The 72,089-nt window shown below is 36.3% G+C and overlaps 2 protein-coding genes across 3 annotated transcripts in view; one reads left to right on the plus strand and one right to left on the minus strand.

The window, feature by feature from the left end:
* The first annotated feature begins 1,392 nt into the window (after positions 1-1,392).
* Positions 1,393-30,309, plus strand: LOC149771342 (F-box/WD repeat-containing protein 5-like). Of its 2 annotated transcripts, XR_016418326.1 has the most exons (6): positions 1,393-1,563; positions 4,776-4,915; positions 9,448-10,907; positions 12,963-13,175; positions 19,252-21,255; positions 21,355-30,309. XR_016418326.1 is itself a non-coding variant. In XM_089948597.1 (5 exons), the coding sequence occupies exons 1-5, from the start codon at positions 1,434-1,436 to the stop codon at positions 19,541-19,543; spliced, it is 2,235 nt and encodes a 744-aa protein (XP_089804723.1). In that variant the 5' UTR covers positions 1,393-1,433; the 3' UTR covers positions 19,544-30,309. The 2 variants fall into 2 exon arrangements, 1 of the variants encoding a protein (XP_089804723.1); XM_089948597.1 differs by having other exon boundaries at positions 19,252-30,309.
* An 8,579-nt stretch (positions 30,310-38,888) lies between these two features.
* Positions 38,889-72,089, minus strand: part of LOC149771343 (F-box/WD repeat-containing protein 5-like) — a 36,139-nt gene continuing 2,938 nt past the window's right edge. The window contains exons 2-7 of the mRNA XM_089948594.1: positions 70,408-70,801; positions 66,246-66,420; positions 64,530-64,669; positions 61,550-62,850; positions 56,507-56,719; positions 38,889-39,171 (exon numbers count right to left, since the gene is read on the minus strand). Coding sequence (XP_089804720.1) covers positions 38,934-39,171; positions 56,507-56,719; positions 61,550-62,850; positions 64,530-64,669; positions 66,246-66,420; positions 70,408-70,779 — 2,439 coding nt within the window. The 5' untranslated portion in view covers positions 70,780-70,801 and the 3' untranslated portion in view covers positions 38,889-38,933. The remainder of the gene's footprint in view (positions 39,172-56,506; positions 56,720-61,549; positions 62,851-64,529; positions 64,670-66,245; positions 66,421-70,407; positions 70,802-72,089) is intronic.

Raw genomic sequence — 72,089 nt, forward strand, 5'->3', positions numbered from 1 at the left:
GTATGATACAATTGGGACTATTTGTGGTTGGCTGCAAAAATGTTAAAATTGGTAAAATCAGAACCCATGACTCATCAGAGAGCCACAAAAGGAATAGCTTGAGAGAGAAATTTGTGAAGGCAGCCCCAGGATTTTGTGAAGGTGAGAAGTCTCTTACATTGTTGAATAAGGCAGCCTTTGAAAAACGACTTGTCATGCCAAGAAATGCTCATTTTGTCGCAAAACATGGATGCCAATTACTAAGTGAAATTATGTGAGTTGAACAAGGTTTTGAAATAGGCAGTATCTACCTGATGGACAGGTATTATCAGAAATTTATCAGGGCTGTTGCCTATATTCCAAGGATCAGAACAGAACCATATCATTTCCTCCAGTCAGTTTTTGTCAGTTAATAGTGATGGCTTCACTGATACATCTAACAAAGACGAAGAAATTGTATATGTTCTTTTGAGTGTAAGGTAAATGTTATTAACTTTCATTTTATATTACTGAATTTAAACTATTAAACCAGAAATTTAAATTTAGATCCATTCCATTTATAATATTGTAAACTCTTAAACCACCAATTTAATTTTAGATCTGTTCTAATTTATTTAATTTTGTTACTTCAGTAATTAGCATTTCTTCTTAGGTTTAAACTCACTTTATTGGCATAAAAAATGTACTCAAGGTAGGCAGTGAAACCACGAGTCATGCTGTAGCGGGCCTTATGTCAGATAGATATGGGAATGAATAGATGAAAAAGATTGTTGCAGTGAGAACAGATGCTACATTAGTGATGTTGATGCTGCTGATGACGATGATTATGATGATGATAATAAATATCACTCAAGATTTGTCAGCATTACAAAACAGGATATAAACTGTTGATGAATTTAATGTAAACTGCCATAAAATAACCTTGTATGCATGTGTTATTTTATTGTATAGGTTTTAGTTTTTTTCAGTAATATATAACTATATGAGAAGGACCTTCTCTCAGCCAAAAAGTCCGCCAGTTTTCAAAAGCATGAAGTCCTGTGGGCTTCCTACTTAAAAAAGTTAGTGTTGAACACTGATATTTCAAGAAGTAGTAACCAGTGACTTAATTCACTATATTGTTAAATCTTCAGAGACTCCGGAATTTAAAAAAAATTGAAGATATTCTTAATACACCCCAGTAATCTTAAAAAAAGTTAAACTTTATGAAATAAGATGTTCCTTTTATAGTGCTTTGGAAGCTGTTTTCCATTCTTGGAAACCACAAGCCTCTTACTTTGAGAACACAAAAGACAGCAAGAAAGGTAAGGAACTGTTGTTACATCTCAAAAGATTAAAGCTGCATGCAGTGTGGGTTTACAAATAATTCTTACATATGCCAGAGCTTAGTATTTTCTCTCATTCCACAGGTATGGAACAGCAGTTACCCCTGTTCTTTGAAGTACAAGTCAGATATGAGAAAGTTCACCTGGAAATACACCCAGTTCTCCCAGTTCAACCAGAGTGACACGTTGCTGCTTGTTTCAGGAGTTCACTTTGGTAATCACACTACAAATGGAGAGATTATGATCTTCAGCCTTCAAGGTATGTTACACAGATTTTTTAATCCTACTACAAGTTTAAATATTGTGGTATTCAGACTTAAAGGCTGGTAACACAAATTTGGTAATTTCACTACATGCAGATAAACTGTTCTTCAGATAACCCAAAAGTTCGGCAATCTCACTAATAGAGAGAATGTCGTATTTAGGCTTAAAAGTAGGTAACACATTTGGTGGTGTCCTGAGTTGTAATAGTTTGTAATCTCAGTAATCGTGGATCACTAAAAGAGTCATCTTTATTAGCAGCAAAAAAAACGTATTCAAGAACCATGACAGTCATTTAACCAGTTCATAAAGAAATCCAATGCTAATGTGACTACACAGGTCATGTCATGGTAGTGGCACATCAAAGTGTTGATCATTGCAGAGGACACGCCGAGGTAAGGGAACATCAGTGTTTGTTATGTACATTTACTTTGCATTGTTTGTTAATTATGTTTATTTTTATTTATTTTTAATTTTTTTTCTTTCATTATATGCTGTTTATAATGTAACATTTTTTTTGGGACTTAACCTTGTCCAAAATCAAGTTCATTTTGTACCTGACTTGAATCATTGATTTTGGTTCATAAACAACTTGTCTATCACAATCTCATTCTAGAACTTTGGAAATTCCTCATGAATTGATAGGTCTACCTGTTGTTTACTACAGTATATGTTATAATTTTAGTAATAAACTTATAACTAGTATTTTATTTTGTAAACATTATGAACCTTCCAGCAGAAAACTTTCTGTTAGATAATATTTTTTAAAATAGAAAATACTAATTGTGACCTGAGGTCAAGCAGAGGACTATATAGTTTTGTTTTTCTAGAAATTAATTATTCATGCTGTAAGATGTTAGCAGAATCACTTATGTTATTGTTGTGTCCAGAATATCATTTGGGCTGGAATTTTATTTATTCAAATTATTTAATTCAAGTGATTCTTTTCTAGAAATGCAAAGTTCATAAAATAACATTCTTGGAAATAGAGGCTTGAATTTATACTGAAATTTAAAGTAAAGATATATTCTTGGATTGCAATAATGACAAAAGACTGTTGACACACCACCACAACATGGGCCACCACAGGCACATCAACACTTTCAGCATTGAATTTAGATTTTTACTAAAGTTTATTCAGATCATTAATTATTCAGACTTGTGTCTGTGCGATTTAATTTGCAATACGTTTTTTTTACAGTTTCACTTTGTATACCAGGGAAATAAATTATTTGTTTAATTTTTTCAAAGCTTGTTGCTTCTCACTCTTTTCTATTCTTGTAAGTCATAATAGGTGTAAATCACTACATTAACATATGGGACACACAGAGGTAAATGAAATATAAGTGTAGATCACAATATTGGACAAAGTAAGGCAACATAAAAAAGTAGATCTCAAGAAAGGACATGCAAAGACACAGGAACATCAAAAAGTAGATCACAGCATATTACATGCCAAGGCTGCCATGTTTATTTAGAAACAAACAGTGTTCATTAGTGTCAGGTTCATCAATGAAAATTATACAATGCATTGTCTCAATAAGACCGTGAACCATAAACTTTTTTTTTGCATTGCCTTCTGTCCCTGGTGTATCGTTTTAAACAGAATGGTCCTTAAAGTGCTGTTACAAGCACGACGGTGTTCTATTAAATCCTTATTTTGTTATCTTCACCAATGGACATCCCCATTTTATTTTCTTAATGCATACATTTTTATGTTGTATTAAGAGATTTGTGGACCATATAGTGTTACCCATTTCCATCCATGCATGCACCATGCCTTGGTTAGTGTTTGTGTTAATGACAATTTTCATGCACTTTGATGAGATATTTGTGTTCCATCTACATGTCTGGTTCTATACCCTATATTTGTGTTCCATCTACATGTCTGGTTATATACCCTATATTTGTGTTCCATCTACATGTCTGGTTCTATGCCCTATATTTGTGTTCCATCTACATGTCTGGTTCTATGCCCTATATTTGTGTTCCATCTACATGTCTGGTTCTATACCCTATATTTGTGTCCCATCTACATGTCTGGTTCTATACCCTTTATTTGTGTTCCATCTATATGTCTGGTTCTATACCCTATATTTGTGTTCTATCTACATGTCTGGTTCTATACCCTATATTTGTGTTCCATCTACATGTCTGGTTCTGGTGGCGCTATACAGTTTCGCATTTTGCATAGGGTTAGGAATTTAAAGAAAAAGAATATCCCCGGCTTTCCTCACTGGTTATACTGGCTATTTAAAAAAGACCTTGTATATCTTAGGTATAATGCAAAGAACCTTTAATTCCCTTTATTTTGGTGTATGATTGATGGGTGTACTATGGGTTATAGAGTATACAGCTTGGCCTTACTTCAAATGTGCACCTTTCAAAAAAGTGCTAGCTCTACTTGGTCATTTTCACTTCCTGAACTTCAGAGGTCAATTGTATAAAAAAGAGCCGATAACTTTTTTTACATTTTATATATTTGGTAATTCATTCATTGCACTTTCAGAAGCTGGTATTGTCTAGTCTGGCAAAATTCATTTTCCCTATTTTAATAGCTGCTATGTATAGTGTACTTTAGACTAATTCAGACTGATTTTTTAACACAAGGGAGCAGTCATTTTAGTTCGCAGTGTGCTTAAATCATGTTCAATTTCCAAAAGTACAATATCCAAAAGAAATATCATCCACATTACATTAATGTAGCATAGAGGTATGCAAACATTCTCTCCACTGTGCATGTTTTAAATGTGAACTACTTCACCTTACATACGTCACTCGCTCAAAAGTACATATTATCTGGTGAGCGCCACCTCTATGCCCTATATTTGTGTTCCATCTACATGTCTGGTTCTATATCCTATATTTGTGTTCCATCTACATGTCTGGTTCTATATCCTATATTTGTGTTCCATCTACATGTCTGGTTCTATACCCTATATTTGTGCTCTGCATTCTTCTCAAGATTTTTGTTTTTAGCCCCATTAAAATACCACTGACCCATTTCATTAGTTTGGTGTCTCATTGAATTTGGAGCCCCCAAAAACTGTCTTTGTTCTATTGGTATATCAAGAAATTATATTTGTTATTTGCTTTTTCTTTTTTGTTGACTTTTATATATGTATTTAGTTATATTAAATTGATTAGTATCATATTTGTAATGCACTTTGCCTCATGTTTTTATTATTCATAAATTGCTTCCATTTGTAGGGGAGTTTATAATGCAGAGTAAGATGAACAACAAACCATATGATGTATTTGGAACATGGTATAATGATTGTTACTTCTTGTCAGGAGAATTGTTCTGGACTGGTCACCTTACATCATGTTCTGCACTTTCGCTTAACAAGGTAATACCATCTCTGAATTTACCACACCATTTTATCCTTACCAAAAAAACAAGGTAATACCATTCAGAATTTACCATCACCATTGTATCCTTACCAAAAAACAAGGTATTACCATCTTTGAATTTACCATCACCATTGTATCCTTTCCAAAAAAACAAGGCAATACCATCTCTGAATTTACCATCACCATTGAATCCTTACCAAAAACAAGGTAATACCATCTCTGAATTTACCATCACCATTGAATCCTTACCAAAAGCAAGGTAATACCATCTCTGAATTAACACCACCTTTGAATCCTTACCAAAAAACAAGGTAATACCATCTCTGAATTTGGCTTCACCTTTGAATCCTTACCAAAAACAAGGTAATACCATCTCTGAATTTACCATCACCTTTGAATCCTTACCAAAAAACAAGGTAATACCATCTCTGAATTTACCATCACCTTTGAATCCTTACCAAAAAACTAGGTAATACCATCTCTGAATTTACCATCACCTTTGAATCCTTACCAAAAAACAAGGTTATACCATCTCTGAATTTACCATCACCTTTGAATCCTTACCAAAAAGCAAGGTAATACCATCTCTGAATTTACCATCACCTTTGAATCCTTACCAAAAACAAGGTAGTACCATCTCTGAATTTACCATCACCTTTGTATCCTTAACAAAAAAAACAAGGTAAATACTATCTCTGAATTTTGCCATCACCTTTGAATCATTACCAAAAAACCCACAAAATACTCCATCAGTTCTTGCACTAAAGCAGTCACATTGCATTGTTTTGTTAACCCCTTGTATGGCTCAAATCTGTAACTAATAGACATTGCTTTATTTATCTTACATTTGGGGACTGAAATAGGACTACTTTACCAGTTTCTTTCCTGGATAAAATCTAACCAAGGTCCAATAATGTTAAAGGATGCTGCAAAGGGACTTTTTCAGTTTAACAGTTTTCTGTCTGGTGTTGGAAGTCCCTTTGTTGTTTATAGAGATTCCTACATTAATGATATTAAAAGTCTCCTGCAATCCCTTAGAAGACTCTCTGGTGTCACATGGAACTGGAAATGCAGTACCTTTGGAATCGATTAATAAATGTCCATTATGTGCATGTTGGGTCAGTCTTGTGACAGTCTTTTAGAAGTCCCTTTAACATCTATCAACAAGCAAAACTTTTTGTAAGCAATATACTACTGTCATACTTTTTTAATAATAATTTTGAGAGATTAAATCTTCACCTCCCATAATTTTAAAACTCTTGCTGTAAAAACAAGATTGTCTGAACAAAATTGTCAGAGTCTTCTTGGTAGTCTTTTCATGTGCATGTCATAAATTCATATGTTTATGTTGTAATTATGATCCATTGTGTTGGTGCAAGTTTTCAGTAGACACTGCTATCTCAAGAGTGAAAACACAATGACAGGAAGCTCCATTTAATTTGTACTAAACAATAATATTAGGTCATTGTTGTAGGGTTTAATGCCATTTTTCAGCACACGATAGGCTATACATGGCGGCCAGTATTAATGGTAGAGGAAGAACCCAGGAAAACCCCGGAAAGAACCACTGACCCACGAGAAAATAATATTAAGTTTTGCCCCAAAAAATATCAGGACCAGATAAAAGTTGCTTGCCTATAAAGACCATTCTATGAAACCTGTCTAGGCATATATATGACCTCATCATGGCCACTTTATTATTTTGGGGTGTCTGAGTTGCTGAACTATTGACAGTAAGTAAGTAAATAATCTCTAGAAATGCTGTTCACAACAAATTTATTCTTTTATTATTGAAAGTTGAAAATGTTTTAAACTAATTATATTTTATAGAAAATATATGGCACAGTTGAGACCTGCTGATTTATGCTGGCCCCATTGTTTAGGTGTTACATTAGCTGAAATTCTCTCGTATGTTTTTGTTTTTCTGATCCTTCCTGATAAATAAAGTAGTTTCCTTTGGTAAACTCAATTATCCAACATCCATTATCAGTGTATGAATAAAAAGTCTTTACAGAAAATTAAGAAAACAACGTGAATTCATCTCTGACAGCATCCATACTTTCCTAATCTATCCAAAGTGTATCAGATATTTGCAGGTGAGGCTACTATTACAGTTCCTGTTTTGCATAATGCCAGCATTGTCAAAGTCATGACTTAACTTCTTTGGTCAAGTCTCAACAACTCTGGAATGTAGTAGCAGTTTAAACAAGGAAGAAAAACAAATACAAATTTATGAACATTGATTTACCATCTTTATTTTTCAACAACCATATTTAAAAGTCAGGATATTAAAATAATGGTAAAGGACATTAAATAAACTGCTAAAGTAAAACTTACCAGGTGGCAAAATATTTGTTTTTAATAATCTTGCTCTCAATTCAGGAAACAAATTTTCCCAAACAACAAAAAAATATGATCAAACTCTGGCATTCAGTGTTTAAGTGTTTATAACAATTTGTCATAAGAGAACATTTAAATATCATACCTACACTTTTGTGTCCATTTTCCATAATGGGAATTAACTGTTGTTGAATTCTGTTGTCAGCTGGTTGTGATTCATACGGTTATCCCCCTTGGGCTGGTGGGACCATTGAATCATCATTGTCCCCTGGACCATTTCAGTCCCCAGAGTACTTGGCCATAATTAAAAAACTTAGAAACTGTTCTTAGACCCAGCCTTAAAATATTTACGTACTTTATATTATAAAGGGAGTTAGACTGCTTCGGTAGCCTAAGTGATCTGCCTCAAAAAATGCAGGAGATCACAGGTTTTAACCCTGCAGTCATACCAAAGACATAAAAATGATACAAGCAGTACCTCACCTGGCACCTAGCAATAAGAGGTTAGTATATTAGGACTAGTCGGCCTGGTGTCCGGATAATATGACTGGATGACACATGATGCTACATGTCTGCAGCTTAATGCCCCAGTGCTAGACATCTCTATAAACTGCCACACTGCAGGCATCGTAACAATATCACTGAATTTTTTAAGCTATGTAAAAAATTCCAATCTCTCACACACACACATATACACACACAAACACACACACAGAGAAAGGGAGTTAATATGTGCAGTAAGTAACGATTTCTGGGTGTGTCTTTACTTTTTTGAGCTCTGCACTTGGGTTCATACCATGGAAACTATTAAGGTAGCACCGAAGGGAGCTGAATTGGCTATGTGAATAGGGTATTGGACAAATAACCCTAATGCTGCAGTTTTGACGATGAAGATCTTTTCAGCCTTACTTGACTACAAATTTACATTTTAAGGACGTGTATTTCTTTTTCTTTGTAATTAAATTTGGAAGTATTTCTGTAGGAATTGGGTTATTGTATTTTGTATTTAAATACTAAAAGATACCTTTTAAAATAATTTGTGAGTAAGTAAAAGGGTACAGTTTCGAATCATGAAATTGGATCAAGCCCGGCCAGCTACCATGATGTGTCTTTCCTCAATAGTCTTCACTCAGTTGCGTTGGCATTAAATAACCTTGAATTGCTCTGTGCCATACCTTGCATTAGTGTGTACAATACCTTGCAATGCTGTGTGCAGTACCTTGCAATGCTGTGCCATACCTTTCATTTCTGTGTGCCATACCTTGCATTGCTGTGCCATACCTTGCAGTGCTGTGTGCAATACCTTGCAATGCTGTGCCATACCTTGCATTGCTGTGTGCAGTACTTTGCAATGCTGTGTGCAATACCTTGCAATGCTGTGCCATACCTTGCATTTCTGTGTGCCATACCTTGCAGTGCTGTGTGCAGTACCTTGCAATGCTGTGCCATACCTTGCATTTCTGTGTGCCATACCTTGCATTGCTGTGCCATACCCTGCATTTCTGTGTGCCATACCTTGCATTTCTGTGTGCCATACCTTGCATTGCTGTGCCATAAGACATAAAAACCTAACATATTTGCTTGTTTCTAAATTCCTCCTGCAAAATATATTCTGTAAACTTGGGGTTATGATTGGGAATGGTAATGAGCTGTACATAACTGTCTTTCAAATTATTTTATTCACTACTCAAGAGAATTAGTGATTTTGTGGTAGAATTTATGGGGAAGGGGTAGAATTAACAAAATTGTTATTAAGACCTGGTTGTGAATCCAGAAATTAACAATTCTTTGCTCCTGGATTGGTGATGGAATTTGTGTTGTTATTTTGGGCATATTATATGATATTTCCAGTTATTTTGAAAACAATTAAGCATGTCCTACATTTTACAGTATCCCAGGACATTAATTTATTCCAGTAGATCACTATTTTACTGTTATGTTTTCTTGAATTTATTGATACAACCATCCATATAGGGTAATCAACCATCCACACAAGGTAATCAACGATCCATGCAGAGTAATGTGTGTGTGTGTATATATATATATATATATATATATATATATATATATATATATATATATGTGCTTTTATTGAGAGTAAGATTGTAAAGTAGTGTCCTCTAGTTTGTACAGTGATGTATGTGTCCAAATATATATTAGTAATGTCCAAATCCATTTTAAATTTCAGGCTTACCAGGAAATTGAGTCTGAACATGAATCGGTAGTCATGCGCCTTTTTCGTTTTCATAATGAGAATGCTAGCTCCATTAGAACCATTACTGTTGCCAGTGTTGTCGAAGATGAAACTGGTTCCCCTGATAAAGCAGCTAGTAAGATTCCACCAGAGATGGAACCAGGTGTCAGTCAGGGGCAGGACAGGGAACTGTCTGCTGTTCAGTCCACTTCATCAGACAAAGGGCAGGTACTGGGCATGAAAGGATCTGTCAAATCAAGCAATGCACAGAAGAAAGTGCAGAGTGTGCAGGTATATGAGAATGGTGGTTTGTGTACCAAGTTATTAGAATTGGATGATGATGACGATGATGAAACTGAAGGCAGACTTAATGGTACTATTGAATACGACGAGGAGTATCGACAAGCAGAGAGTGACAAACTTGACTTCTGCAAAGATTCCCCATGTACATTAAAAAAGATAAAACAGAAGGTGCTATCTAGCAAGAACTTGTGTTCAAGTGACAATTCAGACTCGGTTTCCAATTTAAATAATACCTATTTACGTGATAGGTCACGGAATGTATCGCCAGTTAGCATGGAATCTTTAGATAATGGAGAAATGCAGGCAGAATGTTCAACTTCAAACAGTGGTAATAGATTTCTTTGCCCGTCAGCTAATGCTCGAGAGGCTGATGACAGAATGGCTGCTAGATCAGGCTCGGACAGTGAGGGTGTGGTGATTAATTTATCATACAATGTAGAAACTGGAAGATTTTTCTTGTCCAATGAAGGACAAACTTCACACAGTCCTTGGTGTTTTAATGAATGGCAACTGAGGGGACCTGATCCTGATTTTATGGGACACAGTTCAAACGAGGTGGATCCAAATCTCAGAGGGCATTTAGCAGATCAAAGAGTTCACAGTGAAATGGATATGTTGTCCATTCCATCAGATATGGACTTACAAAGGAGTGCATTGTCATCTTTGAACTCACAAGACCTTTCATCCTTCACAGGGAGTTGCTCAGACTTGACTGGGGATAAAAATCTTGGGATCGGCAACAGCAGTAGTCATGATGTTTCTGTCACATTTGAGTTGGCAGAACCAACATATGATGAACACATGCAACAAGGTTCTACCACTATGACGGATGACAATAAAGCAGGTTCTCAGTGTGAAGCAAGTTCCTCCTCTGGCAGAAGCGTCTCAGCGTCCACAGATAACCAGACTTCCAAAAATGATTTGCCAGATAAATACTTGATTTTCACCCGTGGATCACAGACTTATACTCCTCATCAGATTGGAATAAAATTGATTCGAGCACAAGATTGTTTTCATTCCACCAAGGGGCACCTGCTGCCTGATGTTCCTGACAACCTTCATGCAATGGACAGAGAGCATGATGATAGTATAGATCACATTATTGACATGCATGGACACATCATTGGACTGTGTTTGTCTCCTGATCACAGGTAATATGTATGCTAAATCTTGCTGCATTGGACCATATGATGTTAGTATTATAAATTCTTAGTAAATTTTGTAAATTTATCTAAATGTAGGTCAAAAAAATTGAACGAGACAAGCAGGATATTGTGTATGTTAGGCAAACAAATTTCGAAAAGTGTGACTGATTTGGTAGCATCTGCCATGGATGTGGGAAGTTGTGAGTTCAAACCCTGGCCAAGTCATACCAAAGACTTATAAAAATGGTACTAGCAGCTGCCTCGCCTGGCACTCAGCATAAGAGGTTAGTGTTAGGACTGATCAGCCTGGTATCAGGATAACGTGACTGGGTGGGATATGATGCTACATGTCTGCAGCATGTTGCCCCATTGATAGACATTACTATAAACTGCCATGCTGCACACATCATAGCTATATGACTCAATTTTTTTAAAAACTGCATTAAAAGTCCTAAACACACACACACACACACACACACACACACAAAATATAGTTCTAAGTCAGGAAGTAAATACTATAATTGTTATATTTTTATTTAGCGCTATGTTACAATATTTTCATAACTTTTTGGAGGTGATGCAATTTGAAAAAATATTATTTACAAAAATTTGATGCAATATCTTAAATCTGTGTCTGTTGAAAAATCGATATTGCGATTGCTTTGACAAATTTGCAGTGTATATTGCAAAAATGTCATGCCGTGAAATTATAATATGTACAAGTAAAATTGATGTAAACAAAATTTACATATAAATTAAATTAATTTGCTTTCACAAAACTGTTTCAATGTTCATTTAGGAGAGCTTATGATCCATTACTCATTGTTTTCCATTGTACATAGTTGGTTAGACCATTAGCATAAGTTTGTTTTTTGTTACTCCCCTAAACTTCTTGAATGATCATCATGAAACTTTACATACACATTCGTTCAATACTTGTTACTGAATGAAAACAGTGTTAGTTAGATATCTGTTGTTGTTATCACAATTGGCTACGTTGAAAATACGATTTTCGCTACTCCAGAAGAATGGATGGTCATATCACCATAGTGGTTATACTGAAAGACTTCTTATGACATCTAGTCGGTCCATCCATTATGATTGCCACAACTGCATTAGCACTACTCTGGAGTGAATGGTCAGCATGGTTTTTTTATAAGATGAGATTTCATAAGATGACTGGTTGATCCTAAATGAAAATGGTGATGCAGAGATATCCAGTATGGCCACCATATTGGAAATCTTGTTATTACTACTTCTGGTTGAATGGTATATATCATAATGGGTTTTCATTCAATGATTTCCTGTGATTAGATTTTTGTAAATGAAAATGGTCTCAGTCTGGCCTCCAATATTGACACGACAATTGTGATCAAGAAAATATCTTATCATTACTTCTACTAGTTGACTGGTCCTATACATATTGTGCTTTCACTAAAAGACTTTGTATGATGTATGCTTGGTACTAAATGGAAATGGTGCCAGTATGACATCCATTATGGGCAACATTGCAGCCATCATGAAAATCTTGTCAAAATGGAAAAACATATCAGTTTGGGTTTTCACCAGACGACTTTGTAAGAGGTATTTGTGGTCCTAAATAAAAAAGATGCCAATCTGATGTCCAATATAACCACTGGAAAATCATATTATTGTTTCTCCTCTTAATTAGAAAGTCATTTTGAAAATGGGGTTTTCATTAAAAGAGTTCTTACTTTTTCTAATTGATCCTAAATGAAACTGATGCAAACTGACCCATTAACACATTAACCCCTGGTGACGAGTTTATGTGGCAGGAGGTAGTAGCCTTGGTTGAATTTAATACGGAAATCCAGCAAAACCTGTTTTGAGAGACCAGAATCTCCATGCACAGATTTATTGATTATGTAGTTTTATGACCTGTTATGAGAAACCACCTGTCTTGAGAGACCATTATTTTTTTGGCAGAAGGGGTGGTCTTTAAAGACAGGTTATACTGTAGTATCTTTTTGATTGAAATTCATTAATGCTAAAATTTCTAGTTTTTTGCTTATTGTTTGTGGTTTCATTCCTTTTGTATAGGTATTTGTATGTGAACAGTCGTCCATGGCCCAAGGGATACCACATAGAAAATCCCTTGTATCCACCACCAATAGCACAGGAGATTGATATTCACATTATTGACCTGCTACACATCAGGGAGGTTGGCAAAATGCACAGGTCCCACAAGGCCTACACTTCCAATGATGAATGTTTCTTCATCTTCCTAGATGTGTGTGATGAATTAGTAGCTAGGTAAGTCAATTTTCACATAAAGCAGTGAACACTCAGTGAAATTAACACATTTTTTATGGATGCAAAGCCGATTTCTTGAAAAGTTATTGTTTATTCAATGCATATATTAGTGGCTATTTGATGGACACAATTGTATAGAAAAACAAAATCACAAGCAAATTCTAGGTCACTGCTGCAATGACATATATGCATGTTTAGCCAGGAGTATATTAAATAGTGGGACAGGATGGGCATATTGAAGTCACAGTACATGAACTTTGACATCTTGTGACATGTTTCTCCACTGAATACATTCCCCAATCACATTAACATTAGGAGGATGCTCTACTATCTCATGAATCCAGCAATCATGGAGAGATGAAAAAATTAGTCTTTCCTGTCAGTTTTCCATCTTGATAAAGGGAAGAGACTCTTCTTAATGTGTCAGCTTACCTCCCCTTATCATTGCTAGGTAGCTCTGGTTGTTCACCAGTTTTTACTTTCATTTTTCACATCTTATATATACTGTTTGGGAATTGTGTGGATTTTGCAACATCCACTAACAGATTCTGTGTAGTATGGATGGTAATGGCATACACTAACAGATTCTGTGTAGTATGGATGGTAATATCATCCACTAACAGATTCTGTATAGTATGTATGGTAATGGCATACACTAAATCATCATTTTTGAAAATTTGTTGATATTTATGTGAAACTGCCACAGTCGTACACTCCATGTTTTTTGTAAAACCCAATATTCTGACCTTGTGCTTCAACTCAGTATAGTTAGCTGAGGTGTGTGGTATTAAGGTTATACCGGTTTACATGGTATTTTTTCTTGTGTTACTTTGTCACTGTACTGGTAATTTGGTAGTTTCTGTCAGTTCCCTGATAATCTTGTTACAGATTAAATGATATTAACAGGATGTTCTGTTTTCAGAACAAAATATTTTAAATTCTTTTTAGTTTTTACAAAACAGTTGTATTTATTACAATTTAATTTTGATTATTATACATATAATGTGCGATCCTTTATTTGACATATGTCACATATGCCAGTGTGCTGGTCAAATGGGATGTTGTGAACAATACTTTGGCAAAATTTAACTTGGAAATTTTTTGGGTTTAAGTACAAAATGTCATCTTTTTAGTTATTTATTAGCATATATTAATGTGTCAGCTCAATTCCACTAAATATTTTCTTGTTTGCTGAGTTACTTTGTTTTATGCTTACATGCACTCACTGATAAATATCTTCCCAAGTGTTGGCACCCCACTCAACATTTACATACCTATTATATGAGTAGTGTAGGTAATAAATTGCGGGCTTCATTGTCAACACAATGTCAGCTAAGTGTCTTCATATTGTCAACACAATGTCAGCCAAGAGTCTTCACAGTGTCAACGTAATGTCAGCAAAGTGTCTTCACAGTGTCAACACAGTGTTAGCTATTAAGCGTCTTCACAGTTTCAACACATTGTCAGCTAAGTGTATTCACAGTGTCAACACAATGTCAGCTAAGTGTCTTCACTGTGTCAACACAATGTCAGCTAAGTGTCTTCACAGTGTCAACACAATGTCAGCTAAGTGTATTCACAGTGTCAACACAATGTCAGCTAAGTGTCTTCACTGTATCAACACAATGTCAGCCAAGAGTCTTCACAGTGTCAACACAGTGTCAGCCAAGAGTCTTCACAGTGTCAACACAATGTCAGCTAGGTGTCTTCACAGGGTATCAGCTATAGTATCAGCTTAATCATCTCACTTTAATTAAAGTTTTTAGATTACTAAATGTTAAAAGCTTAAGGCCAATGAAGGCATGCTTGTTTTGTGTGTAAAACTGTTTGTCCATGACTGTATGCAGTGTATGGTCAGAAAATGTATTAGGTGAAAGACAGTTTTAAGTTTACATTTTAAGATATCATCATAACCAGCATTGTTGAGGATGTGCTGATGGTGGGAGCAGGACAACTATCTCCCAGACAACATCCCCCACAAGAGCGTAGGATTATTGTCCCTGATTACAACTGCCCCCGCCCCCTGATATTTGCTCCTGTACTGTCTTTCCCTGGGAAGAATTACAGTTAGTATCACTCTCAGGTTTTTAATAGTATTCAAGGCATAATATGTTGTATTAAGTTCAAATACTGTGTTTATTCATAGGTGAGAACTCTCTTCAAAAAAGGGTAAAAAGTTGTAAAAAGATGAAACCACAACTATTACAAGGTATGAACGTTACTACATTTACATTAAACAAATGTATCTATAATATTAAAACAATCAGCATATATCAAAAGTTAAACATTTGTTATGTCAGTACACAGTTTAATTCACAAATGAATTAATGTCCATCGTGTGTTTTCGTACTGTTTAAATTCACAGTAATGTACTTCCCAATTAACATCTTTGCCACGAGTTAATGAAAATTGTCATTTAAAAGAGTTTAAAAGATAACATACATACACAATAAAAAGGGTTTAGGACGAAGCTAACAAAATAAGGGTATCACATGCACTCATAGGACACTTGGCATTGCGTATTGTTATCAATCACCTTGTTAGAATGGATTGTCATTAAAAATCCATATTAGAAATTCAATCTAGGAGATATTAACGATATTTTACAAAGTTACACTGTGGTGGGCTTCAGATTCAAAGAAATGAGCCATGAAAATGTGTTCACATCTCTGCCTGAACCTTTTGCAAAGGAAAAAGAAACCTGATCTTTATGGAGAAGAGTTCATAACAGGGGGAATAAATCTCAGTCTTACTCTATGGAAATTGTTCCAACAGTAACTGCACAGTTCCCTCGGACAACTTGCCCACCACCTCCCCCGACAATTACCATTACCTCCGACAATTTATCAGTTTTTTATTTTCAAACATAAATACTATCAGTTCAAGATATATTTGGTTCAACCGTCCTTTCCCCATCCACCACCTATTCTAACAGGTAATAAGCACTGCCTCTTTTTCATTATTTTAGTGTATCTTCTTTGTTTTTATTCTGTTATTTTGGTGTTTCTTTGATTATATTAGACCCATTATGTTGTCATAATTGGGGACAATGAACCAAGTAAGAGAACTGATGCAATTCAATAGGTTGTAAAAAGTAAACCAAGCTGATCATCCTTTGGTTATAATAATAATAATAATAATAATAAAATAAAATAATAATAATAATAGAATAATAATAATTTGGCCTTTGTACAGGGCCTACTTTTTAGATGTGCTATCAGCTTTATAATATGAGATAACAGAAAAACACACAGTGACAAGATTACAAAACAAGCAACATAAATTTACAAAACAAGAATCATGCTGACAGTAGTTAAGGAAGTAAACATTATTAAATCTTTAAGTCTCTTCTTGTAGTTGATTTACGGAATGCACATACAAATAATCTGATTTTATATCATAGAAAACAGTATCAACTATCGACATGTTATTATAAATGGAGTATCATATGGCTTCGTTACTTGTGAAGACCTTAATTCTTATAAAAAGGAGAACACAGTTCATTTTAATAATTATATTGTTGTGGAGTTTGTTGTCAGAGAGAAGGGTAGGCAGAACTTGTTGACCAGAGTTTTATCTATGTTAATCAGGAAAACCATGCCATTGGAGTTGTATCAGTGGGGTGTGAGAAATAGACGCCATCACAAATGCAATGCAGAACTTAAAGAGAATGTATTTTTGCACTTCTTTCAGACAACAGTGAAGATATCTACTGTTTCTGCAAATAATTTGACTTAATCCAACACAGAATCCAAGATCCATAATGTTAGTTTTTTTAACTTGCAGCACACAATGCAGTTAAGCAATTTTTCCAACAAATAGAAGTGAAAGGTTGCTTCTTTCATTTGTCACAGTGTATTTACTGGGAAGTTTGTAAATATGTATATACTGGAAATTTTGTTACAGTGTATATACTGGAAAGTTTGTAAATATGTATATACTGGAATGTCCAGTCTTTGGGTTATCTGCAGAAATACCAGATAGACAATGATTTCAACCTTACCATCAAAATGGTACCTGTAGATGAAGTAGTGGATGCTTTTGAGTCATTATCAGAAGGAACTGGAGTGGATTTTCAAGGTGCACTAATCTACTTCGAGGATACATACATTAGTATTCCAGGCAGCCGCCAATGCAGAGATCCACACTTTAGCCACCGTACGTGGAATATGGATGACCGAAATGTGGAGGAACTGCTAAGAATAAATAACAACATTGAAGGCTGACTTGTGGGATTTCTCTTTTGAATACATTCCTAAATCACATTATGTTAGGAATATTATCCTGCTACCTCATGAATCCAGACAAAATGCATCTTGTCCCTCGGAATTTTAATCATCAGTTGGTGAATATCTCCCTAACATATGGTGATTTCTAGACATCCTAAAGCAGTAGTAATCTTTGCGTCATGTTCAGATGACACAGATTTGGGATATGATACTGTACCACAACGAAAAAAGTTTAAAACTATGGTCAATGCGTTATACATAATTTTTCAGAGCTGTGGCAATCATCACTGTTTTGTTCACTATAGATATGTGATAGAAGTAAAGCTTTCAACATGAAAAGCCAAATATCACCAAGGATGGTATCTTTTCCTTTAGGAGCACTGTTTTAAGGGGATTGAGGGGAGTTGTTGGGGGGGCAGATGTCCTAGACCCATTGGTGGTCCCCCCTCCCGAAAGTCATAACAGTATCAACAGCAGTTAGACTGAGACAGCTGCAGCTGGAATAATGAACAGTTGTGAACTTGCCATCTCAGCATGTTTTATCAAAATCTCAGAGGATGTGTCTAGTACAAGAGTTTACAACACAGTTGTTGGCTTATGCTGAATTTATTCCATCTCACCCTTCTTATATTTCCAATACTAAGTTGGAATTTGCTTGAGAGTCCTCTTTTATAGGCTGCCCAGTGGGTTTAACTCAACCTCTACAGCAACAAATAAGTTGGAGCATGAGCTTAGGGCCTGATAGGGTGAGAGTTGCTTGCCCTTTTGGGTGAGAGTTGCTTGCCCTTTTGGTGGATATGTGAGAAAGCTTGCATTAGCTTATTGTGGATTACTGGTTCTTCCCAGGGTCTTACTTGCTTCTTCCTCGACTTAATATACTGGCTGCCATGTGTAGCTAAATGAAAACTAAATTGTACAGATGCTATTGCTAGATATGCCACTGTTATGACTGTGGTTTTAAACTAAGTAACATAAAAAAGTGAAAAACAAGTTAGTAAATCAAAGTATAATGTATTTCCCTAGAATACAAAGTTAAACTTTAAAAGTAACTTGCAGTATTGTGAATTGAATCACAAATAATCTTAAAAGTTCTATCGCAAGCCCATCAGTTTACATGCAAAATGTTCTGAATGAATTCCAGTATTGAATGTGCTGATATGCCAGTAGCCTTGAATGTGCTGATGTGCTAATAATCTTGCTGTATCACAAAGATATGATCCAATGAATTCACAATAATCCTAAAATGGTGATTTAGCCCAAAATGGCAATAAACACTTTGTAATTCGAATGAATAATTTTTAAATAAGTGATTCCTCTCTGATTACAATTGAACAAACTAATAATGATTTTAGACTGAACTTAATGTAGGAATGAAATACTTGTTTTGATCTCAGAAATACATAATTTTTCAAAGAAAACAAAACCGGTCAGGGATTAGGGGTGAGTAGACCACCCTAGCCGATGGGATAGTATGCCTCTATTTCCTATCAGGCATCAGTTATATACATCCCAAACTTGACTTATGTTGTAATAACCTTTTCTGAAAAAACTATGTCATCTTAATGGAAAATCCACATCTGTTTACTTAAATTTTAGCAGCCAACCTGAAAAACGTCAGGTAGACCATGTTTTTTTATTCCAGGTAAAAACCTGTCCTGAACTCAAATTCAAGTAACACATTGTTTACAAATGATCATTATCTTAAAATATCATCTACAACCATGGACAAAAATAGCTGTGTAATATATTATTTACAAATGATTATTACAATTTTCAATAATTGACATAAGGTAAACACATAATATAGGTATAAATAACAGTTATTATAAATGTTTTTTTTTTTACAGTGGAGCAGAGGACAAGCACGGATATCTTTGGGATCGTCATTATGGGATCTGCTTGAATAGGTTCCCACACTCGGATGTTGTGAATGCGGTTGCCTTCAACCCATCTGACCCAGAAATGCTTGTAACTGTCAGTGATGACTTCTCCATCAAGATCTGGCGGTCACTGAACATGGAGAAGAAGCTTCACAAGATCAAACAAAAGCCATGCATAAAACAGGAGACAAGCCTTCAAGAAAATGGGGCTGAGGCTGCCATGGAAGTCCCCACTACAACAAAACCGAGTGGAGACTAAGAAATTCTGATTGAAGAGTTCTGTGACAATGCAGATCTGAATCACAGGCCTGAATCAGACTTTGTGAATAGCATGCATCTGATGTGTTGAATAAGTGTATCAGTATAATAGAAGATTATATGCTATGTTCGCTGTGTAAAAAAGACTTGACTGTTAGACATGTGTGAGTATACACTGTAACATTATAGTACTCTTGTTCTCTGTATTAACACATTGTAACATTGCATTCCCCGTTGTACAGTTACAGTATTAGAAAGTGCATCAACCATTGTCCACTTGTGGCTGTGTACCATATATAATTGACTCAAACTGTGAACAACAAAAATCCTGATCTGCCTTAGCATAATATGCTTTCAGATCAGGGTCTGTGTTGTTTGTTCTTCTAATTCTATAAAACTGCACAGACCCAGATCTGCCAGTTCATTATGCGATGGCATATATGGGCCTGTGCAGTTTACAGATGGACTCAGTGTATAAGTGAGTACATATGCTAGTTATACATGATGAGTGGGTTATATTTAAAAGCAGTCATCATGTCTTCACCATATTTAGCTCAACTATTTAAAGTATAGGGAGAGCTTATGCTGTCACGGTGGTATTGTGTCAGCATTGATATTTCTATTGGCATTAGCCTTTGGAGAGCTTATGCTGTCATGGTGGTATTGTGTCAACATTGGTATTCCTATTGGCAGTATCTTTTGTGTCCCTCTGGGTTGGAGCAAATTGTCAGATTTGTTGTAACTTTATTATTACCGAGACAGTGTGTTCATTTTATGTAAACTTTTATCATCACTTTTTAATAACTTAAATCCAAACTATTTAAGCCATACAGTTGGATTGAATTTTCTGTCATCCTTTTCTGTTGAAGCTTTGCACAAGTTGTGATAAGAGCTTGTGTTCATGTTTAACACTGATTTTGAGTCATTGTTTATAGTAGAATGATGAAATTTTGTGAGGAGATACATCAGTATTGGCAACATATGACCAGTTTAAAAGAGGTTTACTGTGACCTATATTTCATGCTTCACTGACTTGGTCAGTTTTTTTAATAGTTATTTTTCACTGTTCCTTGTATGGTCGTGAAGAAGGAATCAATGTATGTGATTACTGCACCATTTTATCTCAGAATAGGTCACTGTGGCCAACATTGGTTCCGTGTTCATGTTAGAGTGAGTTTCTTCTGTTGATACTGAAACTAAATGATGGGATGCAACTGTTGTTCTTTGAAAAGTTGAGTTAAATGGTACCCTGCAACTGCCAGTGGTTGTTAATTTTGTTGTAGTGTGAAACTAATAAATTGTATTGGTGTGGGATAAGTAAAACTCACTAGAGTGATGTGTGGTTGGGAAATACAATCAGGCTTGTGTGGGATAGGGAAATGCAACTAGAGTTTTGTATGATTGCAAATACAACCAGACTTGTGTGGGATAGGAAAATAGTACCAGATTGGTGTGGGATAGGTAAAACCTACTTGAGTGGTGTGTGATAGGGAAATAAATCCAAACTTGAGATGGATGGGGAAATGCCACCAGAGGACCAAAATTTAGAGACGAATTCCTGCTCACAAAATAGTGGGATTTCCCTGTCACACCTTTGTATATTATTTTCATTACATTTCTATCATCCCTGTATTAAATAATGTGTAAAATGATAATAGGAGATCTCATCTGAAAGACTGAATTATACTATTGAAAAATAGAATTTATGTTGGGGTTTGCAGTGAGACAAGGAAATCTCATTCATGGTGTTACATTAGTTGTCTCCCATGAAGCTGTGTCTAATGGGGAGACCATGTTATCTCCTTGACTGAGATTTCCTTGTCTCAGTGCAAGATGCAAAAGGAATTATTTATATCACCCAGTTTCTTCATTTTGAATAAATAATCCTTCATGTTTGATATATACTTGGGCACATTGACACGTACAGAATTTATCAGGTACTATTTTTCCTTCACCTTTTTTCCAAGAGCTCATTTGGTCTTAGAATGTTTTATAATATCAATACAATCACACTGTATCTGCCACTTGTATAAAACAGTAGCAATGCCAGAATGTAATAGGGTACATGCTATTATCCTGTAAACACAGTACATTAATACAAAGACTTTGCTGAAGGAAGTGACATGGTTTGTTGATCCAAAGTACACAAGTTCTGCGTGGGTGAAAATAGAAAAAAAAAAAGTTTTAATTGTCTTCCAATATCATCACATTTAATTATTGAATGTCATATGAAACTAACATGAAGTAATTAAGTTTGTTTATATAAGAAAATATTTTAACTTTCTGAAAAAGTTGTTAATGTCATCATCAGGTGCATTTATGTGGGATAAGAGTGCTGTATCCCGCCTGACTGTCATATAGGCAAAATGTGTGAAACGTGTGTACAAATGCAAAAAGAGTTTCTTACATATTCTTTATTCAGTGTGAAAGTTTTGTACATATAAATTGTTATTTAGCTGCATTAGCAGACATTGAAACTGTCTATTACTGGTCTAGCAGTGGCAGTGGTGGTAATAATTTGTATTAGTTGTGTTGAAGTCCAGTGTCATCCCTAGACAGTTTTGGGAAGGTGTTGCATCATACCTTTATGTCTGGCATCCTGTCTGCAAACCCTTCTTTGGTGATAACTGTTTTTATTGAGTTGATGACGTGAGATATCTGTTTCAGATATGTTAAGAACATGGTTTGCTCAAAAATCTATATTGATGTACCAGACATAACCACCACAAGCAGTGTTTAGTATTTGTTGTTTACATGGTAATTAATCGAAATCAGTAGCATGCTATTTGGCGTATTTTACATGGTAATTACTGTGAACCATGACACATGCTGTTTTTTTACTTGTAATTACATGGTAATTACAGGAAACCAATACACGTGTGCTATTTGGCATATAATTGTGGGTTTTATTTAAAAGCAGTCATCATGTCTTCACCATATAATTGTATGGTAATTACAGTGAACCAATAGCCGGGCGCGGCACTTTATGTTTTTATCGGTACATATTAAAACCGTTTTGTTATTGCTGCATACTTTTAATTTGTAAAGTTTCTATGACTTTCCCTTTTTCTATTACTATAAAAAATCTTTGTCAATCATGGTGTGTAATTGCAAATAAAACAGCATATAATGGTTGACCTAGATTAAAGTACCATGGGAGAACAACTCTATATAATCGTGGTATTTGCCAAACTTAGGTATGGTAGCATGCACTTATAATAAACATTAATTGCAGCTTCCCTATAAGAAGGAATGTCCATGCTTGCACTAGCAGAATATTTCCACAAAAACAAAAGGATTCAGTGATTAAATTGAACACACAGATGGAATTAAAGTTGAAAATATGAATAACAACATTACAGATTAAAAACAAATATTTAACTTTGTATGAATTTTAAAGGCAATTGTGGGCAGAGAAATATAAATATAATTTATTATTATTATTATTATTGAAATATTACTGATTTTGTTCCTATTTAAGCAATATTTTGTTAATTTTGGTCCATATTGGCTACCATGAAATGAAATTGCACGCTTAACCTTGTAAAGACATATATGTCACCATCATTATTTGACCTATAATCATCAAACATCAGACGATACACTGAATATATTTTGTAATCAGTGCCAATGCAAGTATAGTAAGTTCAGTTGGAGTTTATGTAATTGCATGCACTTTACATAAAAATAATGTTCATTCTTTTTCATTGTAAATTTTTTAAAAATGTTGACATTTTAGATGAAATTGTGCTATAAGATATTTGTGTCCATACTGGCTACGTCTTTACATATGTAAACAACCACCCGACAGCGCATGTCCAAAATTAATTGGAAAATCCCAGTTGCCATGATAAAATAGAGCCAGTGGTAATACAGCATTGTACAAGACACATGTCATGTTTAGTATATAATTGCATGGTAATTCCAGTAAATCAATACACGTTCTTTTGGCATATACTTGTATGGTAATTACAGTAAACCATTACACATGCTGTTTGATATATAATTATATGGTAATTACAGTAAACCATTACATGTGCTGTTTGATATATAATTATGTGGTAATTGCAGTAAACCTTTACACATGCTGTTTGATATATAATTATGTGGTAATTACAGTAAACCATTACACGTGCTGTTTGATATGTAATTATGTGGTAATTACAGTATTAGGATATATCAGATTTTATAGTTTTAATGATCTAAGGAGAAGCGGCTTAAACTTGTTCACTTCATTTTGTACAGAACCCTGTTTTCTTTCGGTACTTTTCACCTGTTGTGTAAATATGATGTTGTATTCTGTGTACATGGTGTTTTAAGCCTGTGTTAAAAGTTCGAAATGAATCATTTTGTGTGTGCAAAATTTATTCAAAATATATCAGTACTGTTGTAGAAAATGAGTTTGTTTACCCTCATTTTCCTTTTCTTTCTGTATATATCATTAACAGCAAAAATTAGTCAAGATATAATACACCAGCCAGTTTGAATCCACATAGTCTGTTCCATCAGGATCCCAACTGGACAGTGTAGATTCTGATAAGGAATCACTCTTTTATGACAGTAGATACACTAACCAGTGGGAGTGGACATAGTCTATTCCAAATGAAGAGTGTAGATTTTGATCAAACAGTACTGTTTATGACAGCACATCTGGCTTTGTATCCCCACTCTTTAGAAATGGTATGTCATTCATACGCTCCAACTGCCTGTCCTAAATCACTGGGTAAAGTAATCACTAAATTTGGTTGTGTTGAATTCATGTGACTTGAGTCAATCCATCACTGAGCTAAATCTTCACCCTCTTTGAACAAATCCTAAATTGGCAGTTACTGCTTAGGAAATGCATGCTGTGCATTTGCATATATATGTAAATGACATGCATCTAGGGTTTATTTTTTGCTTGGTTGTCAATACAAATGCTAGATAGGGGTAAGTAGAATGTGCCAAAATTGGGAGTTTCCTATACACTAATCTAGCTCGTATATTGTCTACTTTTTCTTCAGGTGCATGGAATTTAAGTATCCTACTTAAACACATCTACTTAAACACAAAATCTGTTGAGCCACATGTGATGTCTTTGGGGAATATTTACTAATGTTTCAGCTGTTTTATTCTAAGAGATTCGGACAGTTTTTGTAGGATGTTATTTTTAAACCATGTATATTGTTATTGTTGTTTTATTTCATTATTGTTGTTTTGATTTCATTGGGAAATGAATATATTGCTTCTCTATTTGGAGTGTTTATATTTTAATTTTTTTTTTTGTACCTCTGTTTACTGGGTATTTATAATGTACAGTCAAACCTGTGTATAGTGGTCACCAAGTCGTTGAGTCAGAATTGGCCTTTATAGACATGTAATAATTATAAAGAAGGTCTTGGCAGGACAACCTAAGAGATAAATGAATGGAATAAGAGCAGGGATTAGCTTGAGAAAACATAACATGTATCAGAAATTTTGAATAAAAACAATGTACTAACAATAGTATCTTTTGGAATTAATTTTGCCTCGAGAAATAAACTCTAACTCTTGACATTGAATATATGAAAAATTCCTAGGTCTTTGCTTTAATATTATTATACAGAAAAAGTTCACACAAAAATTCTATTGCATGTTGATAGTTATTATATTCATTATTAATGCTATTTTCATTATTAATTTTATTATTATTATTATTATTATTATTATTATAATCAGAATAGATAGCCGACGTAAAGATAGACTGGCCCGCCTGATAGATTTTTAATATCAGGGTCACTGGGTCAATAGTTCATTTAATATTGTTATTATTGCAGCTGTTGTTGCAGTCGTTGTTTTTGATGTAGTGGTAGAACTAGTTATTATTGCTTTTATCTTTGACTTAAAACTTACAGGTTTTAAAGTCCACAATATACTCTAATTTTGTCATCTTGCTAAACAATCACTATGACCTTTACAACTTGCATTTTAGGGAGAAAAATAGTGTTTCATTGCTTCTTTCCCCTTGTTCTATTCAGCCTGTTCTCATTATTTTACTAAAGTTGATGACATAGATTAAGTTACTGATTTTGCAATTAAAGCAATGCATTTAAATCATGTTTTTAATTTTATTTTGTCTATAAACACACACATTGTCTTTCTGTGTGTAATGCTTGCCAAACAAAAGGTGAGTTTGAAACTCAGCAAAATCCCAATTTTTTAAAACTGTATTTGTATCTTTATGTTCAAACTTTCTTTTGAACTTGCTTCTCGCAATTTCTTAATTTAAAAAAATAAATTATTCCTATCCTATGACAGGCAATTAGCCTAGTAAAAAATTGAGTCATTTTTCTTTCTTTTTTCATCTTCTTGTAAATGAGGAATGTAATTTTTTGTTCAATTATAAGTTGTTGATTGTCAAAAGCCACAGACTGTTCTTAGCAATGCTTGCTGAAATTTTTTCAATTGTCTTGTTTTGGATAGTCTTATGAGACACATTGTTTGAGTTTATAGAATTGGAAAAATCTATCCTCCAGGCAGTTCTAAGTTTATTGACATGTTTCTTGTACCAATGGTTACCCTAAGTTTATAGACAGGTTATACTAACAGTCTTCCTTTACTATTACACCTTGTGTGAGACAATATCACACTATGAGACACTTTAACACTGTGATATACCATAACAATCTGTGAGACAATGTAACATTGACAGTATAACACAGAGATGCTATAACAATGAGACACTATTATACTGTTTTTGAAACAAAACAGTCTATAAGATGCAATAACACTGTCTGTGAGATGCAATAACACTGTGAGATGCAATAACAGTCTGTGAGATGCAATAACACTGAGATGCAATAACACTGTCTGTGAGATGCAATAACAGTCTATAAGATGCAATAACAGTCTATAAGATGCAATAACACTGTCTGTGAGATGCAATAACAGTCTATAAGATGCAATAACACTGTCTGTGAGATTGCTTTTAATGAATTACATTATACTCAATTTAGCTGCTACGTACTGAAATGGGAAAAGCATCCAGTAAAAGGAACTATGTTACAAAGAATTACATTATACATAATTTAGCTGCTAAATATGAAATGGGGGAAAACCACAGTATAGAAGGAACCATGTTACAGTGAATTACATTATACACAATTTAGCTGCTACATAATGACATGGGAAAATCACCCTGTAAAAGGAACTATGTTACAAAGGATTACATATATATAATTTAGCTGCTAAATATAAAATGGGGGAAAACCACCATATAAAAAAGAACCATGTTTCAATGAATTACAGTATAGAGAGTGTGTGCTGTACTGGTATGATGTCAAACCTCCATGCATAAACTCCCTAGTGTTTAACAGAATTGAATATATAGTTTTTTGGTAGAGCTGTATAGGATCCAAATATGCAGTGGGATCTTGTGTCTGTCCAGTATATACATGTATAATCCTAATCTAAATAATTAGGACAAAGTTGTTAACATTTAATTAATTTAGACCACATTATGTAAGCAGTTTTCTAATTTAAAGCCGCATTCCCTTGTAAAGAGGTTTTAATATGAGACAATGGTGTACATTAATATGTTAAGAGCTTGTAAAATGAGACAATGGTATACATTAATATTGCTCTTTATCTTTCCTCATGGTTCATAATGAAAAAGGATTATATTTTAAAAATGTACGCCTCCACTGTGAAGAGAAGGAAAAGGGTCTTTCAAAGAGTCCCCTTTTCCATCAGGCAGACGAAATAACATAAGTAAGCTAAAATGATTTTCGTTGTATGATACATAATACATTTGGAAACAAATGGGTAAAAACTAGCAGCATGGAACATACAGCTGGACACATAAAAACTAGCAGCATGGAACATACAGCTGGACACATAAAAACTAGCAGCATGGAACATACAGCTGGACACAAAAAAACTAGCAGCATGGAGCATACAGCTGGACACATAAAAACTAGCAGCATGGAGCATACGGCTGGACACATAAAAACTAGCAGCATGGAACATACAGCTGGACACAAAAACTAGCAGCATGGAACATACAGCTGGACACATAAAAACTAGCAGCATGGAGCATACAGCTTTACACATAAAAACTAGCAGCATGGAACATACAGCTGGACACATAAAAACTAGCAGCATGGAGCATAGAGCTTTACACATAAAAACTAGCAGCATGGAACATACAGCTGGACACATAAAAACTAGCAGCATGGAGCATAGAGCTTTACACATAAAAACTAGCAGCATGGAACATACAGCTGGGCACAAAAACTAGCAGCATGGAGCATACAGCTTTACATATAAAAACTAGCATCATGGAACATACAGCTGTAGATATAAAAACTAGCGGCATGGAACGTACAACTGTAGATATAAAAACTAGTTGCATGGAACATACAGCTGGACATAAAAACTAGCAGCATGGAACATAAAGCTGGACACATAAAAACTAGCAGCATGGAGCATACAGCTGGACACATAAAAACTAGCAGCATGGAACATACAGCTATAGATATAAAAACTAGTTGCATGGAACATACAGCTGGACACTTAAAAACTAGCAGCATGAAACATACAGCTGTACACATAAAAACTAGCAGCATGGAACATACAGCTGGACACAAGCCATATATTATTAAATAGAGTGTCGGCAAAAGAAAGCACAAGGGATCTCTGTTCTGGTATCACTATTCGATAAAGGTTGCTAAATGAAAATCTGTCATACATAAAATGTATACTTTATCCAATTTGACTATCAGTACAGCAGGAGACATGATAATAAGATCATCAAGATGGCCACGTTGGATTTCAGATGAACACTATTTTAATTTAGCATTAAGTACGTAAGTATGGTAGCGAAAACCTGGTGTAAATATGATTGTCCATTTAGGAATAGCCATATCAAAATGTAAAAGACGTATGCTGTGTTGGTTGTGTTGGAAGTTAGATTAGTACCATATCCATTTAGGACCAACATTATTATGATTAAAAGTCTTTTAGTTAAAACATCCTGACAAAAACAACTATCCATTCAGAAGGGATGTTCATATTAGCATTTTCAAATGGAGATAAAAGTAGCAACATTTTAAGTTAATATAAGTTACAATATGTTAAAAGTCTTTTATCAGTGTAGGTTTTTCATAGGAGATCAAAACAGTACACATTTCATTATGACACAGCTACAAATCACAAGATATCATTTATTTTAAATGCCATGCCAGTATGATTTTTCCATTCAGGAAGAGTAGCAGTAGCAACATTTTCAAAATGGCAACCATTGTCGTTATGATAGAGGTCAGAGGTTATTTTCCACTTTGTAATCATCTACATTCGATAAGGTTTTATGAGGGCCCAATGTCACTGAATATTTGTTAGGGAGTATTTAGTGATACAAAGATTTTCAAAAATGAATCTAGCTACATACATCTATGCAATTAGAATACATATACATGTAGTTGGAAAATGAGTCTTGCTACAGTCATCTATACTATTAGAATGAAGTTGCTATGCTTTCGTGACTAAGCGTGACAACTGTGTGAAATTCTAGGAGTAAAATGAACTAAAATATTACCTATGTTGAAAGAGAAATATCCTTGAATAAAAGACTGGTTCAAATATACATACTGATGTAGATGAAAAACAATGTACAATCAATACATTTCTAAAAGGAATTGGAATTTGCCAATAATTTCACAAAAGTTCCTTACTTTTCTTTTCATTTGACATTTGAATTACAGTAGAAGTATCAATAATAACTTTAAAATTTAGAACATATTCATTCGATTCCATTTATATTTTTTTAATCATATAATTCACACGTAGCTGTAACTCGCTAAAGAAACGAGGAGTTACTGTACTACAGTACTGTCAGTATAGTGTTCACACATGTGCAACCCAACTGCACCTCGACATTAATTGATAGGTGCTAGATAGTTATGGGACTGATTCTCACAGCAATAAATATGAGTCAGGGGTTCTAACTTATTGATTAATTGCTATGACTGTCTCGTGACCTAGCAACTTTAAATATGTATACATATTCCAACAAAAACATACAACATGTTAATAGAATGAATCATCTTTATAAATATTACATCTTGTAAAAGCACGTCACTGTGACTTATATTTTATGCTCTACTGACTTGTGTTGAGTGTTGTGCTTGACGTTGATATGTCTGGCACTGTTCTTGCTAGTCATGAAACTTGACAATGTCTTTCGTAGCTGTTACTGTAGCATTACATGCAAGAAAAGGAGGTAAGCGTGGCCTATATTTCATATTTTAGTGGCCATAGTTAAGTTGTTACGTTTGACTTATGTCTTGATACAGATTTTTGCACACGTTATCCTTTCTAGAATCACAAAACAACAAGAAAATGAATTTTGATTAGTACAACACTCATATCGCACACCTAGGTCACTGTGAGCCATATTTTAGTTGAACCCTGAATTTGAAGGTTATTTCTCGAACATAGTTTATACTGCAATCATAACAACTGGATGATGAAATGCATCTCTTGGTACTAGTATGAGCTATATTTCACGTTTTAGTGGTATTAGTTAAGTGTTTATGTTGATCGCACGACTCTATAGTTTTGCTTGTTTTGGGGACATGCTTAATGCTTAATGTCCTACTTGCAGTCATAAAAATTGAATTAATGCATGCATCATAACAGGTACTTTATTTGGGTTTCATTGCTTATATATCACATTCAAGATACGTCATTGAAAAATTATGTTTAACGTTCAATTCTTAGACACTTTTCACAATAAAGATATAAAACTTGTTTATTCGATGCTTATTTTTTATAGTACTACAGTTAAAGCAGATCAGGTCACTGTGGCATATTTTGTGTTTAACTGTCATATGTTTGATTTTTGAGCTTAGCCCATAATAACTTCAGTTATACATTTAATCATTAACTTTGCTACAAGCTATATGTCAACCTTCTTGGACATAAATTAAATTTTGTGCTTCACATTCATTTTTGGGGTACTTGTCAAATTAGAGTCATGGAGATTGTTGCCTGGAGACTAGACTATTAGAGATACAGAGGGGGATACTTGGAGAAGGGCTAATTACCATATTAGATACATGGTGGTTTACACTTGGAGACTGGATACATATCATATTAGAGTCATAGAGGTTGGTACTTGGAGACTGGATATTTGTCATATTAGAGACATGGAGGTTGATACTTGGAGACTGGGTACTTGCCATATTAGAGGCATGCAGGTTGGTACTTGGAGACTTTTTATACATGGAGGTTGACACTTGCAGACTGCATGCCTGTCATGTTAGATACATGGAGGTTGATACTTGGAGACTGGATACTTCTTATATTAGAGACATTGAGGTTGATACTTGGAGACTGGTTACTTAGATACATGGAGGCTGACACTTGTAGACTGCGTACCTATCATGTTAGATACATGGAGGTTAATACTTGGAGACTGAATACTTGTTATATTAGAGACATGGAGGCTGATACTTGGCCACTGTTTATTTGTTATATTTGAGACATGGAGGTTATGCACAATGTTATGAATGCTATTATCTATTGCTACGAGTGCTAATGTCTTTAGCACTCTTAGCAATAGACATTAGCACTCGTAGCAATAGACATTAGTATTCCTAGCAATAGACATTAGCATTCATAGCTTTACACATTAGCAATCCTGTTTGCATTTCTTTGTCCGTTTCCTTTTTATAACGGGACCAAGTGTCTCGAAAGTGCAAAGGCTAGTTAACACTAGTTCTGCAGTGAGCGTTGTTTGTTTATTTCAGGCCTAAGTGGTTAGATGCGGGAGGTCGCGGGTTCGAATCCCGGCCAAGTCTTAGCAAAGATTTATAAAAATGGTGCCAGCAACTGCCTCGCTTGGACTAAGAGGTTATTGCTAGGAATGGTCGGCCTGGTGTTAGTATAATGTGACTGGGTGGGACTTGATGCTAAATGACTGCGGCATGATGTCCCAGTGCTAGATATCACTACTACTAAAAAATTGTTAATGCTACCTTAAAAATCTTAATCACACACACACACACACACAGAGTATATCTCAAATATGTAATCGCTCTGTGAGAGACGTGATCTCTGGCATTTTCATACATTTTAAATGCTGTTATTTTCCATATGATTTGTAATTTTTGTATTTGCCTATATATATATATATATATATATATATATATATATATATATATATATATATATATATATATATATATATATATATTAAAGACTGAAATGCATGATAAACATATTTAACGATAGTTAAACTGTATAGAAAAAGTTACAACATCAATGGTGTCTCTACTTGCTGTCAACAGTAATTTCATTGTTCATGTACAACACGAGAAGTATGAACATGGATCTGATGACGAACACCTTTACGGACCTTACGGATAGTATTGTCACTTGAGACAGAGGAAGATAAATCGTTTGATTTAGTTAATTTATCACTTATTAGTTATCATCTGTTTCATCTTTTAATCTATCATTTTGCATGTTTGTTTTGAGTCGTTAAGTTAAAATCGTATTTCGAAAATATATACACACTTGCATGAGAGAGAGAGAGAGAGAGAGAGAAATAAGCCGGGGGAAAATGTATGAATTCGAACTCGCAAGTTGTGCATATAGGAATGCTAGAATACAAAATACAATAGCAATAGGAGAATACCGGTGTATGAAAATGAATATCTTTAATGTGAATGATAATTAGGAATGACCCATTGCTCGATGTCTTAAATAATCTTTTCGTTGTAAGATATGGCAATAATAATTAGGAATGACCCATTGCTCGACACCTTTAATTCATTTTTCAATGTATAAAATAAGATAATGATAATTAGAAATAACCCATTCCTCGGCATTTTTAATAATGTTTACACTGTAATTTGCTCTAAAGATAATTATGAATAACCCATTCCTCGGCATTTTTAATAATGTTTACACTGTAATTTACTCTAAAGATAATTAGGAATAACCCATTCCTCGGCATTTTTAATAATGTTTTCACTGTAATTTACTCTAAAGATAATTAGGAATAACCCATTCCTCGGCATTTTTAATAATGTTTTCACTGTATTTTACTCTAATGATAATTATAAATAACCCATTCCTCGGCATTTTTAATAATGTTTTCACTGTATTTTACTCTAATGATAATTATAAATAACCCATTCCTCGGCATTTTTAATAATGTTTACACTGTAATTTACTCTAAAGATAATTAGGAATAACCCATTCCTCGGCATTTTTAATAATGTTTACACTGTAATTTACTCTAAAGATAATTAGGAATAACCCATTGCTCGATGTCATTAATACTGTTTTTACTGTACGATATGGAGTTATCTGCCATAAATATCGACAAGATGAATTTAAAAATAACGATCCTTTGCCAGTTGCACATTTCGATGAAGATTCCAGTCCCATTGACACACAAGTCTGTAGTATGGTTATGTGTAGGCACCATGATGTGTTTTTAAAAAAAAATAAAAACATTAATGATGATTAAAGGGTATGTATCTAAAACTGTGTATGTAGCAAACACCATGAAGCATCAATAGTGGGTCACACTGACCTGATACTGCAATATACAACTCAACAACATCGCATAAATATAAAAAATTTATGTGCGCACAAGTTCCTCAAGTACAAATGTAACTCGAGCATAAATAATGGTTAACTGATCAAATTCTAGCATGAGTAATGTACTCTCGTTGAGTAATGTACTCTCGTTGAGTAATGTACTCTCGTTGAGTAATGTACTCTCGTTAAGAAGCATTCACACAACGTTGCTAATAAGTGTAAGTGGTTGAAATATGGACAAGCAATGTGAAATTAAGAAACTCAAGCAAATGCGAAAGTTACAAAACGGGAACTATTTTACATTGACCTATTTTAGTATGGTTCTGTTACACTCCTTAATATTCACACGAATATTATCGTTTTATGAATATCTACAAGTGCAATCGGAATGAAGATATTAATTGTATAATGAACAAACACACAAATGAAAAACGGACAAATCGTATTGTAAATCATCTAGCATCTCTGGATGAGTTGGGATCAAAATTGTGAATATGTATTCAAAATTGTGACCTCTTAGTGCCAGGTCATTAGAAAATATCATATAAAGAATAGATAGATACTTAATGTTTCTTCAGAAGATCACTGAATACAAGGATTGGGCTCTTCAACCGGCATGAGAATATCCATTTTAAACACATTAGTTCATAGTATTGACACCCTCATCATTACATCACCGCAGAGTAAACTGACAGATTTATATCTGCGAAATTTGTAGTGAGAAAGACCAGACCGACGTGCATTGTGAAACGTCGACTTTGAAATATTACTATTTGTTTAAATTTCCAATAACTATTAATATATGTTATTATTATATGCTCATTCCCCCCCCCCCCCCGTTAACTTTACATTGTCAGAATCGTTTAGTATTTTACGATATTGCACACCTTCATATTGAATTCACGTGCATAAAGGAACTACTTTCTATTGTAAACAAACAATGGACGCAGACGCCAGCACTTTTGATTTGTAAACAAATCGTGTACACTCGTGTAGTAGGCGCTTTACGTTTTGTTTGATTAAATTTGTTTCTGAATGAAGTAAAGCAGATGTTCGTGGACTGCCACATACCAGCTGCTTTGTCACCTTCCACGTTAACTTTTTGATACAATGTTTCGGATTTAGGCTAGCTATACAGTAGACGCGAGAAAGGGTCCTTACAAATAACATAGAAGTGACAAGGCATAAACTGACTTCTTTAGCTGGTAATAAGAATGGCAAAACAATATACTTACAGTTTTACATCCTGAATTTCCTCAAAATGTACTTTCTTAGTTCTGCAAATACGAATTACATGAGCCATTCATAGGTTCAAAATCTTGATTACATATTTCGAAATTGTACTGTAATTTCGAATATAAGTGCAATTCCATCCTCCTTTCCTGTGCTCAAAATAAAATAAGCATTAAATCCTATAGCGTCTTTTTGATAATTGCAATTGAAAGACTGCATATTTTCCCCACATTATGATTTCAAACATTCAATGACAGAAACAGAAACACATTTGCAGATGTCAACACGCTTCTCCCTCGCTTCTTCAGTCCGATGTATTTCATGTGGAATTGTCACATATAAATCCAGCCCATAACAACAAAATTTCGAAGAATCGAAAAAAATACCAAACTCTATTCATTCCAGATCAAATGGACAAGTTGTTGCAATGCACATTCATTCACAATATGACTCCAAATTTCAATTTTAACTAGACACGCCATTTTCTTTCGAAAGCTATTTCGAGCGCGCGACTAAGTTCAAATTTATCTGGTCGGAGTTGTGTGCGCAGTAATAATGTAGTTGTTGTGTAATGGTGAATCTGCGCTTGTGTATTTGGTTTGGAATACGGCATACATTCAGTTACTTTGTTTCTTGTGGTGTATTTTGTAAATATAATTAAGCAGTAGGTAGAATAAGAAAATGAACATATAATATAAAAAAGGTTACTGTATTTGTATGGGAAAATATGAACTCGTTTTGTCGGATGGAAATACTGCACTCCCAAGGTCGTGCAGTGTTTCCATCCGAAAAACTCGTTCATATTTTCCCATACAAATGCAGTAACCTATAAATACTAATTAATATTTTATTGCATATTCGTTACGTCGCATGTATATTTCTATGTGCATTGTCCTTAATTAAACAAACATAAACTGTTTATGCTTGAGTGTTAGTCTGATTCTTGTCCATATGTAAACCCTCATGGGTTGTCACTGATTACTAGGTGCAGGTATTTCATTGTCCAGTGTTTAAAATCTTCTTCTGTTAGAGCGAATATAAATTGTTTTATTCATTATCAAACTGCGAACATTGCAGTACTTACAATCTTTAGAACGTTCATTGTTGATCCATTTTTACTCATTAATACTTGTTGAAAATATGGACCGGAGTTCAAACTGTTACATCTAGGCTCTCATAAAACACAATAAGAAAAGAACGAAGACAACATGCTTTGTAAAATTTAACAAATAATTTATTTTCTAGAAAATCAAGGTAAAAATGAGAATAAGAACTTACGGTTATACGAATTAAATACAAAAATGATCAAAGAATAATCCAAGAATAGAAAAGAAGTCCTAGTGATATGAAGTCCTAATGAAACTGAGTTAGAATCCAGATGAAATCCAAAATGGAAGGCGATGACGTAAGCTGTTGTCAGGGTCGAACTGATGTGGCAACAGTTCTGTGTTGAATCACAGAAAATAATATTCCAGTGTTTGTATTCTTTGTAATTTCGATAACTGTCTTTGTCCAAGAATTAATTTAGAGCACAAGTATTTCCAGGGAAAAATAATCTCTTGGAATCCAAATAATGTGAAGAAAAATTTAAAATTCAACTCAAACTGGTCACAACAAACCACCTTTTAGTGTCATTGATTTAAAGCCCGAGTGACTAAATTCTCTATCGAAAATAGTTATACACTAATTTATGACGCAAAACAGATTCCCGTATGAGCGTCACATGATAATGTTTCTAGAACAGCATTGAAGCTTTTTATATGCCTAAAATCACCTACCCCCCCGTATGGCCTTGACTAAAACCAATGATTTTACTCTGAGAAAGAATATTAAAAAAATATAAAAAAGTTATTTACTTTGACACTTACTGATTCTGAATCAAGGTCAGGAACATGTCAGCATTAGATACAAAGTTTCTATTATTAGGCGTTTACGAAAAAACAGTCAGGTCAAACAAATTTCAGGAAAATGTCAAATCCAGTAAATAAAATTACATTCCAATATCATGTAATGGAATATAAAAAATATAACTAACAAACAAACAATGAAATTAAATCAAATATACATAACAAATCTCACAGGAAAGCGTTTATTCTTTCATTAGAATGGCAACTATTCGACGATTTTGATCTTGATGTTTATTATCAGCTCTATTTGTAACTTTAACTGTTTGGTTCTTCAGAATGCCAATTCTTTAAAGCATTCAAGTCTTTTAGAAATGATTGTAATGTTTAATATATCATGTTTTAGTAGCTCCAATGTGTTGACGTCCACCAATTATTCAGTTAGCTTTAGATTTGGTTAGAAACATTTACTGAATGTTCTTTTAGGTTACTAATTTCATAGATACACATGTTAGTATTGTTGGTGAACATGTTTGTTTTCCTCATCTTCTGCCTGTTGATTCCTCTACTGTGCTTCTCGCAATTTTCTGGCGTCTAACGTGTTTTTCTTCTGCAATAAAATTTTGAAAAGAATTTAAATAATGTTTAAAATGAAATCGATTATAAAGTGAGCAGGACAGGGCCTAGCTTGTACTTAATTGCCATGTGCTGCAAGAGGCTTAGGTTGATGTTTTTTTTATTAAGTATTGTCACATATTTTGGTCACAGTATGGCCTATTTAATAGCATGTTATGTATATTTAATTTAACTGTTTGTTTGTTAGCGTTATAATTTTTATTTTTATTTCATTATACGCTATTGTAATGTAACATTGTTTGCTGGACTTGACCTTGTCCAAAATTGAGTTTATTCCTGCTTGACCTGATTGACTTATTATATTCCATTTTATGTCAACAACTAATACAAACCTAAATTATTCCATATGCTTATGAGCTTAATATCAGAAATTATTATTAATAGAAGAAGTAAATAAGTTTACTTGGGTCAGTTTTTTTACTCTCCTAAGCGAATTTTACAGGTTATGGTTTTGATTATATAAACATCAGGATCATTCTAGAATGTTATTTTCCTTGAGGTATGTTTTTTTATAGTTAATGCTAATTGTGACCTGAGGTCAGGTAGAGAACTATACACTCTTATAATTGTGAGGACTTGGTCATTCGAGCTTTAACATCTAGCACTATAAAGTTGTACATTATTTGTTATAACCATTAGGTGTGGGCGGGGATCTTTTTGGTTCAAATTATTGAATTCAAGTAAATATTTTCTCTGGGAATAAAAAGTGCTCTGATAAAATTCTTGGACAAAGACATTCACTGGAATTTATAGTATATTCAAACCTAGAATTATATTTTTATGATTCAACAAACGACTGTTGACACATCAACACTTTAACAGCATAGCTAGTATTTTACCTCAAAGCAATGTCTCCGTTGATTATTTAAGCCCAGTACACAACGGCCATCATTATAGTTCCAAATATGTCCAAAATCCACCGTTACAGTGTGATCAAAGGAGAGACATCGTAATTTAGAACTGCAGTCTTAGCAAATAAGTATGTAATAGATAGGACGTTTGACACATACACACTTTACGAGAGAGAGAGAGAGAGAGAGAGAGAGAGAGAGAGAGAAAGAGAGCTGTTCCTCCAGTTAAATGAAAAACCGTAAAAGAGCGATTTTTTTCGGTCTATTATTACATTTAGAGAGCTCCTTCATACTGCACCATCCAGACCAAGTCAGCGTCAGGTTTATATAAAATTTGATGGACTGTGAATTGCGGATACGGAACAAACGGAACAAACGTTGTGGGAAAATATAGTGAACAATGTTGTTTAATATCTTGTATGTCATATATTGCATACCAAATATGTCCGTTTTATACTTGAATTTTGTTTAATATGTCGCAAATTTATTTTAGGATTTGTATGCCAATATAAACACTCTTTTGTTGTTGAAATAAAATCATGTCAAAATTGTAAACAGTACAGACTCTTTCTACTGAGATCACTAGTAAATGCTTTATAGACCATTTAAATAGACAATAGACAGGCTGTCAACAGTACAGACTCTTTCTATTGAGATCACTAGTAAATGCTTTTTAGACCATTTAAATAGGCAATAGACAGGTTGTCACAATGTGCTAAATATTTTACGCCCGTCAAACAGGCATATTGAATAAAAAATGGTATACAACTATTAAGGTAGTTACTAATAGAAAGCTTATTTGTGGCTCTTTCTGCTGCCTTATATTTTGAAATATTTTATTAAGATTCCAGTGATTTCTTTAAATTGCCACACAAACATAGTATAGTGTAATAAATAGTAACTTTTGTCAGTAGTTTGCAATATAGGAGTCGATAACAGCAAGTGAAACATGTCTACATAAAGTACAGACAATTTCCGTTATTTCCTTACATTGAAGACACATCGCCACTTCAACTCCTTTTGCTTTTCCTATATTGTAAAGATAATATGTATTATATATTTTAGAAAAGATTTATCCTACCCATGAAAACGGAATAAGAAGGAAAAAGAAGCGAAGAAGGAGAGGAGGCAGAAAAAAGAAAACTTAATTATGTTGTAAAAATACATATTCATTGTTGAAATAATTATATTATTTACTGTAAATTGTGACCTTTATTCCCAATATGATGGGACCTCCATTGGATCATTACGAATGCTATCTTGTAGGCGTGTCTCTTGCTTCCCTTCCTACTCCATCTGCAGTGATCTTCAACTGTTTCTCTCTGTTCAAAGACCTCCATACTTTGATGGATCGATCATCGCTTACGGTTACAAGCATTTCTGGGTCAGCGGGGTTAAATGCAACGGAGTTAACGATATCGGAATGTGGGAACCTATTTATGCAGATCCCGTAATGACGGTCCCAGAGATATCCGTGCTTGTCCTCAGCTCCACTTTAACATAAAAATGTAAACACTTTAATCAGTATGGTGGGCTAATCAGTATGGTGGGCATGGTCATCATGGGGGAAAGTCTCAAAGAATAGTTTTGCCACCGTATGTGAAAAATGTCAGTGTCTTTGGCAATGGTCGTACCACAATAAACACTATTTTAAACTTACAATATACACTTGACACTGTGTCTGCTCTACAAATATATATTAAATACTGTCAATACATTTAATTTCGCCAATGCTTACACACACACACACACACACACACACACATATATATATATATATAAATATATATATATATATATATATATATATATATATATATATATATATATATATATATATATATATATATATAACGAATTTACCTAGCTACATAAGTAGTGAATGGGGCCACCCTAGGGACAATGGAAATTTAACATGGAGAAAAACGCTGGGCCACTCTAGGGACAATGGGAATTTAACATAGAGTTTGGGTCTGTCTAGGGACAAGGGAAATTAACATGGGAATAGAGTTTGGGTTTGTCTAGGGACAAGGGGAATTGAATATGGGATTTTTTTTAAAAAAAAAAAAGTTTTTTTAAATTTAAATTTAAATTTAAATTTAAAAAAGGGTAGGCAATGGAAAGGCTATCTCTTTTCGAGAAATATGGCTGGCCCTGAAAAGGGCCTTTGGGTTTATGTTAATGTATCCATTAACATAAAGGGCACCGCATTGGTCTTCTTCTTGTCCTTAGGCTGCGTTTCACTGTAGGACCGTAAATCAGGACTCTTTTGAGGCATTCTTTTCTTTCTACGTAGATCCTACGTATCCACAGACTGGTGTTTGTCCTGTGGACAACGGTCCACTTGGATCGGACATACATGGGTATGTCCGTCCGGAACATCATGGAAGACACAAGCGTAGAAGATTGTACATCGGTCCACATCTTGAAGCGACGAGAACAAGTGAATCAATGCACTGAACTGCGCTTATTTATAGGTAGAGGTAGGATTGAAACGGATTGAGTTCATTCACCAATCCAAACACGCGTTACAAAATTCAGTCAGCCCGCATCCAATCCGAAGAGATTAGTCTGTGACGTCAGTTGGTCTATATAGATTCGCTAGCGCTTGTGTGCAGTCAATCTATGCGACAGTGATTCAACATGACGGAAATTCAGAAAACGATCCATTGGGGTGCACCAGCAGGGGAGACCGCCCAAGGGAACCCGGACTTACTTTCAGAAGAGGTACATTGAATTTTGTGGATTTTCTTACCTCGCAAGAACTTGTTCCGGAACCTTCGTCATTACCGCAAGTGGAGAATTTTAGACAGAGACAGAAAGAAGAATTGGAGAAATTTATGCAACGACAAAAGGAAGCGGAACAAGCTTTTCTCCTACAGCAACAGCAACAGCAACAAGAAGAGGTAAGAAAGAAACAACAGCAACAACAGCAAGAAGAAGTAGCAGCAAAGAAACAAGAGGGTGAAAATCAAACGGCTACGGTACTGTTGGACATTTTAGCGGAGTTAAGAAGTCTGAAACAAATGTATCAGACTTCTTTATCACGACCGAAGAGAATACGACCTTCCCGAGCTAAACACGCCAACCCTGTGACTAAGCCTGTCGTACCACCCTTAGTGATTTCAACCCAATCATCAGAAGTAGGCCTTGGCCGTGGCAAAGGCTTAAGGCAGTTAAAGTTGATTGGTTAAACTCACCCCTACACCAAAATAAAAAGGCCCTTTTCAGGGCCACCCACATTTCTCGAAAAGAAATACAATTTCAATTTGCCAATAACTCAAAAATAAACCCCACCCATTTTACCCTTATAGTACGTGTCTGTGTATGAGTGCGTGAGTGTAGCTTCTTATTTTAAAATCAAAACTCAAAGACACTTACCTTATATCATTAATGTATTCTTTTATCCATTTTTTACAATCCAATTCACAACTCACAACAGAACACTTTAAAAAGTTCGTACACTTCTTCTTTCTCATTATTTAGTCTCTCTGTTTTTTGAATTTCTTCACCGTTTTTTCCTCATTTTCTTCCGTTCTTCTTTTCTTCTCTTGTTTCTTTGCCTCTTTTAAATAGAATTGTCTTCTTTCTTCCTCTTCTTCCTCTGAAGAATCCCTCTCTTCTTTCGAAGTATCCCTCTCTTCTTCCGAAGAATCCCTCTCTTCTTCTGAAGAATCCTTCTTTTCTTCTGACTCCTCTTGCTTCTTTTTTGGGCAATCTGGAGACCAATGTCCTTTTTCTTTACAATAATAACAGGTATCTTGACTTTTGTCTTTTTTAGCCCCTGTTTTTTTTCTTTTTTGACGGTCTGGACACTCTGAAGACCAATGCCCTTTCTTCTGACAGATATAGCAAGTATCCTGACTTTTATCTCGAAAGGAAGGAGAGTAGTCCGTAGGCTGGTCTGAAGAGAATTTTCTAATGACCCCTCGCAAAGCTCTGACGAAACGTTCCATCTGGGTAGTCTCTTCCATCGTTGTGCTCGGTTTGAGAGTGAAATGAATAGTGAAAGGACAAGACACACACCCTTTTATATACGCTGGTTTGTCATGACTATAAATTAGTCTATGGTGTTTAAACTTGAGTCATTTGACGTTTTGCACTCAAGATGAAACGATCCTATTCATTCGAGAAGAAAGAAGAAGAAGAAAGTAAGAGGCAGAAACGTGATCTATCGTCTCGTACCAGGGTTGAAATCTTGGCACAAATTCATGCCAGTGATTTTGAAGAGGACATGAGTGAACCAGAATCCGAACCCTCTAAACCAAGTTCACCACCCTTAGTCAACCCTGAAAAGTACTATTCCATTCGAGAGACAGAAAAGCGCTCCTCTAGAAAATTTAGAACCACGGCTTACACCTACACGGTGAAGTTTAAAGATTTCAAGGCCGACGTACCCTTGGAGAAAGCAGAAGGGTTTATCACCGAGATGTGGGATTCTTTGCTCACCTCACTCAAGCGACAATGTCAACCCAAAGAAGACGATCGCTTGACACTATCCATAGATCACGACGGTTTGAAATCCCCTGTTTGGATCGAGTTTAGCAGACCCGCAGAACTAACCCCTTCCAAAGTCATGGACAAGATTCAACACGTACAACAATCTAATGACCAGTTTGACATCACCGATGGTAAAGCCACACTGAAAATGGCTCACGTCTCTCTTCCTCAAGGGACCGGACGCAAAAAGATGTTATTGGTGGACGACCTTCGCAACACCAAAACAAGTTTCGTCCGAATTAACAACCCTCAAGACCAGATGTGCTTAGCCCGTGCCATCGTGGTGGGACGAACCTATGCCAACAAGAACGACACGGTAGAATGGAAAAGAACCTGGAAAACTATTCAACGTTCCGATCGAGCCAAACAACGAAATGAAGCAGAACTCCTGTTGCAACAAGCTGGCCTGTCCAAAGACACACCCTGTGGCATTCCTGAGATGCAAAAATTGCAAGATGCCCTAGCTCCACGCTACACCTTGAAAGTGCACCCTCAAGAAATGCGCGGACCTCTGTTGTTTCGAGGCCAAGACTTTAAGGACGGAAAATACATTCATGTTTATCATCACGATGACCATTTCGATACCATTACCACTATCACCGGATTCCTGGGATACAGATATTACTGTGAGAAATGTGACTATGGTTATAATAATCGAGAGCAACACAAGCATTGTGGATGGAAATGCCCAGGATGTTTGGCCTCTCCACCCTGTCTGAGCGAAGAACCAGTGCCTTGTTCGACTTGTCTGCGCACGTTTGTCAGCCCTACCTGTTACCAACAACATTTGAAAACACAAGGTTCACAGAAGAAATGTGCTTGTCAACTCCTGAGATTGTGCCCTACGTGTAGACAAGGCATACGTACCAACAGTACCAAGGCACACGTATGTCGAGGAAAGAAAAAATGTCACATTTGTCACCACATCGTCGACTTGGAACACCAATGCTACGTGCAAAAATACCAACCCCCACCAGAGAAAGAGGACGGTCACAAGAAGAAAAGCAATTTCATCTTTTTCGATTTCGAATGCATGCAAGAAACCGGCATTCACATTCCTAATTTCTGCGTGGCTCATCGAGCGTGCGAGAAGTGCATTCAAGAACCTATCTTCAGTCATTGCCCTCACTGCAGCAAGATTCCTGGGCGTGAAAAAATCTTTCGAGGACCGAACACGTTAGCCGATTTTGCCCAATGGGTCTTAGATCCCATCGACAAGACGTGGAGTCAAGAGGACATCGAACGTTACGGAGATTGTCATCGTCATGCCACAGTGATGGCTCACAATTTTTCCGGATACAGTGGACAGTTTCTTCTCAGATACTATACGGAACAAGGCACCGAGCGTCCTAAAGTGACTTTGAACGGAGCCAAAATCATTTTCATGCAAGTGGGACAAGTGCAGTTTAAAGATTCGATGAGTTACTTTACCACGCCTTTGAGTCGAATGCCTAAAACGTTTGGAATGACAGAAATGGCTAAAGGGTACTTTCCTCACTTTTTCAATACGTAAGCCAATCAACATGCCGTTCTACCCCATTTACCTGAGGCTCACTATTATAACCCCGACAACATGCGTACCGAACAACGAGAAGCTTTCTACGCTTGGTACCAGATTCACGCCTCGGACCCTTTCGACTTTCAGGAAGAAATGCTAAAGTATTGTCGTTCCGACGTGGACATTTTACGGCGTTGCTGTGGAAAATTTCGAGAACTGTTCATGGAACACGGAGGGGTCGATCCTTTGAAAGAAGCTTGCACCATTGCCAAAGCGTGTTCCTTAGTGTATCGACAACGATTCATGCCTGAAAACACTGTGGCTGTCATCAGTCCTCAAACGACCCACTTTGTCAAACGTCAATATTCGGTCAAAGCCCTACGTTGGTTACATTACTTGTGCGACAAGGAAGACAAGTGGATTCAGCATGTCCGCAACGGAGGGGGCTAAAAGACCATCGGAACGTATTCGGTCGATGGCTGGGACTTAGAAAACCCCAAGATCGTGTACGAGTTTAACGGTTGCTTATTTCACGGATGTCCCGTCTGTTACCCTGACCGTGGCACTAAAAATCAGTTTTTGCAACGAACCATGGAAGACTTGTACCAGGACACTTGTCAGCGGCGCCTAAAGTTAGAACAGGAAGGATACCAAGTGGTGGAAATGTGGGAACACGAGTACGATCACCGTATGAAAACCGATCCCGAGTTTAAACGCCTCGTGGAAAGTTACCAGTTCATGGACCCGCTGAACCCGAGGGATAGTTTGTACGGAGGAAGGACCAATGCCACCTGTTTGCTGTACGAAGCCGACGAAGAGAAAGGAGAAGAAATCAAATACTTGGACGTGTGTTCGCTGTATCCCTACGTGTGCAAATATTGTCGCTTTCCTGTAGGGCACCCGCAATTGTTAACGGAACACATCGAACTGAAAAACATTCGACAATACGAAGGCTTGATCAAGTGTAAAGTCTTGCCTCCCACGAACCTATACCATCCCGTCTTACCTCATCATTGTCAAGGCAAACTGATGTTTCCCTTGTGCCGTACTTGTGCCGAAACGTGCAACCAAGACCAACCTTGTCAGCACACCCAGGAAGAACGTGCCTTGAAGGGAACCTGGGTCAGCGTGGAATTGTTCAAAGCTCTGGACATGGGATACCAACTGTTAGAAGTGTACGAAATTTGCCACTTTCCCAAGACACAACAATACCACAAGGGTGACCCTACTCAGAAAGGCATTTTCGCCGACTACGTGGATGCCTTTTTGAAACTGAAACAAGAAGCCAGCGGCTATCCTTCCTGGTGTCACACTCCCGAAGACCAAATAAAATTCAAAGAGAAATACTACGAACAAGAAGGCATCTCTTTAGACCACATCGAAAAAAACGAAGGCAGGCGATCGTTTGCCAAAGTGATGTTAAATTGCTTGTGGGGTAAAATGGCACAACGACCGTGTTTACCCAAGACGGAATATTTGACAGAACCTTCCCGCTACTTCCAGATGATTCACGACAAAACCAAATAGATGAAACACGTGGACGTCGTTCGAGAGGATTTGATGTTGGTCAATTACGAAGAAGATCTGGACTTTGTACAAGACGACCCTTTTGGAAATGTCATCATTGCGGCTTACGTGACAGCTCATGCTCGCTTAAAATTGTACGAAGCTTTAGAACTGTTAGGGGAACGCGTCCTGTACTTTGACACGGACAGTTGCATTTACATCCATCACCCGAGTCAACAGCACCCTGACATCGAAGGAGACCGTTTAGGAGCCTGGACAGACGAGCATCCCGACGACAAGATTCTAAATTTCGTCAGTGGCGGTCCCAAAAATTACTGCTACGAATACCGGGAGAAACAAGGAGAAGTGCACACGACGTGCAAAGTGAAAGGACTGACTCTGAATTATCGTACCAGTCGAGTGGTCAACTTTGGGGTATTGAAAGAAGCCTTGCAATCAGGAGAGGATGGAAACTTTAAAGTGACCACCTATCAACCGAACAAGATTGTACGTTTACCCACTCACCACATCGTCAGTCGACCCTTGGAAAAAGTCTATCAAATTGTATACCAGAAGCGAGTGCGACTTCCCAATCACTTTACGTTGCCATACGGTCACGTCGGTATTGGTCTGTATATAGAAAGGAACCCTAGGCAAGATCGATAGTTCATTGTTCATTGAAGTAACTTACCATGTCGTTGATGAAGAAGAAACCAGATTGGTTAGGAGTCAAATCTTGTACATCACCGAGACCAGGGTTTTGAGGCTTGGTCACAAGAGGTAGCCCAGTATGCACGAGAGTTATTCAAGGAAAAAAGTTACTTTTCAACCCGTGTTAGTGACGGTGCCAGAAGAACCCGTCACCCAGGACAGGACTGTCGTGGACAGGCCTGAAAGACCCTTTCGGGAGGACACTTGTGTGACCTTACCCCCTACTATAGAACTGGTTAGAACTTTACCCAAAACATGTGGTTGTTGTACAGACACTTGTTTTTATTCCACGTTCATGGTTATCATGTGCCTTTTATTCTTGTACTTAAGCCTTTGGCTTTTATGTATTTTTGTCTTTTGTATTCATGTTTGAAAAAAAACATTCAATAAACGTGTTCTGAAAAAGTATATAAACTCTTGTCTTGTTTGTTTTTCGTGTCACAAGTGACATTTCTCACACCATGGCTACCTCTGATGTCTCTGCTCCCTCTTCCTCTACTGTCAAAGTCATCGACGAACACTTAGATCGTGCCAGTTGGTAGGCTTTGTATCTTCGCCATCCCTTTAACATGCTCATTGCTGGACCTAGCGGTTCAGGCAAAACCGAATTCGTCAAACGTTTGATCGAACATAAACATCATTTGATCGATCGGCCACCTCAACGGATCGTGTGGTGTTACAAAGAGTGGCAATCGGCGTACAACCTCTTGCGAGAAAGTCAAGGCGATTCCATCGTGTTTGTGGAAGGCATTCCTAAAGAAGACGACGGCATCGTCTCTGACTCCCGTCAAACCCATTTGGTCATTTTCGACGACATGTTAGGAGAAGACGAAGAAGAAATTAAACTGTGGTTCACGCGCAAAGGGCATCACCGTAATGCCAGTGTCGTTTACATCACCCAAAATTTGTTTCAACAAAGTAAAGCCCATCGCACCATCAGTCTCAATGCGCATTACGTGGTCTTGTTTAAAAGCCCTCGAGATAAATCGCAAGTGCAAGTCTTAGCCAAACAGTTAGGAACGCCTTGGCTGACTCAGGCGTACGACGATGCCACTCAAACGCCACACGCCTATTTACTCGTCGATTTGAAACCTACGACTCCCGAGGATTTGCGATTTCGTACCCACTTGTTTCACCACTGGTGCCAAGACGGAGGGCCTGTCCTGTACACGTCTCCGTCCTCGACTTCATTTCAATTCCCCATAAAAAATCTATAAAAACCTCAGACCCTTTTTCGTCTGTCTCACACAGTGTGAACATGACATCCCTTCAGTCGCATCTTTCCGTCAAATTGATTCGTGCCTTGTATGGCATCAGTCGAGAAAAAGATCCACAAACACGAGCTCGTGTCTTAGAAGCTAGTCTCAAAGAAGTCTTACGATGGTTCACGGTGACAGCACGTCAATTACTCCAAGGAATCATTCAGATTCCTCATCAAACCAAACGCTTTTCGATCGAAACAAAGTCGCTTTGGTCCAACTGGCCGATCCCCGCATCGACACTCAAACCAAAAAACAAATCATTTTGAAACCTGGAGGGAGCGGTACTCTAGGAGGGGTCATCATTCGCTCTCTCTTAAGATGGGATCCTAATGCCCCCAAAGTTATACCCAAGACAAAAGTCCAACGAAGCCCCAAGAAGAAAAAGACCAGGTCCCCAAGGAGAACTTCTCCAGTGGCAGGACCCTCCTCTTACCAGACACCACCACCCTGGAAAAAGAAAAGAAGCCCCTAGAAAAAGAAACAGAGAAAAAGTCCCCAGAAAAAGAAAAGTCCACAGAAAACTAGTCGCAAGAGAGGCACTTCGGCCAGGACGCAACCTTACGCTCGCAAACCACGATCTGCCACGGCAGTGACTGCGTCTCCGGCATCCTCACGTTTATCCACTTCTCCGTTGATGACACCAGGAACTGAAGAGTACTTGGAGACGTTGATCACACCAAGAACTTCTCCGTTGATGACCCCCAAAAGAACTTCCCCAGTGGCAGGACCCTCCAATTTAGTGGCAGTGGCTGCTGCTCACAAAGTACCTTCTCCCAAAATCAAAGTTCAAGAAAGATCGGGCATGTTACAAAGTTTACTGGATTTGTCCAAGCAAGAACTGGCTCGATTTAGTCCGTTGCGTACCCCTGCACGACGTGTCATGCCTGTCCTCAAACTAATACGACGTAAAGACAATCAGTGGCGACGCGTTCCAGTATAAAAAAGGCCTGTGACCAAGTCGGGTATCAGTGTTTTTTTGGTGCTCCTGAAGACTCAAAGATGTCACCCTCCAGAAAACCCCAAGGAAAGAAAAGGAAAGGACTGCCACCACGTTTAGCCAAACATGGGGACATGTTATCTGTCCTGTCCAAAGCTTCTCCACCCCTACGAAAAAAACTCATTCAAACAGCCTCCAAAGAGGTCATCGATACCGTGTGCGAATGTTGTTTAAACGTTTTGAAAGGCACGATCCCTTTGTCCAAACACCAGAAACAATGCTTAAGCAAGCATCGTCACGTTCTTCGCCAAATGGTTCGAAAGAAAATTCCCATTCGTCAAAAAAAGAAGATGTTGGTCCAACGTGGAGGCATTTTGCCTCTCTTGTTAGGTCCCATACTGAAAGGAGTCTTGGGAACCATGTTGGGAGGACTGGTGGGAGCAAGATAAAAAGGCCCTCGAAGTCCCAAGATCTCAGAAATGACCCCTGACAACCCCATGGAAGGACGAAAAATAGCTTTAGTGCCTTACAAACGATGGATGGAATACCATCGGTGGCAAGAACAACGCACCTCGCATTTACCTCCCAATCCCAATTTGAGCGAGATGTCCCAGTTACAACACGAATTGCAGTCCTTGATGGATCGCCAAGATTTGTCCGAAACAGAAAAATCGCAAAAGTACGGTCAACTCTTGCAACGACTGCAACTCTTTCACCAGAAAGCTTTAGACGAAACAGCTCTACCCACTCTGAAAGATTTTAAGACCTTGATGAAAAGTCCAGCACCATCACCAGTACCAGTACGAGTACCACCAGTACCAGTGACCAAGACAGAAAAAGGAGAAGAAGAAGAGGAAGGGTTTCAAACTCCACCAGAAAAAGTACGCAAGTTAACAACACCACCTACCTCCAGAATTGGATGGATTAAAAAGATGATGGCCACCCCTTCTTCATCACAAGAGAAAAAGAAAGTGAAGACAGAAGTGAAGACAGAAGTGAAACAAGAACCGATATCCCCCGCTCAGACATCCTCCTCTTCGACACCTATTGCCGGCCGCACACGCAAAGCATTGCAATCCAAGAAAGTTCCCCAAGAGAAAAAGAGTAGCATCCTCCAAGAGTGGGTGTCTTATTAACACAAAAAATAAAAATGGAAAAAGTCTTAGCCAGCATTTACTACGATCCCTCCCATCCTGCAGGTTACGCAGGAGTTCAAAAATTGTATCGTGCTGCCAAAACGCGACTGAAAAGTCTCCGTTTACCTCAAGTGGAACGATGGTTACAAGAACAAGCTACCTACACTTTACACAAACCCATTCGACGCAAGTTTGCCAGAAGTCGCACCCGAGTGGAAGGCATCGATCATCAATGGCAAGCCGATTTAGCCGATGTCTCTCATTTGGCCAGCTACAATCGTGGCTAGAAATATTTATTTTGTGTCATCGACGTCTTTTCCAAATTTACTTGGGTTGTACCCTTGACTTCCAAATCGAGCAGCGAGTTAGTGCGAGCCCTGCAACGGGTGTTGAAACAAAGCGGTCGTCACCCTCTTCGATGGCAAACGGACAAAGGTACCGAATTTCTGAACCAAGCTTTCCAAAAAGAATTAAAGAAACGTGACATTCATTTTTTTACCACCGAGAATCCCGAAATCAAAGCCAGCATCGTGGAACGTTTTCAACGCACTTTGAAAGAACGCATGTGGAAATATTTTACGCATCACCACACTCTGAAATACATCGACATCTTACCGCACCTGGTGCAAGCGTACAACCAATCTTACCATCAAAGCATTGGACGTGCCCCGCAAGACGTGACTCCCGACAACGAAGTGTTGGTGTTTGAGCGCCTGTTTGGTACGTCCCCGACGAGGGCTGTCCCCAAGAAAAGTGGAGAGTTGGCCGTAGGAGATTGGGTGCGCATTGGCAAAACCAAACGCACTTTCGACAAAGGTTATTTACCTAACTGGACGACCGAATTGTTTCGCGTCACTGGACGAGTGCATGGCCGTCATCCTGCCGTCTATAAATTGGAAGACATGAACGGAGAAGTGCTCAAAGGAAAGTTTTATTTGCCCGAGTTACAACGTGTCACCAAAAAAGAAGACGACGTGTACGACATCGAAAGCATTCTCGAACGCAGAACCCGTAAAGTGGGCAAACGACGTGTCAAAGAAGTCAAAGTACGTTGGAAAGGATATCCACCCAGTTTTGATTCTTGGATCGACGCCTCGCAAGTCATCGACTATAAAAAGAAGTGACCATCATGCCCTTTCACACAGCAGACGCAGCTACGTCGACCACTCCTCCTTCACCTAGTTCTTCTGTGCAAGATTTACAAAAACAACCCTTGTGGGTGTGGTGTGGAGAACGTGTGCCTAAAACGCAAATCGTCTTTTTCTGCCAAATCTTCGTGGTGTATTGTGTCATCGGGGCAGCCATCGCCAATTTGAGTTTGCAACAAGGAGACAAACAATTGTGGACCATTTTATTGAGCAGTTGCATCGGTTACCTGCTTCCTAATCCCTCCCTGAAATTCACCTCGAACGGGAACCCCGGGAACCTTGTGTCCAGTGCCAGTGCCAGTCACCACTTCAATCACAACCAGAACCCCATTTTAGACGGAGACACGCCTCTGACGTCCAGTAACCCCTCGGACAGCCACAGAACTCTGGAATTATGAGTCACCAAAACCAATTTTACTTAACTTTACCCAGTGACAGTTCCATGGAGGTGTTTCCCAAGAACACGTTGTGCTGTTACACGGCCAAATTACCTCAGGCCATCCAGTTAGATCACGAAGCCCATTGGGAAGTGGCTTTAGTAGAAATGATTCACCCGACCCAAGTCCTCAATGTCCTTCCCAATCAAAATTTTTTTGATGTGGAAGTTCATGACGAGCAAATGCAACAGTGGATGGATAGCAATGTCAAATATGACAAGAAAACCCGTACACAAAAGTACACCACCTATCACTTGTTCATTCCCCCAGGCTATTATTTTAGTGGTCAACATTTGGTCAGCACCATAACCTCCAGGTTTAATGTCGTGTTTCTGAAAGCTTTGGAGCATGTCAACAAAAATGTCACCATGGAGTACCACAAAGCAGCTCGTCGCTTCTTGATGAAATTTGAACGGAGTAAAATCATGTCCATTTTATTTTGTCCTGAATTGTTTGACATGTTGGGCGGAGACATGGACATGAGAAAGGCCATGATCAAGAAAAACGAATTACCCATCGTTTACGACAACGAGTCTTTTAGCAAGTTATTTCGTGCCCCGGTAGAACTGAACCAAGGACTGAATTTGATGTTCGTGTATTCCGATGTGGTGGAGTACAACGTGGTGGGACACACCTCCGCACCGTTACTGCGTGTCATTCCTTTCAAAGTAGATTCTGCCACGAACGCTGACGAGGGAGGTGGAAACACTTACCACGTCCACCGCGAATTTGTCCATCCTCACTATTTGCCGGTCAGCAAGTCGTATTTGGACACGGTCAACATTACTATAAAAGGAGATTTGGGACAAAATATTCCATTCACCAAAGGAAAAGTCACGGTGAAACTCCATTTTCGAAAACGGTTCTCTCACGACTCTTAAGTCATGTATCCAGTGTACCGAGGGGTTGCTCGACAGCGAGGACACGGCTTAGGAGATATGTTAAAATCGGCCTTTCGTTCGGTGGCCCCGGTGTTGAAACCGATGGTGACACGCGGATTGCACGCCTTGAAAGATGCGGCACTGACGCAAGGCAAAGAATTTCTCCAAAATGTCATCATCGACAAACAAAACTCTAAAGAAACCTTCATGAGGGCAGGCAAAAATGTCTTGCTGCAAACGGGCAAAGACATTTTAGGCCAACGAGAAACACCTATAAATGCCCTGCACGCTACCGAGTCAGGCATTCAGCAAGGACAAGGCAGAAAGAGACGACGAAGAAAACACCCTTTCACCAGACTTCAAGCGAGAAAGGCCAAGAAAAGAAGAACCGTTCGAGACTTAGACGTTTTCGATTATTGAGAAAAGAGACAAAAAAATGATGCACCGAGAATCTTGCGCTTGTTCCAAGACGGAACTGGATCTGTTTGCCATGCCCCCCACCATGATGACCATGCAAGAATCCCAGTGGGTGGAATTTCACCCCGTCTCCTCACTGACCGATTCCGCTCCCATCGAGTTTGAAATCAAAGGACAGCCCGAAGATTACATCGATCTGAATAGCAGTTACTTGTACCTGAAAGTCAAAATTCTAGATAAGACTGGAGGTGCTATAGACGATGAAGCAGTAGCTCCCGTCAACAATTTCATGCATTCCTTGTTCAGTGGAGTGGACTTGTACTTGAATAACAAACTGGTGAGTAGCAGCATGGATACTTACCCTTATCGTGCCTACCTGGAAAATCTCTTGACGTACGGAATAGATGCCAAGAACACTCATCTCAATGCCTGTGTGGTATGGGAAGCTGACGAACCTACCAAGTTTGAAATATTGGAAACTGATGAAAAGAAAGACAACAATGATGGATTTGTAGAACGAAGAAAGAGAATCACGGGAGCCGACACAAGTTTAGAACTGATGGATCGTTTGCATTTGGACATGTGGTTGAAAGAAAAGTATTTGCTGAACGGGGTGGATGTCCGCCTGAGACTGAATCGTAGCAGTGCCGCTTTCCATTTGATGGCTGATAGTGACGGTTACAAAACCAAAATCCTAGAAGCCAGACTCTACGTACGCCGTGTGGAAGTGTTACCTAAAGTGGGAAGCGACATCAGTCAGACGTTGAGCAGAACGACTGCCAAGTATCCCATTCGACGCGTGGAAGTGAAAACCTTCACCATTCCCAAGGGACAGCGATCCATGATCGAAGATCATCTGTTCCAAGGACAGTTACCCAAACGTTTGATCGTTGGTATCGTCGAGAATACAGCCTTCAACGGAGCTGCCGAAAAAAATCCTTTCTACTTTAAACACTTTGGCGTGTCCAAAATCGAAGTCAGTCGCGATGGCAAGACCTTGTGTACCCGACCTTTCGAACCTGACTTTACCAAGAAGAATTACTTGAGATCGTACTTGTCCTTGTACGAAGCCACCGGACAGTTAGGAACCAATACCAGTCACGGTATTACGTACGAGGATGATGCAGGAGGCTACGCTTTGTGGGCTTTCGATTTCACTCCAGACCAAGGCAGCGACGAGGGACATTTCCACCCTATAAAATCCGGCCAGATTCGTGTGGAAATTCAGTTTAAAGACCGAGACCCTGATGAAACGGTGAACGTCATCCTGTATGCAGAATTCGATAATACCACAGAAATCAACAGTTTGAAAGAAGTCATCCTAGATTACTAGAAACCATGGAAGACTGTTATCCCTCTTTACCTAGTGGAGAAACTTTTAGTGTTGGATTATTGTTAAAAAATGTTAGAGTTGTTGTTGTTTAGTGTTAAGTGATTTTTGAATAAAAAATGTTGTGTTTTGAAAAAATTGTTTGATGTTATATTGTTCGATTATTGTTTAAAATGTTAGAGTTGTTGTTTCGTGTTAAGTGATTTTTGAATAAAAAATGTTGTGTTTTGAAAAAAATGCCTTTGTGGTTTGTTTAGCTATAAGAATGTTGAATTGATGCTCTTTCATTTCTTACTATCCCTCTCATGACACTCACTAAACGTTGGGACTCAAAAACCGTGTGGGGGATGTTTTCCTTCACGTCCGCGCTTTGACTTTAAGAACCGGGGTTGTTTCCAGTCTAACCATCCATTGTCGACTCATCCTCCTACGAAGATGTGCTCCAAACTAGCTAAGCTCAACGAAGCCTACGTGAATTTGCATAGGGCCAGACACAGTCTGATACCGAAGCCAGAAGAAATAGAGAATGTGAGAATGTTAAAAATCACTGAAGACCTGATAGAAGAGCTCTTCAGAGAAGAAATGAACAGGGAAAAAGAAGAATGGACAGAGAAGTACAGACTTCAGAGACAGCAGCAACAGCAGCAACAACAACAACAGCAGCAGCAACCTGAAGCTGACAGAGGCTTTGTCGATTGTCGTATCGACACCAAAGAGTTCTTCTTCTCTTTTCGAAGAAGCAGACCTATCGCCAGAAAGTCTATCCTCAGAGAACATCGCATTCTTAGAAACTAAAAAAGAATGCCATAGCAAACAAAAAAACAGCCCTTTTCAGAGCTACCCAATACTCTAGAAAAGAAATAACAATCCATTTGCCAATGTGTGTAGGTAGAGTAGTGTGAAAATAAACACTAACTCTTTTTTAAAAAAAATGTGAGGGTATGTGTTTGTGTTTGTAAGTGGTTAAGTAAGTTGGTCTGGATAGTAGATTAAAATGATGTCTTTTTTTTTGGTGTTTGAGGTGTAAATTTGGGGTTAGATTGGATTGTTTTGCGTATGTGGATAGTCTATTGAAGTGATTTATAAAAAAATTTTAAAATAGTGATGGGTAGCATAAAAAAGTGAGTGAGTGTTTCTTTGTTGTTGTTTTTTGGTTATGATCTAGGTAAGATCAATTTTATGTTTTAGGGGGATGTTTTCCATCACGTCCGCGCTTTCACTATAAATTGAAACTCGCTGGGCAGTCTAGCTACCCTTGTTGATTGATCAACACAAGAATGAATAGCAGAATAAGCAAACTTCTTGAACTCCAGATACATCTGGAATATGTCAGGCGCCTGTTAAATGAACTGGCCGCGGAGGCTATAGTAGAAGAGGAAAGAATGAAGAACGAAGAGGAGGAGAGAAGACAGAGGGAAGAGGAGGAAAAGAAACTAGAAGAGAGGATGTCGTACAATATTCCCGAGACAGAGGATTGGGGTGTTGAAGCGAATCATCCTCCCTCTGCGCTCCCCAGAAGAAAGGTGAAAGGAGACTGGGGAAGAAGATGCGTGTGTGGCGCCAGGCCAGGAAGGTGCAACCATTAGATAGGTGCGTCTGGAGTTCAAAAAAAACCAAAAAAACAGCCCTTTTAAGGGCTACCCAATACTCTAGAAAAGAAATAACTATCGATTTGCCAATGTGTGTGTGTGTGTGTGTGTGTGTGTGTAGGTAGAGTAGTGTGATTATAAACACTAACTCTTTTTTCATAGTGCGAGGGTATGTGTTTGTGTGTTTGTGTACGTACGATTGTGTGGATAGTAGATTATGGATTTTGTTTATTGTTTCTTAGCGTATGTGGAGAGTATAGTTTGGGTTTTGTAACCGCTCACGTACGATTGTGTGGATAGTAGATTATGGATTTTGTTTATTGTTTCTTAGCGTATGTGGAGAGTATAGTTTGGGTTTTATTATATGAAATGAGAAAAGTAGGGGGATGTTTTCCTTCACGTCCGCGCGTTGCTGTTTCTTTGGTCATGATCTAGGTAAGATCAATTTTATGTTTTAGGAGGATGTTTTCCTTCACGTCCGCGCTTTCACTATAAGAACCCACAGTATTCGTCGTTCAAACCATTCTACAAAGAAGATGGCTTCTAACCAAATTGACAAAATACAAACATTGCAAGACGTTTTAGACAACTTAGGAATGATGGAACAGATGTTAATAAGACTCGTTGAAGACCATTATTCCTATAGTCCCCATCGTGTAAAGATGGAAATTAATAACTTAAAAAAGGTAAAGGACAAGATTAGTGGTGTCATGAAAGAGATAAAGGAGGAGAAGGAGGATGAAGAGGAAAGAATAAGAATAAGCTAATGGAACGAAAAAATTGAAAAAGAAGAAGAAAATGAGAAGAGGAAGAAAGAAGAGGAGGAAGAGAAGAAGAAAGAAGAGCAGGAGAAAAGAAAGAAAGAGAAGAAGAGAAAGAGTGTAGGAGATAAAATAAGAACTTGGTAGAGAAAAAGAAGAAATTAGAAGCAGAAGAAGAAGAAGAAGAAGAAAACCCAAAGGCCCTTTTCAGGGCCAGCCATATTTTTCGAAAAGAGATAGCCTTTCCATTGCCTACCCTTTTTTAAATTTAAATTTAAATTTAAATTTAAAAAAACTTTTTAAAAAAAAAAAATCCCATATTCAATTCCCCTTGTCCTTAGACAAACCCAAACTCTATTCCCATGTTAATTTCCCTTGTCCCTAGACAGACCCAAACTCTATGTTAAATTCCCATTGTCCCTAGAGTGGCCCAGCGTTTTTCTCCATGTTAAATTTCCATTGTCCCTAGAGTGGCCCAGGGGTGTTTTTAATGCTAAGTCCCATTGTCCCTAGGGTGGCCCCATTCACTACTTACATACATAGGACACGTCATATATATATATATATATATATATATATATATATATATATATATATATATATATATATATATATATAATAACATGGCATTTAACGTGTTGTTATAATGCAATTTGATATATGAATATTACTGGTATATCAAATTATGATCTGCACATTATATGCAAAAACTTACCTGGCTACATATTCCTGGGACACGTCAAGGTCTATTTCGATATAACTTTTCCCGGGCATGAGTGCCTTTTGGGATGACTGCATTTTGCCCAACTCCTTGAGGTTCACAAGGTCTATTATATGAATCTCTATCTCATGTGCAAGGGGTGGAAGGTCTATTGGATTCTCCTGTTGGTTCTCCTTCAACCATGGTCGACTGTTTACATACAAATATCTGCCAAACGATTGCAAAGAATTGAGAGTTATAAACAGATTTGGGCAACAATTATAATCATTATTTTTGTGACGATTACACTGAATATTCTACGAACAGGACAATGCTTCTTCTAAAATATTATATAGTAACCAACACCCAACATTTTCCAGAGTGGAAAATTACCGAATCTTTGGCAAAACCAGGATTTGAACGTAATGCTGCAGACTAAAAAAATAGAATCTCGGGTTAATCACTGGAAGCTTGCCGAACGGCATAATGAATATAACATGAAATTATGCCTTCTCCAAATACTCCATAAAGTATCACACACACATACACACACACATACATACACACATACACACACACACAGGACATAAAGAATAACATGCATCCAAAACATAAAACCGGAAGGACTATTCAATGATTCAGATTAATGCAATTTCAAAATTCAATTGTATGCTCGAGAAAAAGTATTAAATCCATGTTGTTATACTTCCACGGTATATTGCCTCCTGCAATTTTGATTTTAAAGCTCTGGTGTCCTTAAGTTAAATGCATAATTTTTTCGAAGCACATGTCGCATTGTACATTGGATAAATGAAATATATCATGTGAATTATAAATTCCACCTTTTGGGTTAAATTTTCAAAGTAAGATTAGCAAGCATGTCTGTTTTGAAGTCGATTCACATGCGATGGAGGCCAAGATAAGTAGGAGTAAACAGTTTCCTATTTAGGGTTTTAGATCATATCAAAGACGTCGATATTACCTTCATGGCGATAGTTTGAAATCGCTGAAATACACGTCTTGTTGAACTGGTTCATAATATCAAAGAAGATGAACTACTTTTTGTTATTAAATATTCAATGTTATGAATTTAATATCCAAAAAAATCATACGGCTTTTGTTTAGTGTTCTCTATGTTCATGTTTAAACACCTACAGTATACAACACCTCGATTTATTAAACATTTTACATCAAAATAAATCAATTAATACTTAGCCAATTGAATTATGGACGTTGAATTCTGTTTTCACCATGCGTTGTTGAAAATTTATTTGTAGGTCTCTTTGAAAGAAATCTAAGGTGCATAGTGTCTGATGCCTATTATGATACTGGTGTAGTTATGAGTGAAGGTTTCCAGTTGTGGCGATCATAAGTCACAATAACTGATCATCTTCTTGATCAAGGGATACATGAGTGGGAAGTGTGTGTGTGTATGTGTGTGTGTGTAATTTGCATTTTTAACGTAGCTTTAACAATTTTTCAGTCATATCGCTACGATATCTGCAGTGTGGCAGTTTACAGTAATGTCTAGCACTGGGGCATCATGCCGCAGACATGTAGCATGATGTCCCAGCCAGTCACATTATCCTGACACCAGGCCGACCAGTCCTAACACTGACCTCTTAATGCTGAGCGCGGAATGGGAAGAAGGAATGCATCAAGTAACACTGAAACTAACAGCTCTACCAGACTGGAAGAGTGGATTGTTTGTGATTTGAAAAAGGTAAATGGTGCATTTATTTATTTATTTATTTGCGGAACGCCTATATTTATTTTTAGCAACCATATTTATAAGTCCAAAACATTACACCAGTTTTATAGGCCCTTCATTTCTAAAACACAAGTCCATAATTTTATATGGCTTCCTTTATGCATTCAATATAAAATTCATTTTTTTTAGATTAGGTAAAGCAATATTTCTTACGTTTTAATTGTGAATAACCCTGTTGGTTAATTGGAGAATTATGTTACCCCGCCCCTGTTTTAATTGTGAATAACCCTGTTGGCTAATTGGAGAATTATGTTATCCAGTCCTTGTTTTGATTGTGAATAACCCTGCTGGTTAATTTCATAATTATGTTACCCCATCCCTGTTTTAATTGAGAATAACTCTGTTGGTTAATTGGAGAATTATGTTACCCCGCCAGTTACCGTCATCACAGCCAGATCTTTGATAACAATTGTGTTCATTTGTACATTTTTTATTTTAAAGGTGACATAATTTTGTAAGTCTGCCTATAAAAAGTATGCATTTGGCAGTGGGATAGAATTAATGATAAAGCTGTGGAAAATATATTGTCTTTATAGGAGAAAAACTAAGGATACTTTTTGGCCAGGCAAAAATGGTTATGATTGCCAAGGTTCAATGGTTAAACATTTTTTCTTCTATTTTTAGCTTGAGTATAGGAATGAGATCTGGAGTTATGAACTAAAACTAAAGCATATTTAACTATTTTAATACGTATTGGTGTACAATCAAAACTGGACCTCGAAAACAAAAATGTGAAAAGAAATGTCAATTGTTTCGCTCGTGCACATTTGACAATATTTAATTCCAATATTTATTTACATTAAGCAAGTCATTTTGAATCCATATAAATTTTTCTTTGTCTACGCACATTATAAAATAGTGTGAGAATAATGATTTTACCTTGTTCATCCAGCTGTCTGTTCATTCATAAACCTGTCTATATATTGTACATGCCTTGTGGCTATATTACAATACAGTCTATAATATTGATGTTCATTTTAACTAATTATTGAATGGTCACAGGATTACAAAGCAATACTTAGATACATTACTGGAGTGCTTCCATACACAGCCTTAATCAAAACGGATTAACATCCACGTTTTATGGCTCTTTCAAGACATCCAATGTACAGAGACAAAAATATATTTTACAAATACTGGTATGTACCAACATATCTGGAATGAATATTTGCTTAAATCGCTCAAGTCTGCCACCATTGTATAAAGATCCCAACATTCCTATAGTATCAGGTACAAATATGAACAATAGGTCTTGAAAAGATCGCAAAACAAAAGATGGCCATGGATGGAACATGCTACAAGTAATTGTTGTTAGTTTACATACCAACAGGATGACCTTCAGGCTCTGAAGAATGCAGGCGTTTGTTTTTACAACCCCTCTTTAGTGCAGGTCTTTTTTTAGTACATGCATTATAGTATAGTATTAATACTTAACAAATCGTCCACATTCGATGCCAAATGGTAACCAGAAGCATCTGGCAGATAATTATTACTATGAAAAAGAAATCAGAGAAATCTGTACTATAATAGAGTACACTGAACTCCTATTTTTAACTCCATTGATGAAATTCATACTAACCATAATAGATGTTTGAACTGAACATTCAGGAAACATATTCTCGTGACCATGGAAATGTTTATGACAGTATCATGGTGATCATAATTTGACATTTATGTGTTTCTGTCACAGATATGCAAGGTCACTGTCCTAGTGTTAATTAATTTTCATCAGAATTTGTCGCATTATAGTTTCTGTAAAATTAACTATAGAAGGCAAATTGTAAACATTACAACCGATACCATAGGTTATAATTATATGTTTCAGAGTATATTTTAATTATCATGCTACCAATTAGATTAAAGTTTGTACTGAGGTGTCTTAATGCTAAATTTCTATGCTATTAAATACTTCTCTAAACCTAAAGGAAGAACGATAAACTATTTAAAACTTTTATTTGATATATATTTATGATGTGATTTCTCTTATTAAGAATATAATCTTTATCTCGATGCTAATATAAATATTGGCAGCCAGAAGCGTATCTTCTGACATAATGTAATTACATTTGCATGTATCTAATTACATTTACATGTATCTAATTACATTTATATGTACCTAATTACATTTACATGTATCTAATTACATTTACATGTACCTAATTACATTTACATGTATCTAATTACATTTACATGTACCTAATTACATTTACATGTACCTAATTACATTTACATGTATCTAATTACATTTACATGTATCTGGATGCACCTGAAAGAAATCACAAGGAAGGCAACAGAAGACAGACGAATAAGCAAGCTGATCACTCCTTATTAAAAATCGACTTTTCCATTACTCATAGCGGCCTCGAAGAATTTGATGTAAACAGATTACGCTGTTTCAGCATGTATGTACTAAGAAATATCAAAAGAAGAACTAAGAACAAAAATGAAAAGCAAATGACAAAAAAGTAACAAAACAGAACCGCAACAAATGTGAGATTTACCAACAATAAAATTATATATAGTCCCCATAAAACAAGCAAAGAAAATCCTAACTTTTTTATCTAATGGGTTTCTTGGCACAGCGGTTGCGTTAATAACAGTAATGTTCATGGTGTCAGTAGTTGTGGCATATAACACGGTAATGCCCTCACCAATAACCCAAACACACAGGGAAATCATACACGAACTAAACAGCTGTAAACATTATGCATTATCCGGCATGGATAATTTGTTATACACATTTATTGATAAATTGTTTCAGTCAGATATATCAGTGATTGATTATTCCAAAAATTGAACTGTCGGCCGATGGTTATTTAAGCGATTTCTTAGAGTGCGCCCAAAGTGAACAATTTATTCCATGTGTCAAATACTGCTAAAGATCAGATCCGTATGATCCCACTAAAATAAAAGCTATGTTTTAAATTAAGATTGTAAATCAAAGTGGGCCATTACGTGACTACATATGTTGTTGTCCGGGTACAAACAGATTCCAATTATTGACCGTGCATGTTTACATGTGATTTGGGGACAAGCACATCCCAATTATGTGACCATGTGATTTGGGGACAGACGCATCCCAGTTATGTTGCCGTGCATATGTTTACCTGTGATCTGGGGATACACACATCCCAATTATGTGACCGTGTGATTTGGGGACAGACGCATCCCAGTTATGTTGCCGTGCATATGTTTACCTGTGATCTGGGGATACACACATCCCAATTATGTGACCGTGTGATTTGGGGACAGACGCATCCCAGTTATGTTGCCGTGCATATGTTTACCTGTGATCTGGGGATACACACATCCCAATTATGTGACCGTGCATGTTGAAGCTGAATTCTGGGGTATGATAAGTATCACTTTCTAGTGAGCTAAAGTTGTCCGGAGCATCGGGCAGCAGCTGATTTGTGACAGGATTAAAATATTTACTCGCTTGAATCAATTTAATCCCAACTTCGTGCGGTATGCAAGTTTCTGTTCCCCTTTTGAAAATTAAATATTTATCTGACCAACTATTCAAAGAAATTCCATCATTTTCAGACGTCGTGATACTTGTGTTTTTGTCGACTGACTGGCTGGAGATGGTAACATCACTTTTGCAGCTCTCACTGTCGTTTATATCATCCTCTGAAAATCGATCAGGTTGAAACTGTTCATTATAGGTTGGACCAACAAAAGTTGGCGTGACTGATTTATCAAGACCATTGCCGTTACTATGGATTTTATCACAAATTGAGACGTCTGCACAAATTCCTTTGGGGTTCACAGCGGGCCTCATGTTCCATTGAATGACTGAATCTGATGGAATCCACAGCCGGTCCACATTAACGGATATTTTGTCAACAGTTGTAACTACTGCGTGACGATGACATGTCTCCCTCTGATTCATTGTTATATAACTCTCTATCTCTGATTCATCATCAGTTGAATCGGGACCCGGGGCATTTAACTGGCGGTCGTTAAAACACCGTCGACAGAACAATGATTGTTCTTCTTTGATCAAATCAAAATTCTCTGTTAGTACGTCAGAAGATAGTTTTTTCAAATCATCATCAACAAATAACGTGGAAGCCATTTTGTCCTCTACCTCACATGGTGTGGTCTTCACGTCAGAAGATCCTTTTAAACTTAATGAATAAGAGCACCCTGTATGTGACTGTCCACTTTTATTAGATTCCAAATCAACTGATTTCGTACCTGAAAAATTGTTTGTGTCAATGCCTGAAGCAAAATCTGATTCATACTTATTCGTTTCAGGATCCAAGTTTGTTTTCCTGTGATCTACTGAACGAGACCTTTCATTGACCGGTACATCGGTCATACTCCTCTGTGAAGGATTGCTCGAATATTTGCCACTGGATGCCTGTACATTATCTGCCCTGTTTGAATTAACAACTTTTGATTCACTATCCTTATATTTATTGGTACCTGTTGTCCCGCAAGATACTTTGTAAAGAGAACCAGACGAATTATTGGCCACATTGGCAATCATTATGCTTCTCACACAATCGTTATTTTCGTTGAGAAAGCGGCAAAGGAGCCGGCGCAAACATTCCTGTTTATCGTTTGTTTTCATATGGGTCTGAAATTCACAAATGATGTCATCTATTACATTTGACAATTTTATTTATTTCTTAGATGATTTTGAAGTATGTAATTGTATATATATATATATATATATATATATATATATATATATATATATATATATATATATATAGAGGAAAATAAAACTAAACTTGTCGGTTCAGTAACTTGTTTCGATTTTATATTGATACATTAGCTTCACAGCGTCAGAACAACACAACGAGGTTGCTAAAAATTAGGAATAACTGTAATCACCGTTATCAACCCGAACTATCGTTTGTGTCAATTCCTGAAGCAACTCTGTTCACCAAACATGAAATAGGTTTGTCCTGTAAGGAGTGTGGAACAGAAATCCTAGTTTGACAGAGGTAAAATAATGATTGTACTCGGATAGCACAATATAGATGACCCAATGACAAAGACACTAACTAATCTATCAACAACTGGCAATTATTATTGTCTTATCAGTAAATCACATGTACCGCTGACCGATAATTTTCCAATCACCTGTACAGGTATGTATAATTACCAATGAAACATTTGTCTGTCCAATTATGAGAAAAAATCAAGCAGAAAGAACTCTGACACCCATATAAATTTTACTATATAATGTATCGAACTTAATTACAAAGTTATAAAGTCATTATTTTCAACTAGATTTCATTTTAGCATATACAAAAATCCCAAACCTCATGTTTGCTATAAATGTAAAGTTTAAAAAATGTGAACTCTCGTGTTCTTATCCTTAATTTTTGCTCATGACTGCAAATTGCAAAGTATACTCTGGATGTTAGATAGCTATTTTTTGTAAACGTGTATAGATTTTGTGAGACATAAAGAGTTGCTGCCTATTGCATAGGATTATAAATAGGTGCTGCCAAGTTTCTAATAATAAAACCCGTTTACAAATCTAGGTTTATTTCCCTACTGCATATATTAGTCAGGTAGGTACTGAGACAAATTAACTTATTTACCATTTGATAGGCCGTTCAGGTGGGTTCTTTTACGCTGTGAGGTGTTCGCAAAATTTACCGTTAGTGAGCACAAGAAGCTGAGTTGTAGAACTCTATGCCTGTATATAAGTAGTTAGAGCTGGACAATTTTGTCATTCTCATTTTCTATGTCCTTGTTGTAACATCAGTCTGCAGATGCGTTTAATGTTGTGTTTGGATAATTTGAGAGGAGAAATTTGTTATGATTATTCATTGGAACTACAAAGTGCTCATTGGACTAAATTATGATGCTGGGACTCTTGTGCATTTATTCAATGGAATTCTGGACAATATCATTGTAATACACCAGGACTGCTGGCAGACTAGGACGTTCGAGGAACTGAGATTCATTTGGAACATTCGATTCTTTATTTCTTGTGATAGAACTTTTTGAATTATATTGGATTTAATTCATAATACTGCAAGTTAATCTTAAATTTTCATTTTATAACTTTCATGATTAAATGATTTGTAACGTTTTACAAAACTTGTTGGTTTTGCTTCTTTCTCTTACTTAGTTATGACCATAGAGTCGTAATAAGAGATGATAGGTTACCTGGTTATGACCATAGAGTCGTAATAAGAGATGATAGGTTACCTGGTTATGACCATAGAGTCGTAATAAGAGATGATAGGTTACCTGGCTATGACCATAGAGTCGTAATAAGAGATGATAGGTTACCTGGTTAAGCCATATGGTAGATAATGAAGTTACGGCACCAGCATGACTCAAAATGCCTGACAAAAAGTAGGAATCATTGTACCATGCTCCCAGCACTTGGTCTGATTCGTTAAACACATGTCTTTGCATTCTAAATCCATCTACAAGTATATTACAGTTACAAGTTAGATGTAATATATTATGTTTTAGGAAAGAAATCGCGATTAATCTAGATTAAATGACAAAATGAGAGATTGGAAGGTCAAAGGACAGACTGAGATAGTGGAAAATAGTATGAGCATGTCTCATTTCCTCTTTCGATCATGTCTCATTTCTCTTTCTATCATGTCTCATTTTCTCTTTTATCATGTCTCATTTTCTCGTTCTATCATGTCTCATTTCCTCTTTCGATCATGTCTCATTTTCTCGTTCTATCATGTCTCGTTTCCTCTTTCTACCATGTCTCATTTTATATTTCTATCATGTCTCATTTCCTCTTTCTATCATGTTTCATTTCCTTTTTCCATCATGTCTCATTTCCTCTTTCGATCATGTCTCATTTCCTCTTTCTATCAAGTGTTATTTCCTCTTTCGATCATATCTCATTTTCTCTTTCTATCATATCTCATTTCCTCTTTATATCATGTATCGTTTACTTTTTCATATATTGATATAAGTTTATAGCTTTGTAACAATAAACAAAAATAAAACTAGTTTTTATTTTGTTTTTTACGCCCGTCGATCATCAGAGCATGGTGGAGGTGTAAAAAGAATTCAACTACGTAAAGTGATATTAAAACTCCTGAGAGGCTTCTGACCGTTACAGCGAAAACTCTTTTTCCCATCTGTTGTTTTCTATACTGTCTAAAGCCCATCATTATTTAAACTTTAGCACGTGACTATAGGATATATGCTATTCCATACATGAGGCCTAATTCAAGTGTGAGAGCTTACTGCATGCATATACATTAGGATATTCTTCTATATGTTATCGTTAACGCATGAAACATATAAAGCTCTAACCCAATCGACTTTATTATTTTATTAGGTTTATATTGCGATCATTTAGGGATAGAAATAAGAAAAATAAAAAGATACCACTGATTATAAAACTTTGTATAATCTACACAAACCTAAATAAGGAAATATAGTCTTCTACACGATTATCTCAACAGTCGCACCTTTTCCGTATTAATAACAAGCACTGTGTTAAGATCAGTGTTGGTTATGCCTTAGATTGGGGCTAATATACTTTGTTTTACTTAGGATATGTTTTATTCGTGCAGATATCAAATTGAAACAACCGTACAGGACGGCAGGTTAATTACCGATGGGCTGTACACACTTGGACACACCAAGCTATAAGTGTTCGTCAGACTGTGTACATTTGTAATCCGCGAGCGTGAAAAATAATGTACTGTAACTCATCTTGCCTTTGTTGCATGTAGTTTCGTCTGTCCAAAAGCAAGCCCTTCCCCAACCTTTATTCAGTTTTGTCTATTAATTTATAAGTATAGTCTGATAAAATTCCTCTATTTTCTACAGCAGATATTCTTTGCGATTTAATAAATGAAATATAACTTGCATATTTAAAGAAAAGTGATCTTGATGAAACCATGTGATTGCTTGTTTACTTTAATTCAGTTATGCGTGCAAACGTTTGAAGCGTTGATTGAATTTCCAAATAAAATGAATAAGCTCCTCACTATCTATTGATCAACTGAATATTTTACTTACCAATAAGACTGAACACTACAATTTCACCTCCTCTTGCCAAATTTCTGTCATAAACTCCAGCTACCAGCAATAATGTGTCGCTTTCATTGAACTGTGAGAACCAGGTGTGTGCACAGGCAAACTTTTTCATGTCTGCTTCATACTTGAGGTGGCAAGGGTAACTGCTGTTCCACACCTAGTGAATCATTACAAAATATTAAAATCCCCTTGAACATCTATTTCACAGATGCTAACTAGCACAATTAATTTTCTTGTGAATTGACATAGATAAAACAAAAGTAGCCCCCCCCCCATAAAATCAAGACAATAAAGAGCAACAATAAATAGGAGAAAACATAAGGTTTTCAAAATAGAACTATATATTCTGGTATAATGATTTTATAAATTCTTAATTTTCAAAAATATTTTTCAAATGTATTGGTCATCATTTGTATTGAAGAAAAATAATCTTTATCCTCCACATTCACAATCCACGGAGGACTTGAGCTTCATTAATAATAATAATAATAATAATAATAATAACAATAATAATATGCATTATTGTTGTTAGACGGGCCGCCAGTCCAAATTACACTGAAGATAGATGTAAGACAAAACATTTCATATTGATTTTTTGACTTTCTTCGACTTCATCTGAAAAAGAGCTAGGTCATGTAGTAAATAACTACTCTGTATTTGTTCCATGTAGTAAATAACTACTCTATATTTGTTCCATGTAGTAAATAACTACTCTATATTTGTTCCATGTAGGAAATAATTACTCTCGATTTGATCCATGTAAGAAATAATTACTCTCGGATTGTTCCATGTGGAAAATAATTACTCTTGATTTGTTCCTTGTAAAAAATCATTACTGTCGATTAGTTCCATGTAATTTATTAAATTATCTTTTTGTAATACAATGCTTCTGTATACTGTTGAATGCATACCATATTTCCTATATCTATATTTTCTATAACAGGGAGAATTCCATATATAAACATACATAATAAACATATAGGCCAATCTATATTTGACCCAAGGCCCAAATAATTTATTATCCCTTTATATAATCTTAATCTGTCCATCGTACTTAATCTCCATTATAAGCTTGTAAGAAAATATCTTTGCGTCTTCGTATGAACGTACGAAATAACAGTGTTGTTTCCATCCACTCTGTGTATAGTTACTTATATTGCACCACGTGATAAATAGTAATATCTTGACATGATTTGCCAACAGTTATAGTCATCACCTAATTGTAATACCTAATAATAGAAATAGTACTTCAGTGTCGTGTAATATCTTATTACTAGCATTAGCATTTTACCTAATTTGTATTCGACGAAACCATTTGGCACTTTTCTTGCCAGTTCCACCAAATGTACAAAACCTTATACGTGCGATTTCTCTTTTATTGGCTATCTAAAAACGTCATACCTCCAACCCATAAATTCAATATTTGTGCAAACTGGTCTCAAATATCTTCAACAGAACATTGGAAGGTAATTTATCAAACCGATTTAGCGTAGATGTCTGGTTATACAGTACTTCGTAAGATTGTCTTTCGAGAGTGTTTTGGTATATACACCATACGTCTTTATTGAGGACAGCAAAGAGCAGAGAGTTTATAGTTGTAGACCGTTTCGAATTGTTTGTCACCAATATTCATGTACCATCAAGAATGTGCAACTTTTTAATAGAGTTATTTTGTTTTTTCCAACTTAACCCCCATGTTATAGTCATTGCGTTATTCATAAATATGACCTTATGAGGATTGTAATGGAACCATACCTCATAGGGTAACGTTGGAACGGTACACCTCCACAGGAATATACAAATTATTTATGAATATTTTCCCTCTGCTTTAATTATGCTTGTGTTGTTGATTGTATATGACAGTGCTGTCCATCCTTTTCGACACCATGGGTCACTGAAAAACGATTTTCTTGAAGCAGAGGGCCGCAGCAGAATACTGAAAAGCAACGATTTTATAGCTGCTCGAGTTCTGGCGGGCCATTTAAAACCAGCCCGAGGGCCGCGGGTTGGACAGCACTGGTATATGAAATTGCATAATTGAACGAACAATGACAAGCTTGATTTATAATCTTTCAAAAATCTTTACAATGATAAGGAGATATATACGTCTATTTGTCTAACTCATATCTCGCAGGCAAAAGGTATAGGTCGATATAGTCAGTGTTTTCACAAACGTTGTTCGATTTCTGTTAATTGCCTGCAACAGTATCAACATGTTTACTGTTTACGTTCTTATTTATCAGTTTATGGTGCACACCGCTACGATTTAGCCAATCAAATGGTTTGTTTTTAAAATCCAAAATAAACTGTAAGAAAATCTACCGTTTGGTTTCTGAGATATTACATATCAAGGTACTTAAATTAAATCAAGTATCACCTAGTGGACATTCTACACAGACATCATTCCATTCTTTGCACAAAATGCCATTTTTCTTTGCCCCAAGTTTACTCCAAACTAGCAAAAATTTGTTTCATCAAGATGTGTTCAAAAGATGTAGCTAAAAATCTAGAAAATGATCGCGGTCTAATAATTTATTAAAAACAGTTCTTAAGATTTGAACTGCTATGTTGCATTGAAAAATATTACTAGTAATTTCATGAAGTTATTTAGGCTTTTCCAACTTGAAGCTGGAAAAACACTTTCCATGTATCTACTGTTATCATAATATAAATAATTTTAAACAATTGGTCGGTATTCGATTTTTCAAAATGAATTAGGCTTTTCACTAAATAATTCAAGAATCATGAGAGATAATGCTACCATGAATAAGCAGCAATGTTTAGATTTGCTGTATGTGACGGGCCTTTGTGTTTAGAAGATAATGGATCGGTTAATTTTGACCATTCATTTTCTTGTGTATCTTGCTTTTGTGTCTAGTAATATTTTTTTATAAGCTCATTGAGTGTTTGCAACTTAATAGATTTTCATTGGAATCAGATTGTGCTCCAAGCACTTTCTGTTATGTATTCACAATCTGAACGGAACATAGACTGCTTCTGTAGGCTACACTAACCTTACTATATTCTACATGACTATTGTTGGTGTTTACAACTGTGAAGCGTCATATATGACATGTATAAGTTTATCCTGTGTATTGTAAATTTCGTAACGTTCCAAGTTGGCTTAAATTAACCCAGATCTTTGCAAACAACCAGCTCGTATCATAGTACTAAAATATTGCTTTCAGGTGTCATACTACGCATAAATTCCTCTCGTATTTCAAGGTTCCCTACATCCTGAACTTTAATTTTCAACGAGATTCAGAAAATGAACATGACAAAATATATGTAGTTGTATCTACTATTTTAAATTAGTGACATTAAAATCAGACAGTACATACTCAATAAATGAAGGAGAATTATTTAGTATACATGTATTACACTGATCATCCTTATATGCAACATGACCTCTAATCTTTGATTATTATTCAGGACGATTTACATAATCTCCGTAAATTCCATCCGTACAATTCATATTATCCCTATCTCCAATTCTTACATCTTTCGTTGTATTATTGTTATTGACGTTGTTCGTGTTGCTGTTATTATTTATTGTCATCTTAAGTATAGAAATACTTATTAACGTCATAAAGTCATATTATTATTATTATTATTATTATTACTATTATTATAATAGTTGTTTAAGATTGGGGAATTGTAAAGCTGACGTCATATAACTAGATTATTAGTGTTGTTATATCATTCAATGTTTGCAATACAATATTGGATCTCGAATAAAATTCCAGATAGTTGTCTGTTAAATAAGCAACATTATATTGGAAAAACAAACTTTATGTCTTTTTAATATCTACAATTTAAAACTATATTTTCTTTACAAAATGAACGTTGCATCTCTTGTCTCTGTAATGAATTATTTAAAAAATAATGGAATATCTACAATATTTAAACATTTGCTAGGTGCTTTTCATTTCCTGTTAATAGCACTCATATTTCTATTCCACGTACTGTTGTCTCTTAGTAAAAAAACCCATAATTATATTCCTTATGCGCTCGTTTCTAAACAAACTACATTCAGCACATTCATTTATCTTTAATATATTTGATATATTCGTATATCATGATAAAATAGCCGCATCCACCGTTATGTCCGAATAATTAGGTGTTGAAAAAAAGAAAGAAATGCCTTGATGAATCCATCCTTTGAACTTGTTGCGAACATTTTGCCGCTGTGTGAGAAGCAAACACGCAAGACTTCATCAGTGTGGCTTTGTAGGACTTCACTCTCAACAGCTGGTGTGTGGAAGTACAGTCTCTTGTATTCCTTCATCCATGACTCTTTTCCAGCAGCTATGGGTATAGACCGTGGTATTTTCCAGCGTCTGTAAAATAAGTTTTTCCACAAAAACTCGTCGAATGCAACTCTGTACCATGTCTTGCACACCTGAGACACTTTAATTACGGTCGCGGCTGGTAGATAATAGAAAATGTTGAGGAGGATATCATCAGGTAAAATCTGCCAGGTAAACAGACTTTGTTCCTTTTCTTCTGGATCCATTACCCATGAAAAACAGCAATATCTGCAATATAGAAATATGATTGTTACATTTTACCGAGGGATGCCAGTACATGCAATTTTTGACACATACATTGATTCATTTATTTCATCTTTCTATATTCGTAAAATGTAACAAACTTATCATTTAAATGTCATTTAATAAAACAATTCGTATTGATGGTTTCATATATAGTTATTTATAGAAAAAATATTTAAATTTACAAGCCATATATCCAAAACAATGAAAAAAGAGTTTAGCTCGAGTAGAATAGCTATCAAAATTGCAGATTAAACAGAACTTAAACGTAACTGTCTTCTTTGTAATTGTTTCTGCTTTTCTTTTATGGAATTCAATCTACGTGCCCGTTTTGAAATCTAATCTGATTTTTTCCTTATAAACAGTATGTTTTGTATTTTTCTTTAAAGAATCTTCAAAACGGAATCAAATGGAAGACTTTTGAAAAATAAATTCAGCCTTGTTTAATGTTTTTCTTTATATATATAGACATAATGAGAGCTATTAGGAATTAATTGAGATGCATTACAGCATAGAAAATACATAATTGGAGAAGAAAAGAAAATGCAATATGTAACGCATAGACGATCAACAAGCCAATACGACAATGAATACGTAAATCCATCATGAATAAATAGTGAATGGATGAATAAAAGTCATCCTAAAACTCTTTGAAGGTCATCCTAAAACTCTTTGAAGGTTATCCTAAAACTCAGTCTCAGTCACTGCTAATACCTTATACAAAACAAGTTAGACAAGCAAAGAAAATAACCATTTCGCTAAGAGTTATCTTTTTCTGAATGATTGAAGTTGTGTACACGATATCACATAAAACTGTTATCCAGTTTTCATCATAGGCTTTGCTCTTTTAGCTCATTTTCATACAATATAACAGGACGCTTTCTATACTTTATTGCTTTTATTTTAAAACTGTGTTCCATTCGATGACTGGGTTTAATCTATTTTACAAAGAGTTAAAGCAAGGCTTGGTTGACCATTCCTGTAAGAGGTTGTCTAGCTTGTGAGCTGTAGCCGAATGTAGAGACTAAAACATATCGTGAGTTTATGATAACCAATCTGAATGCATTACGTATTTTCATCAACCAATCAACACCTCAGATAGATGTTTGGAGGCGATACTGGATTTCCTTGACACACACAATACAAAATTGACTGATTAGTAACAATCAAGCGAACGAATAGTTAGGATTGATTTATCGGCATATCCTGCGGAAATAGGCATATTTATATGCCTTGAAAGACTAAGGCTGGGTTACAACGATAATGCAGCTGT

This window comes from Sinohyriopsis cumingii, unplaced genomic scaffold (assembly GCF_028554795.1).
Source record: "Sinohyriopsis cumingii isolate HCF-2022 unplaced genomic scaffold, ASM2855479v2 utg001940l, whole genome shotgun sequence".
Lineage (NCBI taxonomy): Eukaryota > Metazoa > Mollusca > Bivalvia > Unionida > Unionidae > Sinohyriopsis > Sinohyriopsis cumingii.

Coding starts and splice junctions, on each gene's coding strand:
- LOC149771342 (XM_089948597.1), top strand. CDS start 1,434: ATGAGAAAGTTCACCTGGAAATACACCCAGTTCTCCCAGTTCAACCAG. Junction 1,564..4,775: donor TATGATCTTCAGCCTTCAAG/GTATGTTACACA, acceptor TTCCATTTGTAG/GGGAGTTTATAATGCAGAGT. Junction 13,176..19,251: donor TGTGATGAATTAGTAGCTAG/GTAAGTCAATTT, acceptor TTTTTTTTACAG/TGGAGCAGAGGACAAGCACG.